A 72,089-nucleotide genomic window follows, 5' to 3' on the forward strand; every position below is an offset into this window, starting at 1 on the left:
ACGTTTTTGTGAATTTTCAATTTATTTTTATTAATTCATTAAATAATGATAAAAATGATGCAAAAACATAATTGATTAGAAATTAACCTTAAATACTTCATTTCAATCATCTATATGTTTCTCGTTAAAATACTGAATCGGATTTGAAAACTGGAGAAGTTCTGTTTTTATTGCATATATCGACGTTTCAGCCGGATTAGAGCGGTTTTACGTGTACATCTTCCATCGGTAATATAAAAGAAAAATCAGGAACATTTTAGTTAATTCTAATGAAAACACATTGATTTTATCATTTGTATTGGAAACAACATTGTCATATGTCTTTTCTTGGATCTAAATAATACGAAACCTCGCTCTATGATTCGAAGTTAAAATCCTGAAATTTGGTATAATAGTGACTTTTTTCACTTTTTCATGTAGTTGATATTACGTAAATATATTCATTTTTACCAATATTTCGATACTATTTCATGTAGTATCACGATATGTGATTTGGTTAAATCTCAGAATTTCGCATAATATTGCATTTTAAGCAAGTTTTTTCTTACATTTTGTTTCGTACTAAAAATCATCGAATTTAGCAATATTTTGACGTTTATCATCCCCTTTTCCTCTATGTGATTTAAACAAAATATCATCGATTTAGGCAATATTTTGCCGTTTTTCCACGTTTTGTTGAATTTTCAATTTATTTTTATTAATTCATTAAATATATGATAAAAATGATGCAAAACATAATTGATTGAAAATTAACCTTAAATACTTCATTTTCAATCGTCTATATGTTTCTCGTTAAAATACTGAATCAGATATTGAAAACTGGAGAAGTTCTGTTTTTATTGCATATATCGACGTTTCAGCCGGATTAGAGCGGTTTTACGTGTACATCTTCCATCGGTAATATAAACGGAAAATCAGGAACATTTTAGTTAATTCTAATGAAAACACATTGATTTTTATTATTTGTATTGGAAACAACATTGTCATATGTCTTTTCTTGGATCTAAATAATACGAAACCTCGCTCTATGATTCGAAGTTAAAATCCTGAAATTTGGTATAATAGTGACTTTTTTCACGTTTTACATGTATTTTGATATTATGTAAATATATTCATTTTTACCAATATTTCGATACTATTTCATGTAGTATCACGATATGTTATTTGGCCTTCATATCTCAGAATTTCGCAGAATATTGCATTTTAAGCAAGTTTTTTCTTACATTTTGTTTCGTACTAAAAATCATCGAATTTAGCAATATTTTGACGTTTATCATCCCCTTTTCCTCTATGTGATTTAAACAAAATATCATCGATTTAGGCAATATTTTGCCGTTTTTCCACGTTTTTGTGAATTTTCAATTTATTTTTATTAATTCATTAAATAAATGATAAAAATGATGCAAAAACATAATTGATTAGAAATTAACCTTAAATACTTCATTTTCAATCATCTATATGTTTCTCGTTAAAATACTGAATCGGATATTGAAAACTGGAGAAGTTCTGTTTTTATTGCATATATCGACGTTTCAGCCGGATTAGAGCGGTTTTACGTGTACATCTTCCATCGGTAATATAAACGAAAAACAGGAACATTTTAGTTAATTCTAATGAAAACACATTGATATTTATCATTTGTATTGGAAACAACATTGTCATATGTCTTTTCTTGGATCTAAATAATACGAAACCTCGCTCTATGATTCGAAGTTAAAATCCTGAAATTTGGTATAATAGTGACTTTTTTCACTTTTTCATGTAGTTTGATATTACGTAAATATATTCATTTTTACCAATATTTCGATACTATTTCATGTAGTATCACGATATGTGATTTGGAATTCAATCTCAGAATTTCGCATAATATTGCATTTTAAGCAAGTTTTTTCTTACATTTTGTTTCGTACTAAAAATCATCGAATTTAGCAATATTTTGACGTTTATCATCCCTTTTCCTCTATGTGATTTAAACAAAATATCATCGATTTAGGCAATATTTTGCCGTTTTTCCACGTTTTTTGAATTTTCAATTTATTTTTATTAATTCATTAAATAATGATAAAAATGATGCAAAAACATAATTGATTAGAAATTAACCTTAAATACTTCATTTTCAATCATCTATATGTTTCTCGTTAAAATACTGAATCAGATATTGAAAACTGGAGAAGTTCTGTTTTTATTGCATATATCGACGTTTCAGCCGGATTAGAGCGGTTTTACGTGTACATCTTCCATCGGTAATAAAACAGAAAATCAGGAACATTTTAGTTAATTCTAATGAAAACACATTGATATTATTTGTATTGGAAACAACATTGTCATATGTCTTTTCTTGGATCTAAATAATACGAAACCTCGCTCTATGATTCGAAGTTAAAATCCTGAAATTTGGTATAATAGTGACTTTTTTCACGTTTTCATGTAGTTTGATATTATGTAAATATATTCATTTTTACCAATATTTCGATACTATTTCATGTAGTATCACGATATGTATTTGGCCTTCAAATCTCAGAATTTCGCATAATATTGCATTTTAAGCAAGTTTTTTCTTACATTTTGTTTCGTACTAAAAATCATCGAATTTAGCAATATTTTGACGTTTATCATCCCTTTTCCTCTATGTGATTTAAACAAAATATCATCGATTTAGGCAATATTTTGCCGTTTTTCCACATTTTTGTGAATTTTCAATTTATTTTTATTAATTCATTAAATATATGATAAAAATGATGCAAAAACATAATTGATTGAAAATTAACCTTAAATACTTCATTTTCAATCATCTATATGTTTCTCGTTAAAATACTGAATCAGATATTGAAAACTGGAGAAGTTCTTTTTATTGCATATATCGACGTTTCAGCCGGATTAGAGCGGTTTTACGTGTACATCTTCCATCGGTAATATAAACGGAAAATCAGGAACATTTTAGTTAATTCTAATGAAAACACATTGATTTTTATTATTTGTATTGGAAACAACATTGTCATATGTCTTTTCTTGGATCTAAATAATACGAAACCTCGCTCTATGATTCGATGTTAAAATCCTGAAATTTGGTATAATAGTGACTTTTTTCACGTTTTACATGTATTTTGATATTATGTAAATATATTCATTTTTACCAATATTTCGATACTATTTCATGTAGTATCACGATATGTTATTTGGCCTTCATATCTCAGAATTTCGCAGAATATTGCATTTTAAGCATGTTTTCTTGCATTTTGTTTCGTACTAAAAATCATCGAATTTAGCAAATTTTGACGTTTATCATCCCCTTTTCCTCTATGTGATTTAAACAAAATATCATCGATTTTGGCAATATTTTGCCGTTTTTCCACGTTTTTGTGAATTTTCAGTTTATTTTTATTAATTCATTAAATAAATGATAAAAATGATGCAAAAACATAATTGATTAGAAATTAATCTTAAAATACTTCATTTTCAATCATCTATATGTTTCTCGTTAAAATACTGAATCGGATATTGAAAACTGGAGAAGTTCTGTTTTTATTGCATATATCGACGTTTCAGCCGGATTAGAGCGGTTTTACGTGTACATCTTCCATCGGTAATATAAACAGAAAAACAGGAACATTTTAGTTAATTCTAATGAAAACACATTGATATTTATCATTTGTATTGGAAACAACATTGTCAAATGTCTTTTCTTGGATCTAAATAATACGAAACCTCGCTCTATGATTCGAAGTTAAAATCCTGAAATTTGGTATAATAGTGACTTTTTTCACTTTTTTCATGTAGTTTGATATTACGTAAATATATTCATTTTTACCAATATTTCGATACTATTTCATGTAGTATCACGATATGTTATTTGGCCTTCAAATCTCAGAATTTCGTATAATATTGCATTTTAAGCAAGTTTTCTTGCATTTTGTTTCGTACTAAAAATCAACGAATTTAGCAATATTTTGACGTTATCATCCCCTTTTCCTCTATGTGATTTAAACAAAATATCATCGATTTAGGCAATATTTTTCCGTTTTTCCACGTTTTTGTGAATTTTCAGTTTATTGTTATTAATTCATTAAATATACGATAAAAAGGTTGCAAACACATAATTGATTAGAAATTAACCTTAAATACCTCATTTTTCAATCAACTATTTGTTTCTCGTTAAAATACTGAGTAAGATATTAAAAAGGGGAGAAGTTCTGTTTTTATTGCATATATCGACGTTTCAGCCGGATTAGAGCGGTTTACGTGTACATCTTCCATCGGTATTATAAATGAAAAATCAGGAACATTTTAGTTAATTCTAATGAAAACACATTGATTTTTATTATTTGTATTGGAAACAACATTGTCATATGTCTTTTCTTTGATCTAAATAATACGAAACCTCGCTCTATGATTCGAAGTTAAAATCCTGAAATTTGGTATAATAGTGACTTTTTTCACGTTTTACATGTATTTTGATATTATGTAAATATATTCATTTCTACCAATATTTCGATACTATTTCATTTAGTATCACGATATGTTATTTGGCCTTCATACCTCAGAATTTCGCAGAATATTGCATTTTAAGCAAGTTTTTCTTACATTTTGTTTCGTACTAAAATCAACGAATTTAGCAATATTTTGACGTTTATCATCCCCTTTTCCTCTATGTGATTTAAACAAAATATCATCGATTTAGGCAATATTTTGCCGTTTTCCACGTTTTTGTGAATTTTCAATTTATTTTTATTAATTCATTAAATATATGATGAAAATGATGCAAAAACATAATTGATTAGAAATTAATTTTAAATACTTCATTTTCAATCATCTATATGTTTCTCGTTAAAATACTGAATCAGATATTGAAAACTGGAGAAGTTCTGTTTTTATTGCATATATCGACGTTTCAGCCGGAATAGAGCCGTTTTACGTGTACATCTTCCATCGGTAATATAAACAGAAAATCAAGAACATTTTAGTTAATTCTAATGAAAACACATTGATTTTTATTATTTGTATTGGAAACAACATTGTCATATGTCTTTTCTTGGATCTAAATAATACGAAACCTCGCTCTATGATTCGAAGTTAAAATCCTGAAATTTGGTATAATAGTGACTTTTTTCACGTTTTACATGTATTTTGATATTATGTAAATATATTCATTTCTACCAATATTTCCATACTATTTCATGTAGTATATACTCACGATATGTTATTTAACCTTCATACCTCAGAATTTCGCAGAATATTGCATTTTAAGCAAGTTTTTTCTTACATTTTGTTTCGTACTAAAAATCATCGAATTTAGCAATATTTTGACGTTTATCATCCCCTTTTCCTCTATGTGATTTAAACAAAATATCATCGATTTAGGCAATATTTTGCCGTTTTTCCACATTTTGTTAATTTTCAATTTATTTTTATTAATTCATTAAATATATGATAAAATGATGCAAAAACATAATTGATTGAAAATTAACCTTAAATACTTCATTTTCAATCATCTATATGTTTCTCGTTAAAATACTGAATCGGATATTGAAAACTGGAGAAGTTCTGTTTTTATTGCATATATCGACGTTTCAGCCGGATTAGAGCGGTTTTACGTGTACATCTTCCATCGGTAATATAAACAGAAAAACAGGAACATTTTAGTTAATTCTAATGAAAACACATTGATATTTATCATTTGTATTGGAAACAACATTGTCAAATGTCTTTTCTTGGATCTAAATAATACGAAACCTCGCTCTATGATTCGAAGTTAAAATCCTGAAATTTGGTATAATAGTGACTTTTTTCACTTTTTTCATGTAGTTTGATATTACGTAAATATATTCATTTTTACCAATATTTCGATACTATTTCATGTAGTATCACGATATGTTATTTGGCCTTCAAATCTCAGAATTTCGTATAATATTGCATTTTAAGCAAGTTTTCTTGCATTTTGTTTCGTACTAAAAATCAACGAATTTAGCAATATTTTGACGTTTATCATCCCTTTTCCTCTATGTGATTTAAACAAAATATCATCGATTTAGGCAATATTTTGCCGTTTTTCCACGTTTTTCTGAATTTTCAATTTATTTTTATTAATTCTTTAAATAAATGATAAAAATGATGCAAAAACATAATTGATTAGAAATTAACCTTAAATACTTCATTTTCAATCATCTATATGTTTCTCGTTAAAATACTGAATCGGATATTGAAAACTGGAGAAGTTCTGTTTTTATTGCATATATCGACGTTTCAGCCGGATTAGAGCGGTTTTACGTGTACATCTTCCATCGGTAATATAAACAGAAAAACAGGAACATTTTAGTTAATTCTAATGAAAACACATTGATATTTATCATTTGTATTGGAAACAACATTGTCATATGTCTTTTCTTGGATCTAAATAATACGAAACCTCGCTGTATGATTCGAAGTTAAAATCCTGAAATTTGGTATAATAGTGACTTTTTCACTTTTTTCATGTAGTTTGATATTACGTAAATATATTCATTTTTACCAATATTTCGATACTATTTCATGTAGTATCACGATATGTGATTTGGGAATTCAAATCTCAGAATTTCGCATAATATTGCATTTTAAGCAAGTTTTTTCTTACATTTTGTTTCGTACTAAAAATCATCGAATTTAGCAATATTTTGACGTTTATCATCATCTTTTCCTCTATGTGATTTAAACAAAATATCATCGATTTAGGCAATATTTTGCCGTTTTTCCACATTTTTGTTAATTTTCAATTTATTTTTATTAATTCATTAAATATATGATAAAAATGATGCAAAAACATAATTGATTGAAAATTAACCTTAAATACTTCATTTTCAATCATCTATATGTTTCTCGTTAAAATACTGAATCAGATATTGAAAACTGGAGAAGTTCTGTTTTTATTGCATATATCGACGTTTCAGCCGGATTAGAGCGGTTTTACGTGTACATCTTCCATCGGTAATATAAACGGAAAATCAGGAACATTTTAGTTAATTCTAATGAAAACACATTGATTTTTATTATTTGTATTGGAAACAACATTGTCATATGTCTTTTCTTGGATCTAAATAATACGAAACCTCGCTCTATGATTCGATGTTAAAATCCTGAAATTTGGTATAATAGTGACTTTTTTCACGTTTTACATGTATTTTGATATTATGTAAATATATTCATTTTTACCAATATTTCGATACTATTTCATGTAGTATCACGATATGTTATTTGGCCTTCATATCTCAGAATTTCGCAGAATATTGCATTTTAAGCATGTTTTCTTGCATTTTGTTTCGTACTAAAAATCATCGAATTTAGCAAAATTTTGACGTTTATCATCCCCTTTTCCTCTATGTGATTTAAACAAAATATCATCGATTTTGGCAATATTTTGCCGTTTTTCCACGTTTTTGTGAATTTTCAGTTTATTTTTATTAATTCATTAAATAAATGATAAAAATGATGCAAAAACATAATTGATTAGAAATTAATCTTAAATACTTCATTTTCAATCATCTATATGTTTCTCGTTAAAATACTGAATCGGATATTGAAAACTGGAGAAGTTCTGTTTTTATTGCATATATCGACGTTTCAGCCGGATTAGAGCGGTTTTACGTGTACATCTTCCATCGGTAATATAAACAGAAAAACAGGAACATTTTAGTTAATTCTAATGAAAACACATTGATATTTATCATTTGTATTGGAAACAACATTGTCAAATGTCTTTTCTTGGATCTAAATAATACGAAACCTCGCTCTATGATTCGAAGTTAAAATCCTGAAATTTGGTATAATAGTGACTTTTTTCACTTTTTTCATGTAGTTTGATATTACGTAAATATATTCATTTTTACCAATATTTCGATACTATTTCATGTAGTATCACGATATGTTATTTGGCCTTCAAATCTCAGAATTTCGTATAATATTGCATTTTAAGCAAGTTTTCTTGCATTTTGTTTCGTACTAAAAATCAACGAATTTAGCAATATTTTGACGTTTATCATCCCCTTTTCCTCTATGTGATTTAAACAAAATATCATCGATTTAGGCAATATTTTTCCGTTTTTCCACGTTTTTGTGAATTTTCAGTTTATTGTTATTAATTCATTAAATATACGATAAAAAGGTTGCAAACACATAATTGATTAGAAATTAACCTTAAATACCTCATTTTTCAATCAACTATTTGTTTCTCGTTAAAATACTGAGTAAGATATTAAAAAGGGGAGAAGTTCTGTTTTTATTGCATATATCGACGTTTCAGCCGGATTAGAGCGGTTTTACGTGTACATCTTCCATCGGTATTATAAATGAAAAATCAGGAACATTTTAGTTAATTCTAATGAAAACACATTGATTTTTATTATTTGTATTGGAAACAACATTGTCATATGTCTTTTCTTTGATCTAAATAATACGAAACCTCGCTCTATGATTCGAAGTTAAAATCCTGAAATTTGGTATAATAGTGACTTTTTTCACGTTTTACATGTATTTTGATATTATGTAAATATATTCATTTCTACCAATATTTCGATACTATTTCATTTAGTATCACGATATGTTATTTGGCCTTCATACCTCAGAATTTCGCAGAATATTGCATTTTAAGCAAGTTTTTTCTTACATTTTGTTTCGTACTAAAAATCAACGAATTTAGCAATATTTTGACGTTTATCATCCCCTTTTCCTCTATGTGATTTAAACAAAATATCATCGATTTAGGCAATATTTTGCCGTTTTTCCACGTTTTTGTGAATTTTCAATTTATTTTTATTAATTCATTAAATATATGATGAAAATGATGCAAAAACATAATTGATTAGAAATTAATTTTAAATACTTCATTTTCAATCATCTATATGTTTCTCGTTAAAATACTGAATCAGATATTGAAAACTGGAGAAGTTCTGTTTTTATTGCATATATCGACGTTTCAGCCGGAATAGAGCCGTTTTACGTGTACATCTTCCATCGGTAATATAAACAGAAAATCAAGAACATTTTAGTTAATTCTAATGAAAACACATTGATTTTTATTATTTGTATTGGAAACAACATTGTCATATGTCTTTTCTTGGATCTAAATAATACGAAAACCTCGCTCTATGATTCGAAGTTAAAATCCTGAAATTTGGTATAATAGTGACTTTTTTCACGTTTTACATGTATTTTGATATTATGTAAATATATTCATTTCTACCAATATTTCCATACTATTTCATGTAGTATATACTCACGATATGTTATTTAACCTTCATACCTCAGAATTTCGCAGAATATTGCATTTTAAGCAAGTTTTTTCTTACATTTTGTTTCGTACTAAAAATCATCGAATTTTAGCAATATTTTGACGTTTATCATCCCCTTTTCCTCTATGTGATTTAAACAAAATATCATCGATTTAGGCAATATTTTGCCGTTTTTTCCACATTTTTGTTAATTTTCAATTTATTTTTATTAATTCATTAAATATATGATAAAAATGATGCAAAAACATAATTGATTGAAAATTAACCTTAAATACTTCATTTTCAATCATCTATATGTTTCTCGTTAAAATACTGAATCGGATATTGAAAACTGGAGAAGTTCTGTTTTTATTGCATATATCGACGTTTCAGCCGGATTAGAGCGGTTTTACGTGTACATCTTCCATCGGTAATATAAACAGAAAAACAGGAACATTTTAGTTAATTCTAATGAAAACACATTGATATTTATCATTTGTATTGGAAACAACATTGTCAAATGTCTTTTCTTGGATCTAAATAATACGAAACCTCGCTCTATGATTCGAAGTTAAAATCCTGAAATTTGGTATAATAGTGACTTTTTTCACTTTTTTCATGTAGTTTGATATTACGTAAATATATTCATTTTTACCAATATTTCGATACTATTTCATGTAGTATCACGATATGTTATTTGGCCTTCAAATCTCAGAATTTCGTATAATATTGCATTTTAAGCAAGTTTTCTTGCATTTTGTTTCGTACTAAAAATCAACGAATTTAGCAATATTTTGACGTTTATCATCCCCTTTTCCTCTATGTGATTTAAACAAAATATCATCGATTTAGGCAATATTTTTCCGTTTTTCCACGTTTTTGTGAATTTTCAGTTTATTGTTATTAATTCATTAAATATACGATAAAAAGGTTGCAAACACATAATTGATTAGAAATTAACCTTAAATACCTCATTTTTCAATCAACTATTTGTTTCTCGTTAAAATACTGAGTAAGATATTAAAAAGGGGAGAAGTTCTGTTTTTATTGCATATATCGACGTTTCAGCCGGATTAGAGCGGTTTTACGTGTACATCTTCCATCGGTATTATAAATGAAAAATCAGGAACATTTTAGTTAATTCTAATGAAAACACATTGATTTTTATTATTTGTATTGGAAACAACATTGTCATATGTCTTTTCTTTGATCTAAATAATACGAAACCTCGCTCTATGATTCGAAGTTAAAATCCTGAAATTTGGTATAATAGTGACTTTTTTCACGTTTTACATGTATTTTGATATTATGTAAATATATTCATTTCTACCAATATTTCGATACTATTTCATTTAGTATCACGATATGTTATTTGGCCTTCATACCTCAGAATTTCGCAGAATATTGCATTTTAAGCAAGTTTTTTCTTACATTTTGTTTCGTACTAAAAATCAACGAATTTAGCAATATTTTGACGTTTATCATCCCCTTTTCCTCTATGTGATTTAAACAAAATATCATCGATTTAGGCAATATTTTGCCGTTTTTCCACGTTTTTGTGAATTTTCAATTTATTTTTATTAATTCATTAAATATATGATGAAAATGATGCAAAAACATAATTGATTAGAAATTAATTTTAAATACTTCATTTTCAATCATCTATATGTTTCTCGTTAAAATACTGAATCAGATATTGAAAACTGGAGAAGTTCTGTTTTTATTGCATATATCGACGTTTCAGCCGGATTAGAGGGGTTTTACGTGTACATCTTCTATCGGTAATATAAACGGAAAATCAGGAACATTTTAGTTAATTCTAATGAAAACACATTGATTTTTATTATTTGTATTGGAAACAACATTGTCATATGTCTTTTCTTGGATCTAAATAATACGAAACCTCGCTCTATGATTCGATGTTAAAATCCTGAAATTTGGTATAATAGTGACTTTTTTCACGTTTTACATGTATTTTGATATAATGTAAATATATTCATTTTTACCAATATTTCGATACTATTTCATGTAGTATCACGATATGTTATTTGGCCTTCAAATCTCAGAATTTCGCAGAATATTGCATTTTAAGCAAGTTTTTTCTTACATTTTGTTTCGTACTAAAAATCAACGAATTTAGCAATATTTTGACGTTTATCATCCCCTTTTCCTCTATGTGATTTAAACAAAATATCATCGATTTAGGCAATATTTTGCCGTTTTTCCACGTTTTTGTGAATTTTCAATTTATTTCTATTAATTCATTAAATATATGATAAAAATGATGCAAAAACATAATTGATTGAAAATTAACCTTAAATACTTCATTTTCAATCATCTATATGTTTCTCGTTAAAATACTGAATCAGATATTGAAAACTGGAGAAGTTCTGTTTTTATTGCATATATCGACGTTTCAGCCGGATTAGAGCGGTTTTACGTGTACATCTTCCATCGGTAATATAAACGGAAAATCAGGAACATTTTAGTTAATTCTAATGAAAACACATTGATTTTTATTATTTGTATTGGAAACAACATTGTCATATGTCTTTTCTTGGATCTAAATAATACGAAACCTCGCTCTATGATTCGATGTTAAAATCCTGAAATTTGGTATAATAGTGACTTTTTTCACGTTTTACATGTATTTTGATATTATGTAAATATATTCATTTTTACCAATATTTCGATACTATTTCATGTAGTATCACGATATGTTATTTGGCCTTCATATCTCAGAATTTCGCAGAATATTGCATTTTAAGCAAGTTTTTTCTTACATTTTGTTTCGTACTAAAAATCATCGAATTTAGCAATATTTGACGTTAATCATCCCCTTTTCCTCTATGTGATTTAAACAAAATATCATCGATTTAGGCAATATTTTGCCGTTTTTCCACGTTTTTGTGAATTTTCAATTTATTTTTATTAATTCATTAAATATATGATAAAAATGATGCAAAAACATAACTGATTAGAAATTAATTTTAAATACTTCATTTTCAATCATCTGTATGTTTCTCGTTAAAATACTGAATCAGATATTGAAAACTGGAGAAGTTCTGTTTTTATTGCATATATCGACGTTTCAGCCGGAATAGAGCGGTTTTACGTGTACATCTTCCATCGGTAATATAAACAGAAAATCAAGAACATTTTATTTTAATTCTAATAAAAACACATTGATTTTTATTATTTGTATTGGAAACAACATTGTCATATGTCTTTTCTTGGATCTAAATAATACGAAACCTCGCTCTATGATTCGAAGTTAAAATCCTGAAATTTGGTATAATAGTGACTTTTTTCACGTTTTACATGTATTTTGATATTATGTAAATATATTCATTTTTACCAATACTTCGATACTATTTCATGTAGTATCACGATATGTTATTTGGCCTTCAAATCTCAGAATTTCGCATAATATTGCATTTTAAGCAAGTTTCTTGCATTTTGTTTCGTACTAAAAATCAACGAATTTAGCAATATTTTGACGTTTATCATCCCCTTTTCCTCTATGTGATTTAAACAAAATATCATCGATTTAGGCAATATTTTTCCGTTTTTCCACGTTTTTGTGAATTTTCAGTTTATTGTTATTAATTCATTAAATATACGATAAAAAGGTTGCAAACACATAATTGATTAGAAATTAACCTTAAATACCTCATTTTTCAATCAACTATTTGTTTCTCGTTAAAATACTGAGTAAGATATTAAAAAGGGGAGAAGTTCTGTTTTTATTGCATATATCGACGTTTCAGCCGGATTAGAGCGGTTTTACGTGTACATCTTCCATCGGTAATATAAACGGAAAATCAGGAACATTTTAGTTAATTCTAATGAAAACACATTGATTTTATTATTTGTATTGGAAACAACATTGTCATATGTCTTTTCTTGGATCTAAATAATACGAAACCTCGCTCTATGATTCGATGTTAAAATCCTGAAATTTGGTATAATAGTGACTTTTTTCACGTTTTACATGTATTTTCATATTATGTAAATATATTCATTTTACCAATATTTCGATACTATTTCATGTAGTATCACGATATGTTATTTGGCCTTCATATCTCAGAATTTCGCAGAATATTGCATTTTAAGCAAGTTTTTTCTTACATTTTGTTTCGTACTAAAAATCATCGAATTTAGCAATATTTTGACGTTATTCATCCCCTTTTCCTCGATGTGATTTCAACAAAATATCATCGATTTAGGCAATATTTTGCCGTTTATCCACGGTTTTGTGAATTTTCAATTTATTTTTATTAATTCATTAAATATATAATAAAAATGATGCAAAAACATAATTGATTAGAAATTAATTTTAAATACTTCATTTTCAATCATCTATATGTTTCTCGTTAAAATACTGAATCAGATATTGAAAACTGGAGAAGTTCTGTTTTTATTGCATATATGGACGTTTCAGCCGGAATAGAGCCGTTTTACGTGTACATCTTCCATCGGTAATATAAACAGAAAATCAAGAACATTTTAGTTAATTCTAATGAAAACACATTAATTTTTATTATTTGTATTGGAAACAACATTGTCATATGTCTTTTCTTGGATCTAAATAATACGAAACCTCGCTCTATGATTCGAAGTTAAAATCCTGAAATTTGGTATAATAGTGACTTTTTTCACGTTTTACATGTATTTTGATATTATGTAAATATATTCATTTCTACCAATATTTCCATACTATTTCATGTAGTATATACTCACGATATGTTATTTAACCTTCATACCTCAGAATTTCGCAGAATATTGCATTTTAAGCAAGTTTTTTCTTACATTTTGTTTCGTACTAAAAATCATCGAATTTAGCAATATTTTGACGTTTATCATCCCCTTTTCCTCTATGTGATTTAAACAAAATATCATCGATTTAGGCAATATTTTGCAGTTTTTCCACGTTTTTGTGAATTTTCAATTTATTTTTATTAATTCATTAAATATATGATAAAAATGATGCAAAAACATAATTGATTTGAAATTAACCTTAAATACTTCATTTTCAATCATCTATATGTTTCTCGTTAAAATACTGAATCAGATATTGAAAACTGGAGAAGTTCTGTTTTTATTGCATATATCGACGTTTCAGCCGGATTAGTGCGGTTTTACGTGTACATCTTCCATCGGTAATATAAACAGAAAACAGGAACATTTTAGTTAATTCTAATGAAAACACATTGATATTAATCATTTGTATTGGAAACAACATTGTCATATGTCTTTTCTTGGATCTAAATAATACGAAACCTCGCTCTATGATTCGAAGTTTAAATCCTGAAATTTGGTATAATAGTGACTTTTTTCACTTTTTCATGTAGTTTGATATTACGTAAATATATTCATTTTTACCAATATTTCGATACTATTTCATGTAGTATCACGATGTGTGATTTGGAATTCAAATCTCAGAATTTCGCATAATATTGCATTTTAAGCAAGTTTGTTCTTACATTTTGTTTCGTACTAAAAATCATCGAATTTAGCAATATTTTGACGTTTATCATCCCCCTTTCCTCTATGTGATTTAAACAAAATATCATCGATTTAGGCAATATTTTGCCTTTTTTCCACGTTATTGTGAAATTTCCGTTTATTGTTATTATTTCATTATATATACGATAAAAAGGTTGCAAACACATAATTGATTAGAAATTAATTTGTATTGGAAACAACATTGTCATGTCTTTTCTTGGATCTAAATAAAACGAAACCTCGCTCTATGATTTGAAGTTAAAATCCTCAAATATGGTAAAATAGTGATTTTTTCACGTTTCTCATGTAGTGGGATTTTACGTAAATATATTCGTTTTTACCAATATTTCGATACTACTTCATGTTTTCTCAAGATATATGATTTGGAATTCATATCTCAGAATTTCGCAAATTTTTCATTTTTAAGAATGTTTCTTGCATTTTGTTTTGTACTAAAAATCATCGAATTCAGCAATATTTTAACGTTCATCATTCCCTTTTCCTTTATGTGATTTAAACAAAATATCATCGAATTAGGCATAATTTTGCCGTTTTTCCACGTTTTTGTGAATTTTCAGTTTATTGGTTTTAAATGATTAAATATACGATAAAAATGATGCAAACACATAATTGATTAGATAATAACCTTAAATACTTCATTTTCAATCATCTATTTGTTTCTCGTTAAAATACTGAGTAAGATATTGAAAAGGGGAGAAGTTCGGTTTTTATTGCATATATCGACGTTTCAGCCGGATTAGAGCGGTTTTACGTTTATATCTTCCATCGGTAATATGAACGGAAAATCAGGAACATTTTTGTTAATTCTAATGAAAACACATTGATTTTTATCATTTGTATTGGAAACAACATTGTCATATGTCTTTTCTTGGATCTAAATAATACGAAACCTCGTTCTATGATTCGAAGTTTAAATCCTGAAATTTGGTATAATAATGACTTTTTTCACTTTTTTTACGTAGTTTGATATTACGTAAATATATTCGTTTTTACCAATATTTCGATACTACTTCATGCTTTCTCACGATATGTGATTTGGAATTCATATCTCAGAATTTCGCAAATTTTGCATTTTTAAGCAAGTTTCTTGCGTTTTCTTTTGTACTAAAAATCATCGAATTTAGCAATATTTTGACGTTTATCATCCCCTTTTCCTCTATGTGATTTAAACAAAATATCATCGATTTAGGCAATATTTTGCCGTTTTTTCACGTTTTTGTGAATTTTCATTTTATTTTTATTAATTCATTAAATATATGATAAAAATGATGCAAAAACATAATTGATTAAAAATTAACCTTAAATACTTCATTTTTAATCATCTATATGTTTCTCATTAAAATACTGAATCAAATATTGAAAACGGGAGAAGTTCTGTTTTTATTGCATATATCGACGTTTCAGCCGGATTTGAGCGGTTTTACGTGTACATCTTCCATCGGTAATATAAACGGAAAATCAGGAACATTTTAGTTAATTCTAATGAAAACACATTGATTTTTATCATTTGTATTGGAAACAACATTGTCATGTCTTTTCTTGGATCTAAATAATACGAAACCTCGCTCTCTGATTTGAAGTTAAAATCCTCATATATGGTAAAATAGTGATTTTTTCACTTTTCTTATGTAGTGTGATTTTACGTAAATATATTCGTTTTTACCAATATATCGATACTACTTCATGTTTTCTCACGGTATGTGATTTGGAATTCATATCTCAGAATTTCGCAAATTTGGATTTTTAAGCAAGTTTCTTGCATTTTGTTTTGTACTAAAAATCATCGAATTCAGCAATATTTTGACGTTCATCATTCCCTTTTCCTTTAAATGATTTAAACAAAATATCATCGGATTACGCAATATTTTGCAGTTTTTCAACGTTTTTGTGAATTTTCAGTTTATTAGTATTAATTAAATAAATATATGATAAAAATGATGCAAACACACAATTAATTAGATAATAACCTTAAATACTTCATTTTCAATCATCTATTTGTTTCTCGTTAAGATACTGAGTAAGATATTGAAAAGGGGAGAAGTTGAGTTTTTATTACATATATCGACGTTTTAGCCGGATTAGAGCTGTTTTACCTTTACATCTTCCATCGGTAATATAAACGGAAAATCAGGAACATTTTAGTTAATTCTAATGAAAACACATTGATTTTTATCATTTGTATTGGAAACAACATTGTCATATGTCTTTTCTTGGATCTAAATAATACGAAACCTCGCTCTATGATTCGAAGTTAAAATCGTGAAATTTGGTATTATAGTGACTTTTTTCACTTTTTTCATGTAGTTTGATATTACGTATATATATTTATTTTTACCAATATTTCGATACTATTTCATGTAGTATCACGATATGTGATTTGGCCTTCAAATCTCAGAATTTCGCATAATATTGCATTTTAAGCAAGTTTTCTTGCATTTTGTTTCGTACTAAAAATCATCGAATTTAGCAATATTTTGACGTTTATAATCCCCTTTTCCTGTATGTGATTTAAACAAAATATCATCGATTTTGGCAATATTTTGCCGTTTTTCCACGTTTTTGTGAATTTTCAGTTTATTGTTATTAATTCATTAAATATACGATAAAAGGTTGCAAACACATAATTGATTAGATAATAACCTTAAATACTTCATTTTCAATCATCTATTTGTTTCTCGTTAAGATACTGAGTAAGATATTGAAAAGGGGAGAAGTTCGGTTTTTATTACATATATCGACGTTTTAGCCGGATTAGAGCTGTTTTACCTTTACATCTTCCATCGGTAATATAAACGGAAAATCAGGAACATTTTAGTTAATTCTAATGAAAACACATTGATTTTTATTATTTGAATTGGAAACAACATTGTCATATGTCTTTTCTTGGATCTAAATAATACGAAACCTCGCTCTATGATTCGAAGTTAAAATCCTGAAATTTGGTATAATAGTGACTTTTTTCACGTTTTACATGTATTTTGATATTATGTAAATATATTCATTTTTACCAATATTTCGATACTATTTCATGTAGTATCACGATATGTTATTTGGCCTTCATATCTCAGAATTTCGCAGAATATTGCATTTTAAGCAAGTTTTTTCTTACATTTTGTTTCGTACTAAAAATCATCGAATTTAGCAATATTTTGACGTTTATCATCCCCATTTCCTCTATGTGATTTAAACAAAATATCATCGATTTAGGCAATATTTTGCCGTTTTTCCACGTTCTTGTGAATTTTCAATTTATTTTTATTAATTCATTAAATATATGATAAAAATGATGCAAAAACATAATTCATTGAAAATTAACCTTAAATACTTAATTTTCAATCATATATATGTTTCTCGTTAAAATACAGAATCAGATATTGAAAACTGGAGAAGTTCTGTTTTTTATTGCATATATCGACGTTTCAGGCGGATTTGAGCGGTTTTACGTGTACATCTTCCATCGGTAATATAAACGGAAAATCAGGAACATTTTACTTAATTCTAATGAAAACACATTGATTTTTATTATTTGTATTGGAAACAACATTGTCATATGTCTTTTCTTGGATCTAAATAATACGAAACCTCACTCTATGATTTGAAGTTAAAATCCTGAAATTTGGTATAATAGTGACTTTTTTCACGTTTTACATGTATTTTGATATTATGTAAATATATTCATTTTTACCAATATTTCGATACTATTTCATGTAATATCACGATATGTTATTTGGCCTTCATATCTCAGAATTTCGCAGAATATTGCATTTTAAGCAAGTTTTTTCTTACATTTTGTTTCGTACTAAAAATCATCGAATTTAGCAATATTTTGACGTTTATCATCCCCTTTTCCTCTATGTGATTTAAACAAAATATCATCGATTTAGGCAATATTTTGCAGTTTTTCCACGTTTTTGTGAATTTTCAATTTATTTTTATTAATTCATTAAATAAATGATAAAAATGATGCAAAAACATAATTGATTAGAAATTAACCTTAAATACTTCATTTTCAATCATCTATATGTTTCTCGTTAAAATACTGAATCGGATATTGAAAACTGGAGAAGTTCTGTTTTTATTGCATATATCGACGTTTCAGCCGGATTAGAGCGGTTTTACGTGTACATCTTCCATCGGTAATATAAACAGAAAAACAGGAACATTTTAGTTAATTCTAATGAAAACACATTGATATTTATCATTTGTATTGGAAACAACATTGTCATATGTCTTTTCTTGGATCTAAATAATACGAAACCTCGCTCTATGATTCGAAGTTAAAATCCTGAAATTTGGTATAATAGTGACTTTTCTCACTTTTTTCATGTAGTTTGATATTACGTAAATATATTCATTTTTACCAATATTTCGATACTATTTCATGTAGTATCACGATATGTGATTTGGCTTTCAAATCTCAGAATTTCGCATAATATTGCATTTTAAGCAAGTTTTCTTGCATTTTGTTTCGTACTAAAAATCATCGAATTTAGCAATATTTTGACGATTATAATCCCCTTTTCATCTATGTGATTTAAACAAAATATCATCGATTTTGGCAATATTTTGCCGTTTTTCCACGTTTTTGTGAATTTTCAGTTTATTGTTATTAATTCATTAAATATACGATAAAAAGGTTGCAAACACATAATTGATTAGAAATTAACCTTAAATACCTCATTTTTCAATCAACTATTTGTTTCTCGTTAAAATACTGAGTAAGATATTGAAAAGGGGAGAAGTTCTGTTTTTATTGCATATATCGACGTTTCAGCCGGATTAGAGCGGTTTTACGTGTACATCTTCCATCGGTAATATAAACGGAAAATCAGGAACATTTTAGTTAATTCTAATGAAAACACATTGATTTTTATTATTTGTATTGGAAACAACATTGTCATATGTCTTTTCTTGGATCTAAATAATACGAAACCTCGCTCTATGATTCGAAGTTAAAATCCTGAAATTTGGTATAATAGTGACTTTTTTCACTTTTTTCATGTAGTTTGATATTACGTAAATATATTCATTTTTACCAATATTTCGATACTATTTCATGTAGTATCACGATATGTGATTTGGCTTTCAAATCTCAGAATTTCGCAGAATATTGCATTTTAAGCAAGTTTTTTCTTACATTTTGTTTCGTACTAAAAATCATCGAATTTAGCAATATTTTGACGTTTATCATCCCCTTTTCCTCTATGTGATTTAAACAAAATATCATCGATTTAGGCAATATTTTGCCGTTTTTCCACATTTTTGTTAATTTTCAATTTATTTTTATTAATTCATTAAATATATGATAAAAATGATGCAAAAACATAATTGATTGAAAATTAACCTTAAATACTTCATTTTCAATCGTCTATATGTTTCTCGTTAAAATACTGAATCAGATATTGAAAACTGGAGAAGTTCTGTTTTTATTGCATATATCGACGTTTCAGCCGGATTAGAGCGGTTTTGCGTGTACATCTTCCATCGGTAATATAAACGGAAAATCAGGAACATTTTAGTTAATTCTAATGAAAACATATTGTTTTTTATTATTTGTATTGGAAACAACATTGTCATATGTCTTTTCTTGGATCTAAATAATACGAAACCTCGCTCTATGATTCGAAGTTAAAATCCTGAAATTTGGTATAATAGTGACTTTTTTCACGTTTTACATGTATTTTGATATTATGTAAATATATTCATTTTTACCAATATTTCGATACTATTTCATGTAGTATCACGATATGTTATTTGGCCTTCATATCCCAGAATTTCGCAGAATATTGCATTTTAAGCAAGTTTTTTCTTACATTTTGTTTCGTACTAAAAATCATCGAATTTAGCAATATTTTGACGTTAATCATCCCCTTTTCCTCTATGTGATTTAAACAAAATATCATCGATTTATGCAATATTTTGCCGTTTTTCCACGTTTTTGTGAATTTTCAATTTATTTTTATTAATTCATTAAATATATGATACAAATGATGCAAAAACATAACTGATTAGAAATTAATTTTAAATACTTCATTTTCAATCATGTATATGTTTCTCGTTAAAATACTGAATCAGATATTGAAAACTGGAGAAGTTGTGTTTTTTTCATATATCGACGTTTCAGCCGGAATAGAGCGGTTTTACGTGTACATCTTCGATCGGTAATATAAACAGAAAATCAAGAACATTTTAGTTAATTCTAATAAAAACACATTGATTTTTATTATTTGTATTGGAAACAACATTGTCATATGTCTTTTCTTGGATCTAAATAATACGAAACCTCGCTCTATGATTCGAAGTTAAAATCCTGAAATTTGGTATAATAGTGACTTTTTTCACTTTTTTCATGTAGTTTGATATTACGTAAATATATTTATTTTTACCAATATTTCGATACTATTTCATGTAGTATCACGATATGTGATTTGGCTTTCAAATCTCAGAATTTCGCATAATATTGCATTTTAAGCAAGTTTTCTTGCATTTTGTTTCGTACTAAAAATCATCGAATTTAGCAATATTTTGACGATTATAATCCCCTTTTCCTCTATGTGATTTAAACAAAATATCATCGATTTTGGCAATATTTTGCCGTTTTTCCACGTTTTTGTGAATTTTCAGTTTATTTTTATTAATTCATTAAATATACGATAAAAAGGTTGCAAACACATAATTGATTAGAAATTAACCTTAAATACCTCATTTTTCAATCAACTATTTGTTTCTCGTTAAAATACTGAGTAAGATATTGAAAAGGGGAGAAGTTCTGTTTTTATTGCATATATCGACGTTTCAGCCGGATTAGAGCGGTTTTACGTGTACATCTTCCATCGGTAATATAAACGGAAAATCAGGAACATTTTAGTTAATTCTAATGAAAACACATTGATTTTTATTATTTGTATCGGAAACAACATTGTCATATGTCTTTTCTTGGATCTAAATAATACGAAACCTCGCTCTATGATTCGAAGTTAAAATCCTGAAATTTGGTATAATAGTGACTTTTTTCACTTTTTTCATGTAGTTTGATATTACGTAAATATATTCATTTTTACCAATATTTCGATACTATTTCATGTAGTATCACGATATGTGATTTGGCTTTCAAATCTCAGAATTTCGCAGAATATTGCATTTTAAGCAAGTTTTTTCTTACATTTTGTTTCGTACTAAAAATCATCGAATTTAGCAATATTTTGACGTTTATCATCCCCTTTTCCTCTATGTGATTTAAACAAAATATCATCGATTTAGGCAATATTTTGCCGTTTTTCCACATTTTTGTTAATTTTCAATTTATTTTTATTAATTCATTAAATATATGATAAAAATGATGCAAAAACATAATTGATTGAAAATTAACCTTAAATACTTCATTTTCAATCGTCTATATGTTTCTCGTTAAAATACTGAATCAGATATTGAAAACTGGAGAAGTTCTGTTTTTATTGCATATATCGACGTTTCAGCCGGATTAGAGCGGTTTTGCGTGTACATCTTCCATCGGTAATATAAACGGAAAATCAGGAACATTTTAGTTAATTCTAATGAAAACATATTGTTTTTTATTATTTGTATTGGAAACAACATTGTCATATGTCTTTTCTTGGATCTAAATAATACGAAACCTCGCTCTATGATTCGAAGTTAAAATCCTGAAATTTGGTATAATAGTGACTTTTTTCACGTTTTACATGTATTTTGATATTATGTAAATATATTCATTTTTACCAATATTTCGATACTATTTCATGTAGTATCACGATATGTTATTTGGCCTTCATATCCCAGAATTTCGCAGAATATTGCATTTTAAGCAAGTTTTTTCTTACATTTTGTTTCGTACTAAAAATCATCGAATTTAGCAATATTTTGACGTTAATCATCCCCTTTTCCTCTATGTGATTTAAACAAAATATCATCGATTTAGGCAATATTTTGCCGTTTTTCCACGTTTTTGTGAATTTTCAATTTATTTTTATTAATTCATTAAATATATGATACAAATGATGCAAAAACATAACTGATTAGAAATTAATTTTAAATACTTCATTTTCAATCATGTATATGTTTCTCGTTAAAATACTGAATCAGATATTGAAAACTGGAGAAGTTGTGTTTTTTTCATATATCGACGTTTCAGCCGGAATAGAGCGGTTTTACGTGTACATCTTCGATCGGTAATATAAACAGAAAATCAAGAACATTTTAGTTAATTCTAATAAAAACACATTGATTTTTATTATTTGTATTGGAAACAACATTGTCATATGTCTTTTCTTGGATCTAAATAATACGAAACCTCGCTCTATGATTCGAAGTTAAAATCCTGAAATTTGGTATAATAGTGACTTTTTTCACTTTTTTCATGTAGTTTGATATTACGTAAATATATTTATTTTTACCAATATTTCGATACTATTTCATGTAGTATCACGATATGTGATTTGGCTTTCAAATCTCAGAATTTCGCATAATATTGCATTTTAAGCAAGTTTTCTTGCATTTTGTTTCGTACTAAAAATCATCGAATTTAGCAATATTTTGACGATTATAATCCCCTTTTCCTCTATGTGATTTAAACAAAATATCATCGATTTTGGCAATATTTTGCCGTTTTTCCACATTTTTGTGAATTTTCAGTTTATTTTTATTAATTCATTAAATATACGATAAAAAGGTTGCAAACACATAATTGATTAGAAATTAACCTTAAATACCTCATTTTTCAATCAACTATTTGTTTCTCGTTAAAATACTGAGTAAGATATTGAAAAGGGAGAAGTTCTGTTTTTATTGCATATATCGACGTTTCAGCCGGATTAGAGCGGTTTTACGTGTACATCTTCCATCGGTAATATAAACGGAAAATCAGGAACATTTTAGTTAATTCTAATGAAAACACATTGATTTTTATTATTTGTATTGGAAACAACATTGTCATATGTCTTTTCTTGGATCTAAATAATACGAAACCTCGCTCTATGATTCGAAGTTAAAATCCTGAAATTTGGTATAATAGTGACTTTTTTCACGTTTTACATGTATTTTTATATTATGTAAATATATTCATTTTTACCAATATTTCGATACTATTTCATGTAGTATCACGATATGTTATTTGGCCTTCATATCTCAGAATTTCGCAGAATATTGCATTTTAAGCAAGTTTTTTCTTACATTTTGTTTCGTACTAAAAATCATCGAATTTAGCAATATTTTGACGTTTATCATCCCCATTTCCTCTATGTGATTTAAACAAAATATCATCGATTTAGGCAATATTTTGCCGTTTTTCCACGTTCTTGTGAATTTTCAATTTATTTTTATTAATTCATTAAATATATGATAAAAATGATGCAAAAACATAATTCATTGAAAATTAACCTTAAATACTTAATTTTCAATCATCTATATGTTTCTCGTTAAAATACTGAATCAGATATTGAAAACTGGAGAAGTTCTGTTTTTTATTGCATATATCGACGTTTCAGGCGGATTTGAGCGGTTTTACGTGTACATCTTCCATCGGTAATATAAACGGAAAATCAGGAACATTTTAGTTAATTCTAATGAAAACACATTGATTTTTATTATTTGTATTGGAAACAACATTGTCATATGTCTTTTCTTGGATCTAAATAATACGAAACCTCGCTCTATGATTTGAAGTTAAAATCCTGAAATTTGGTATAATAGTGACTTTTTTCACGTTTTACATGTATTTTGATATTATGTAAATATATTCATTTTTACCAATATTTCGATACTATTTCATGTAGTATCACGATATGTTATTTGGCCTTCATATCTCAGAATTTCGCAGAATATTACATTTTAAGCAAGTTTTTTCTTACATTTTGTTTCGTACTAAAAATCATCGAATTTAGCAATATTTTGACGTTTATCATCCCCTTTTCCTCTATGTGATTTAAACAAAATATCATCGATTTAGGCAATATTTTGCAGTTTTTCCACGTTTTGGTGAATTTTCAATTTATTTTTATTAATTCATTAAATAAATGATAAAAATGATGCAAAAACATAATTGATTAGAAATTAACCTTAAATACTTCATTTTCAATCATCTATATGTTTCTCGTTAAAATACTGAATCGGATATTGAAAACTGGAGAAGTTCTGTTTTTATTGCATATATCGACGTTTCAGCCGGATTAGAGCGGTTTTACGTGTACATCTTCCATCGGTAATATAAACAGAAAAACAGGAACATTTTAGTTAATTCTAATGAAAACACATTGATATTTATCATTTGTATTGGAAACAACATTGTCATATGTCTTTTCTTGGATCTAAATAATACGAAACCTCGCTCTATGATTCGAAGTTAAAATCCTGAAATTTGGTATAATAGTGACTTTTTTCACTTTTTTCATGTAGTTTGATATTACGTAAATATATTCATTTTTACCAATATTTCGATACTATTTCATGTAGTATCACGATATGTGATTTGGAATTCAAATCTCAGAATTTCGCATAATATTGCATTTTAAGCAAGTTTTTTCTTACATTTTGTTTCGTACTAAAAATCATCGAATTTAGCAATATTTTGACGTTTATCATCCCCTTTTCCTCTATGTGATTAAAACAAAATATCATCGATTTAGGCAATATTTTGCCGTTTTTCCACATTTTTGTTAATTTTCAATTTATTTTTATTAATTCATTAAATATATGATAAAAATGATGCAAAAACATAATTGATTGAAAATTAACCTTAAATACTTCATTTTCAATCGTCTATATGTTTCTCGTTAAAATACTGAATCAGATATTGAAAACTGGAGAAGTTCTGTTTTTATTGCATATATCGACGTTTCAGCCGGATTAGAGCGGTTTTGCGTGTACATCTTCCATCAGTAATATAAACGGAAAATCAGGAACATTTTAGTTAATTCTAATGAAAACATATTGTTTTTTATTATTTGTATTGGAAACAACATTGTCATATGTCTTTTCTTGGATCTAAATAATACGAAACCTCGCTCTATGATTCGAAGTTAAAATCCTGAAATTTGGTATAATAGTGACTTTTTTCACGTTTTACATGTATTTTGATATTATGTAAATATATTCATTTTTACCAATATTTCGATACTATTTCATGTAGTATCACGATATGTTATTTGGCCTTCATATCTCAGAATTTCTCAGAATATTGCATTTTAAGCAAGTTTTTTCTTACATTTTGTTTCGTACTAAAAATCAACGAATTTAGCAATATTTTGACGTTTATCATCCCCTTTTCCTCTATGTGATTTAAACAAAATATCATCGATTTAGGCAATATTTTGCCGTTTTTCCACGTTTTTGTGAATTTTCAATTTATTTCTATTAATTCATTAAATATATGTTAAAAATGATGCAAAAACATAATTTATTGAAAATTAACCTTAAATACTTCATTTTCAATCATCTATATGTTTCTCGTTAAAATACTGAATCAGATATTGAAAACTGGAGAAGTTCTGTTTTTATTGCATATATCGACGTTTCAGCCGGATTAGAGCGGTTTTGCGTGTACATCTTCCATCGGTAATATAAACGGAAAATCAGGAACATTTTAGTTAATTCTAATGAAAACATATTGTTTTTTATTATTTGTATTGGAAACAACATTGTCATATGTCTTTTCTTGGATCTAAATAATACGAAACCTCGCTCTATGATTCGAAGTTAAAATCCTGAAATTTGGTATAATAGTGACTTTTTTCACGTTTTACATGTATTTTGATATTATGTAAATATATTCATTTTTACCAATATTTCGATACTATTTCATGTAGTATCACGATATGTTATTTGGCCTTCATATCCCAGAATTTCGCAGAATATTGCATTTTAAGCAAGTTTTTTCTTACATTTTGTTTCGTACTAAAAATCATCGAATTTAGCAATATTTTGACGTTAATCATCCCCTTTTCCTCTATGTGATTTAAACAAAATATCATCGATTTAGGCAATATTTTGCCGTTTTTCCACGTTTTTGTGAATTTTCAATTTATTCTTATTAATTCATTAAATATATGATACAAATGATGCAAAAACATAACTGATTAGAAATTAATTTTAAATACTTCATTTTCAATCATGTATATGTTTCTCGTTAAAATACTGAATCAGATATTGAAAACTGGAGAAGTTGTGTTTTTTTCATATATCGACGTTTCAGCCGGAATAGAGCGGTTTTACGTGTACATCTTCGATCGGTAATATAAACAGAAAATCAAGAACATTTTAGTTAATTCTAATAAAAACACATTGATTTTTATTATTTGTATTGGAAACAACATTGTCATATGTCTTTTCTTGGATCTAAATAATACGAAACCTCGCTCTATGATTCGAAGTTAAAATCCTGAAATTTGGTATAATAGTGACTTTTTTCACTTTTTTCATGTAGTTTGATATTACGTAAATATATTTATTTTTACCAATATTTCGATACTATTTCATGTAGTATCACGATATGTTATTTGGCCTTCATATCTCAGAATTTCGCAGAATATTGCATTTTAAGCAAGTTTTTTCTTACATTTTGTTTCGTACTAAAAATCATCGAATTTAGCAATATTTTGACGTTTATCATCCCCATTTCCTCTATGTGATTTAAACAAAATATCATCGATTTAGGCAATATTTTGCCGTTTTTCCAGGTTCTTGTGAATTTTCAATTTATTTTTATTAATTCATTAAATATATGATAAAAATGATGCAAAAACATAATTCATTGAAAATTAACCTTAAATACTTAATTTTCAATCATCTATATGTTTCTCGTTAAAATACTGAATCAGATATTGAAAACTGGAGAAGTTCTGTTTTTTATTGCATATATCGACGTTTCAGGCGGATTTGAGCGGTTTTACGTGTACATCTTCCATCGGTAATATAAACGGAAAATCAGGAACATTTTAGTTAATTCTAATGAAAACACATTGATTTTTATTATTTGTATTGGAAACAACATTGTCATATGTCTTTTCTTGGATCTAAATAATACGAAACCTCGCTCTATGATTTGAAGTTAAAATCCTGAAATTTGGTATAATAGTGACTTTTTTCACGTTTTACATGTATTTTGATATTATGTAAATATATTCATTTTTACCAATATTTCGATACTATTTCATGTAGTATCACGATATGTTATTTGGCCTTCATATCTCAGAATTTCGCAGAATATTACATTTTAAGCAAGTTTTTTCTTACATTTTGTTTCGTACTAAAAATCATCGAATTTAGCAATATTTTGACGTTTATCATCCCCTTTTCCTCTATGTGATTTAAACAAAATATCATCGATTTAGGCAATATTTTGCAGTTTTTCCACGTTTTGGTGAATTTTCAATTTATTTTTATTAATTCATTAAATAAATGATAAAAATGATGCAAAAACATAATTGATTAGAAATTAACCTTAAATACTTCATTTTCAATCATCTATATGTTTCTCGTTAAAATACTGAATCGGATATTGAAAACTGGAGGTTCTGTTTTTATTGCATATATCGACGTTTCAGCCGGATTAGAGCGGTTTTACGTGTACATCTTCCATCGGTAATATAAACAGAAAAACAGGAACATTTTAGTTAATTCTAATGAAAACACATTGATATTTATCATTTGTATTGGAAACAACATTGTCATATGTCTTTTCTTGGATCTAAATAATACGAAACCTCGCTCTATGATTCGAAGTTAAAATCCTGAAATTTGGTATAATAGTGACTTTTTTCACTTTTTTCATGTAGTTTGATATTACGTAAATATATTCATTTTTACCAATATTTCGATACTATTTCATGTAGTATCACGATATGTGATTTGGAATTCAAATCTCAGAATTTCGCATAATATTGCATTTTAAGCAAGTTTTTTCTTACATTTTGTTTCGTACTAAAAATCATCGAATTTAGCAATATTTTGACGTTTATCATCCCCTTTTCCTCTATGTGATTAAAACAAAATATCATCGATTTAGGCAATATTTTGCCGTTTTTCCACATTTTTGTTAATTTTCAATTTATTTTTATTAATTCATTAAATATATGATAAAAATGATGCAAAAACATAATTGATTGAAAATTAACCTTAAATACTTCATTTTCAATCGTCTATATGTTTCTCGTTAAAATACTGAATCAGATATTGAAAACTGGAGAAGTTCTGTTTTTATTGCATATATCGACGTTTCAGCCGGATTAGAGCGGTTTTGCGTGTACATCTTCCATCGGTAATATAAACGGAAAATCAGGAACATTTTAGTTAATTCTAATGAAAACATATTGTTTTTTATTATTTGTATTGGAAACAACATTGTCATATGTCTTTTCTTGGATCTAAATAATACGAAACCTCGCTCTATGATTCGAAGTTAAAATCCTGAAATATGGTATAATAGTGACTTTTTTCACGTTTTACATGTATTTTGATATTATGTAAATATATTCATTTTTACCAATATTTCGATACTATTTCATGTAGTATCACGATATGTTATTTGGCCTTCATATCTCAGAATTTCGCAGAATATTGCATTTTAAGCAAGTTTTTTCTTACATTTTGTTTCGTACTAAAAATCAACGAATTTAGCAATATTTTGACGTTTATCATCCCCTTTTCCTCTATGTGATTTAAACAAAATATCATCGATTTAGGCAATATTTTGCCGTTTTTCCACGTTTTTGTGAATTTTCAATTTATTTCTATTAATTCATTAAATATATGTTAAAAATGATGCAAAAACATAATTGATTGAAAATTAACCTTAAATACTTCATTTTCAATCATCTATATGTTTCTCGTTAAAATACTGAATCAGATATTGAAAACTGGAGAAGTTCTGTTTTTATTGCATATATCGACGTTTCAGCCGGATTAGAGCGGTTTTACGTGTACATCTTCCATCGGTAATATAAACGGAAAATCAGGAACATTTTAGTTAATTCTAATGAAAACACATTTATATTTATCATTTGTATTGGAAACAACATTGTCATATGTCTTTTCTTGGATCTAAATAATACGAAACCTCGTTCTATGATTCGAAGTTAAAATCCTGAAATTTGGTATAATAGTGACTTTTTTCACTTTTTTCATGTAGTTTGATATTACGTAAATATATTTATTTTTACCAATATTTCGATACTATTTCATGTAGTATCACGATATGTGATTTGGCTTTCAAATCTCAGAATTTCGCATAATATTGCATTTTAAGCAAGTTTTCTTGCATTTTGTTTCGTACTAAAAATCATCGAATTTAGCAATATTTTGACGATTATAATCCCCTTTTCCTCTATGTGATTTAAACAAAATATCATCGATTTTGGCAATATTTTGCCGTTTTTCCACGTTTTTGTGAATTTTCAGTTTATTGTTATTAATTCATTAAATATACGATAAAAAGGTTGCAAACACATAATTGATTAGAAATTAACCTTAAATACCTCATTTTTCAATCAACTATTTGTTTCTCGTTAAAATACTGAGTAAGATATTGAAAAGGGGAGAAGTTCTGTTTTTATTGCATATATCGACGTTTCAGCCGGATTAGAGCGGTTTTACGTGTACATCTTCCATCGGTAATATAAACGGAAAATCAGGAACATTTTAGTTAATTCTAATGAAAACACATTGATTTTTATTATTTGTATTGGAAACAACATTGTCATATGTCTTTTCTTGGATCTAAATAATACGAAACCTCGCTCTATGATTCGAAGTTAAAATCCTGAAATTTGGTATAATAGTGACTTTTTTCACGTTTTACATGTATTTTGATATTATGTAAATATATTCCTTTTTACCAATATTTCGATACTATTTCATGTAGTATCACGATATGTTATTTGGCCTTCATATCTCAGAATTTCGCCGAATATTGCATTTTAAGCAAGTTTTTTCTTACATTTTGTTTCGTACTAAAAATCATCGAATTTAGCAATACTTTGACGTTTATCATCCCCATTTCCTCTATGTGATTTAAACAAAATATCATCGATTTAGGCAATATTTTGCCGTTTTTCCACGTTCTTGTGAATTTTCAATTTATTTTTATTAATTCATTAAATATATGATAAAAATGATGCAAAAACATAATTCATTGAAAATTAACCTTAAATACTTAATTTTCAATCATATATATGTTTCTCGTTAAAATACTGAATCAGATATTGAAAACTGGAGAAGTTCTGTTTTTTATTGCATATATCGACGTTTCAGGCGGATTTGAGCGGTTTTACGTGTACATCTTCCATCGGTAATATAAACGGAAAATCAGGAACATTTTACTTAATTCTAATGAAAACACATTGATTTTTATTATTTGTATTGGAAACAACATTGTCATATGTCTTTTCTTGGATCTAAATAATACGAAACCTCGCTCTATGATTTGAAGTTAAAATCCTGAAATTTGGTATAATAGTGATTTTTTTCACGTTTTACATGTATTTTGATATTATGTAAATATATTCATTTTTACCAATATTTCGATACTATTTCATGTAGTATCACGATATGTTATTTGGCCTTCATATCTCAGAATTTCGCAGAATATTGCATTTTAAGCAAGTTTTTTCTTACATTTTGTTTCGTACTAAAAATCATCGAATTTAGCAATATTTTGACGTTTATCATCCCCTTTTCCTCTATGTGATTTAAACAAAATATCATCGATTTAGGCAATATTTTGCAGTTTTTCCACGTTTTTGTGAATTTTCAATTTATTTTTATTAATTCATTAAATAAATGATAAAAATGATGCAAAAACATAATTGATTAGAAATTAACCTTAAATACTTCATTTTCAATCATCTATATGTTTCTCGTTAAAATACTGAATCGGATATTGAAAACTGGAGAAGTTCTGTTTTTATTGCATATATCGACGTTTCAGCCGGATTAGAGCGGTTTTACGTGTACATCTTCCATCGGTAATATAAACAGAAAAACAGGAACATTTTAGTTAATTCTAATGAAAACACATTGATATTTATCATTTGTATTGGAAACAACATTGTCATATGTCTTTTCTTGGATCTAAATAATACGAAACCTCGCTCTATGATTCGAAGTTAAAATCCTGAAATTTGGTATAATAGTGACTTTTTTCACTTTTTTCATGTAGTTTGATATTACGTAAATATATTCATTTTTACCAATATTTCGATACTATTTCATGTAGTATCACGATATGTGATTTGGCTTTCAAATCTCAGAATTTCGCATAATATTGCATTTTAAGCAAGTTTTCTTGCATTTTGTTTCGTACTAAAAATCATCGAATTTAGCAATATTTTGACGATTATAATCCCCTTTTCCTCTATGTGATTTAAACAAAATATCATCGATTTTGGCAATATTTTGCCGTTTTTCCACGTTTTTGTGAATTTTCAGTTTATTGTTATTAATTCATTAAATATACGATAAAAAGGTTGCAAACACATAATTGATTAGAAATTAACCTTAAATACCTCATTTTTCAATCAACTATTTGTTTCTCGTTAAAATACTGAGTAAGATATTGAAAAGGGGAGAAGTTCTGTTTTTATTGCATATATCGACGTTTCAGCCGGATTAGAGCGGTTTTACGTGTACATCTTCCATCGGTAATATAAACGGAAAATCAGGAACATTTTAGTTAATTCTAATGAAAACACATTGATTTTTATTATTTGTATTGGAAACAACATTGTCATATGTCTTTTTTTGGATCTAAATAATACGAAACCTCGCTCTATGATTCGAAGTTAAAATCCTGAAATTTGGTATAATAGTGACTTTTTTCACTTTTTTCATGTAGTTTGATATTACGTAAATATATTCATTTTTACCAATATTTCGATACTATTTCATGTAGTATCACGATATGTGATTTGGCTTTCAAATCTCAGAATTTCGCAGAATATTGCATTTTAAGCAAGTTTTTTCTTACATTTTGTTTCGTACTAAAAATCATCGAATTTAGCAATATTTTGACGTTTATCATCCCCTTTTCCTCTATGTGATTTAAACAAAATATCATCGATTTAGGCAATATTTTGCCGTTTTTCCACGTTTTTGTGAATTTTCAATTTATTTTTATTAATTCATTAAATATATGATAAAAATGATGCAAAAACATAACTGATTAGAAATTAATTTTAAATACTTCATTTTCAATCATCTATGTTTCTCGTTAAAATACTGAATCAGATATTGAAAACTGGAGAAGTTGTGTTTTTTTCATATATCGACGTTTCAGCCGGAATAGAGCGGTTTTACGTGTACATCTTCGATCGGTAATATAAACAGAAAATCAAGAACATTTTAGTTAATTCTAATAAAAACACATTGATTTTTATTATTTGTATTGGAAACAACATTGTCATATGTCTTTTCTTGGATCTAAATAATACGAAACCTCGCTCTATGATTCGAAGTTAAAATCCTGAAATTTGGTATAATAGTGACTTTTTTCACGTTTTACATGTATTTTGATATTATGTAAATATATTCATTTTTACCAATATTTCGATACTATTTCATGTAGTATCACGATATGTGATTTGGCCTTCAAATCTCAGAATTTCGCATAATATTGCATTTTAAGCAAGTTTTCTTGCATTTTGTTTCGTACTAAAAATCTTCGAATTTAGCAATATTTTGACGATTATAATCCCCTTTTCCTCTATGTGATTTAAACAAAATATCATCGATTTTGGCAATATTTTGCCGTTTTTCCACGTTTTTGTGAATTTTCAGTTTATTGTTATTAATTCATTAAATATACGATAAAAAGGTTGCAAACACATAATTGATTAGAAATTAACCTTAAATACCTCATTTTTAAATCAACTATTTGTTTCTCGTTAAAATACTGAGTAAGATATTAAAAAGGGGAGAAGTTCTGTTTTTATTGCATATATCGACGTTTCAGCCGGATTAGAGCGGTTTTACGTGTACATCTTCCATCGGTATTATAAATGGAAAATCAGGAACATTTTAGTTAATTCTAATGAAAACACATTGATTTTTATTATTTGTATTGGAAACAACATTGTCATATGTCTTTTCTTTGATCTAAATAATACGAAACCTCGCTCTATGATTCGAAGTTAAAATCCTGAAATTTGGTATAATAGTGACTTTTTTCACGTTTTACATGTATTTTGATATCATGTAAATATATTCATTTCTACCAATATTTCGATACTATTTCATGTAGTATCACGATATGTTATTTGGCCTTCATATCTCAGAATTTCGCAGAATATTGCATTTTGAGCAAGTTTTTTCTTACATTTTGTTTCGTACTAAAAATCATCGAATTTAGCAATATTTTGACGTTTATCATCCCCTTTTCCTCTATGTGATTTAAACAAAATATCATCGATTTAGGCAATATTTTGCCGTTTTTCCACGTTTTTGTGAATTTTCAATTTATTATTATTAATTCAATAAATATATGATAAAAATGATGCAAAAACATAATTGATTGAAAATTAACCTTAAATACTTAATTTTCAATCATCTATATGTTTCTCGTAAAATACTGAATCAGATATTGAAAACTGGAGAAGTTCTGTTTTTATTGCATATATCGACGTTTCTGGCGGATTTGAGCGGTTTTACGTGTACATCTTCCATCGGTAATATAATCGGAAAATCAGGAACATTTTAGTTAATTCTAATGAAAACACATTGATTTTTATTATTTGTTATGGAAACAACATTGTCATATGTCTTTTCTTGGATCTAAATAGTACGAAACCTCGCTCTATGATTCGAAGTTAAAATCCTGAAATTTGGTATAATAGTGACTTTTTTCACGTTTTACATGTATTTTGATATTATATAAATATATTCATTTTTACCAATATTTCGATCCTATTTCATGTAGTATTACGATATGTATTTGGCCTTCATATCTCAGAATTTCGCAGAATATTGCATTTTAAGCAAAATTTTTCGTACATTTTGTTTCGTACTAAAAATCATCGAAATTAGCAATATTTTGACGTTCATCATCCCATTTTCCTCTATGTGATTTAAACAAAATATCATCGATTTAGGCAATATTTTGCAGTTTTTCCACGTTTTTGTGAATTATCAATTTATTTCTATTAATTCATTAAATATATGATAAAAATGATGCAAAAACATAATTGATTAGAAATTAACCTTAAATACTTCATTTTCAATCATCTATATGTTTCTCGTTAAAATACTGAATCAGATATTGAAAACTGGAGAAGTTCTGTTTTTATTGCATATATCGACGTTTCAGCCGGATTAGTGCGGTTTTACGTGTACATCTTCCATCGGTAATATAAACAGAAAACAGGAACATTTTAGTTAATTCTAATGAAAACACATTGATATTTATCATTTGTATTGGAAACAACATTGTCATATGTCTTTTCTTGGATCTAAATAATACAAAACCTCGCTCTATGATTCGAAGTTTAAATCCTGAAATTTGGTATTATATGGTAAAATAGTGATTTTTTCACTTTTCTTATGTAGTGTGATTTTACGAAATATATTCGTTTTTACCAATATATCGATACTACTTCTTGTTTTCTCATGGTATGTGATTTGGAATTCATATCTCAGAATTTCTCAAATTTGGATTTTTAAGCAAGTTTCTTGCATTTTGTTTTGTACTAAAAATCATCGAATTCAGCAATATTTTGACGTTCATCATTCCCTTTTCCTTTATGTGATTTAAACAAAATATCATCGAATTACGCAATATTTTGCAGTTTTTCCACGTTTTTGTGAATTTTCAGTTTATTAGTATTAATTCAATAAATATATGATAAAAATGATGCAAACACACAATTGATTAGTTAATAACCTTAAATACTTCATTTTCAATCATCTATTTGTTTCTCGTTAAGATACTGAGTAAGATATTGAAAAGGGGAGAAGTTCGGTTTTTATTACATATATCGACGTTTCAGCCGGATTAGAGCTGTTTTACCTTTACATCTTCCATCGGTAATATAAACGGAAAATCAGGAACATTTTAGTTAATTCTAATGAAAACACATTGATTTTTATCATTTGTATTGGAAACAACATTGTCATATGTCTTTTCTTGGATCTAAATAATACGAAACCTCGCTCTATGATTCGAAGTTAAAATCCTGAAATTTGGTATTATAGTGACTTTTTTCACTTTTTTCATGTAGTTTGATATTACGTATATATATTTATTTTTACCAATATTTCGATACTATTTCATGTAGTATCACGATATGTGATTTGGCCTTCAAATCTCAGAATTTCGCATAATATTGCATTTTAAGCAAGTTTTCTTGCATTTTGTTTCGTACTAAAAATCATCGAATTTAGCAATATTTTGACGTTTATAATCCCCTTTTCCTCTATGTGATTTAAACAAAATATCATCGATTTTGGCAATATTTTGCCGTTTTTCCACGTTTTTGTGAATTTTCAGTTTATTGTTATTAATTCATTAAATATACGATAAAAAGGTTGCAAACACATAATTGATTAGAAATTAACCATAAATACCTCATTTTTTAATCAACTATTTGTTTCTCGTTAAAATACTGAGTAAGATATTGAAAAGGGGAGAAGTTCTGTTTTTATTGCATATGTCGACGTTTCAGCCGGATTAGAGCGGTTTTACGTGTACATCTTCCATCGGTAATATAAACGGAAAATCAGGAACATTTTAGTTAATTCTGATGAAAACACATTGATTTTTATTATTTGTATTGGAAACAACATTGTCATATGTCTTTTCTTGGATCTAAATAATACGAAACCTCGCTCTATGATTCGAAGTTAAAATCCTGAAATTTGGTATAATAGTGACTTTTTTCGCGTTTTACATGTATTTTGATATTATGTAAATATATTCATTTTTACCAATATTTCGATACTATTTCATGTAGTATCACGATATGTTATTTGGCCTTCATATCTCAGAATTTCGCAGAATATTGCATTTTAAGCAAGTTTTTTTTACATTTTGTTTCGTACTAAAAAGCATCGAATTTAGCAATATTTTGACGTTTATCATCCCCTTTTCCTCTATGTGATTTAAACAAAATATTATCGATTTAGGCAATATTTTGCAGTTTTTCCACGTTTTGTGAATTTTCAATTTATTTTTATTAATTCTTTAAATAAATGATAAAAATGATGCAAAAACATAATTGATTAGAAATTAACCTTAAATACTTCATTTTGAATCATCTATTTGTTTCTCGTTAAAATACTGAGTAAGATATTGAAAAGGGGAGAAGTTCTGTTTTTATTGCATATATCGACGTTTCAGCCGGATTAGAGCGGTTTTACGTGTACATCTTCCATCGGTAATATAAACAGAAAATCAGGAACATTTTAGTTAATTTTAATGAAAACACATTGATATTTATCATTTGTATTGGAAACAACATTGTCATATGTCTTTTCTTGGATCTAAATAATACGAAACCTCGCTCTATGATTCGAAGTTAAAATCCTGAAATTTGGAATAATAGTGACTTTTTTCACTTTTTTCATGTAGTTTGATATTACGTAAATATATTTATTTTTACCAATATTTCGATACTATTTCATGTAGTATCACGATATGTGATTTGGCCTTCAAATCTCAGAATTTCGCATAATATTGCATTTTAAGCAAGTTTTCTTGCATTTTGTTTCGTACTAAAAATCATCGAATTTAGGAATATTTTGACGTTTATAATCCCCTTTTCCTCTATGTGATTTAAACAAAATATCATCGATTTTGGCAATATTTTGCCGTTTTTCCACGTTTTTGTGAATTTTCAGTTTATTGTTATTAATTCATTAAATATACGATAAAAAGGTTGCAAACACATAATTGATTAGAAATTAACCTTAAATACCTGATTTTTCAATCAACTATTTGTTTCTCGTTAAAATACTGAGTAAGATATTGAAAAGGGGAGAAGTCCTGTTTTTATTGCATATGTCGACGTTTCAGCCGGATTAGAGCGGTTTTACGTGTACATCTTCCATCGGTAATATAAACAGAAAATCAGGAACATTTTAGTTAATTTTAATGAAAACACATTGATATTTATCATTTGTATTGGAAACAACATTGTCATATGTCTTTTCTTGGATCTAAATAATACGAAACCTTGCTCTATGATTCGATGTTAAAATCCTGAAATTTGGTATAATAGTGACTTTTTTCACTTTTTTCATGTAGTTTGATATTACGTAAATATATTTATTTTTACCAATATTTCGATACTATTTCATGTAGTATCACGATATGTGATTTGGCTTTCAAATCTCAGAATTTCGCATAATATTGCATTTTAAGCAAGTTTTCTTGCATTTTGTTTCGTACTAAAAATCATCGAATTTAGCAATATTTTGACGATTATAATCCCCTTTTCCTCTATGTGATTTAAACAAAATATCATCGATTTTGGCAATATTTTGCCGTTTTTCCACGTTTTTGTGAATTTTCAGTTTATTGTTATTAATTCATTAAATATACGATAAAAAGGTTGCAAACACATAATTGATTAGAAATTAACCTTAAATACCTCATTTTTCAATCAACTATTTGTTTCTCGTTAAAATACTGAGTAAGATATTGAAAAGGGGAGAAGTTCTGTTTTATTGCATATATCGACGTTTCAGCCGGATTAGAGCGGTTTTACGTGTACATTTTCCATCGGTAATATAAACGAAAATCAGGAACATTTTAGTTAATTCTAATGAAAACACATTGATTTTTATTATTTGTATTGGAAACAACATTGTCATATGTCTTTTCTTGGATCTAAATAATACGAAACCTCGCTCTATGATTCGAAGTTAAAATCCTGAAATTTGGTATAATAGTGACTTTTTTCACGTTTACATGTATTTTGATATTATGTAAATATATTCATTTTTACCAATATTTCGATACTATTTCATGTAGAATCACGATATGTTATTTGACCTTCATATCTCAGAATTTCGCAGAATATTGCATTTTAAGCAAGTTTTTTCTTATATTTTGTTTCGTACTAAAAATCATCGAATTTAGCAATATTTTGACGTTTATCATCCCCATTTCCTCTATGTGATTTAAACAAAATATCATCGATTTAGGCAATATTTTGCCGTTTTTCCACGTTCTTGTGAATTTTCAATTTATTTTTATTAAGTCATTAAATATATGATAAAAATGATGCAAAAACATAATTGATTGAAAATTAACCTTAAATACTTAATTTTCAATCATCTATATGTTTCTCGTTAAAATACTGAATCAGATATTGAAAACTGGAGAAGTTCTGTTTTTTATTGCATATATCGACGTTTCAGGCGGATTTGAGCGGTTTTACGTGTACATCTTCCATCGGTAATATAAACGGAAAATCAGGAACATTTTAGTTAATTCTAATGAAAACACATTGATTTTTATTATTTGTATTGGAAACAACATTGTCATATGTCTTTTCTTGGATCTAAATAATACGAAACCTCGCTCTATGATTCGAAGTTAAAATCCTGAAATTTGGTATAATAGTGACTTTTTTCACGTTTTACATGTATTTTGATATTATGTAAATATATTCATTTTTACCAATATTTCGATACTATTTCATGTAGTATCACGATATGTTATTTGGCCTTCATATCTCAGAATTTCGCAGAATATTGCATTTTAAGCAAGTTTTTTCTTACATTTTGTTTCGTACTAAAAATCATCGAATTTAGCAATATTTTGACGTTTATCATCCCCTTTTCCTCTATGTGATTTCAACAAAATATCATCGATTTAGGCAATATTTTGCAGTTTTTCCACGTTTTTGTGAATTTTCAATTTATTTTTATTAATTCATTAAATAAATGATAAAAATGATGCAAAAACATAATTGATTAGAAATTAACCTTAAATACTTCATTTTCAATCATCTATATGTTTCTCGTTAAAATACTGAATCGGATATTGAAAACTGGAGAAGTTCTGTTTTTATTGCATATATCGACGTTTCAGCCGGATTAGAGCGGTTTTACGTGTACATCTTCCATCGGTAATATAAACAGAAAAACAGGAACATTTTAGTTAATTCTAATGAAAACACATTGATATTTATCATTTGTATTGGAAACAACATTGTCATATGTCTTTTCTTGGATCTAAATAATACGAAACCTCGCTCTATGATTCGAAGTTAAAATCCTGAAATTTGGTATAATAGTGACTTTTTTCACTTTTTTCATGTAGTTTGATATTACGTAAATATATTCATTTTTACCAATATTTCGATACTATTTCATGTAGTATCACGATATGTTATTTGGCCTTCATATCTCAGAATTTCGCAGAATATTGCATTTTAAGCAAGTTTTTCTTACATTTTGTTTCGTACTAAAAATCAACGAATTTAGCAATATTTTGACGTTTATCATCCCCTTTTCCTCTATGTGATTTAAACAAAATATCATCGATTTAGGCAATATTTTGCCGTTTTTCCACGTTTTTGTGAATTTTCAATTTATTTCTATTAATTCATTAAATATATGATAAAAATGATGCAAAAACATAATTGATTGAAAATTAACCTTAAATACTTCATTTTCAATCATCTATATGTTTCTCGTTAAAATACTGAATCAGATATTGAAAACTGGAGAAGTTCTGTTTTTATTGCATATATCGACGTTTCAGCCGGATTAGAGCGGTTTTACGTGTACATCTTCCATCGGTAATATAAACAGAAAACAGGAACATTTTAGTTAATTCTAATGAAAACACATTGATATTTATCATTTGTATTGGAAACAACATTGTCATATGTCTTTTCTTGGATCTAAATAATACGAAACCTCGCTCTATGATTCGAAGTTTAAATCCTGAAATTTGGTATTATATGGTAAAATAGTGATTTTTTCACTTTTCTTATGTAGTGTGATTTTACGTAAATATATTCGTTTTTACCAATATATCGATACTACTTCTTGTTTTCTCACGGTATGTGATTTGGAATTCATATCTCAGAATTTCGCAAATTTGGATTTTTAAGCAAGTTTCTTGCATTTTGTTTTGTACTAAAAAGCATCGAATTCAGCAAAATTTTGACGTTCATCATTCCCTTTTCCTTTATGTGATTTAAACAAAATATCATCGAATTACGCAATATTTTGCAGTTTTTCCACGTTTTTGTGAATTTTCAGTTTATTAGTATTAATTCAATAAATATATGATAAAAATGATGCAAACACACAATTGATTAGATAATAACCTTAAATATTTCATTTTCAATCATCTATTTGTTTCTCGTTAAGATACTGAGTAAGATATTGAAAAGGGGAGAAGTTCGGTTTTTATTACATATATCGACGTTTTAGCCGGATTAGAGCAGTTTTACCTTTACATCTTCCATCGGTAATATAAACGGAAAATCAGGAACATTTTAGTTAATTTTAATGAAAACACATTGATATTTATCATTTGTATTGGAAACAACATTGTCATATGTCTTTTCTTGGATCTAAATAATACGAAACCTCGCTCTATGATTCGAAGTTAAAATCCTGAAATTTGGTATTATAGTGACTTTTTTTACTTTTTTCATGTAGTTTGATATTACGTATATATATTTATTTTTACCAATATTTCGATACTATTTCATGTAGTATCACGATATGTGATTTGGCCTTCAAATCTCAGAATTTCGCATAATATTGCATTTTAAGCAAGTTTTCTTGCATTTTGTTTCGTACTAAAAATCATCGAATTTAGCAATATTTTGACGATTATAATCCCCTTTTCCTCTATGTGATTTAAACAAAATATCATCGATTTTGGCAATATTTGCCGTTTTTCCACGTTTTTGTGAATTTTCAGTTTATTGTTATTAATTCATTAAATATACGATAAAAAGGTTGCAAACACATAATTGATTAGAAATTAACCTTAAATACCTCATTTTTCAATCAACTATTTGTTTCTCGTTAAAATACTGAGTAAGATATTGAAAAGGGGAGAAGTTCTGCTTTTATTGCATATATCGACGTTTCAGCCGGATTAGAGCGGTTTTACGTGTACATCTTCCATCGGTAATATAAACGGAAAATCAGGAACATTTTAGTTATTTCTAATGAAAACACATTGATTTTTATTATTTGTATTGGAAACAACATTGTCATATGTCTTTTCTTGGATCTAAATAATACGAAACCTCGCTCTATGATTCGAAGTTAAAATCCTGAAATTTGGTATAATAGTGACTTTTTTCACGTTTTACATGTATTTTGATATTATGTAAATATATTCATTATTACCAATATTTCGATACTATTTCATGTAGTTACACGATATGTTATTTGGCCTTCATATCTCAGAATTTCGCAGAATATTGCATTTTAAGCAAGTTTTTTTCTTACATTTTGTTTCGTACTAAAAATCATCGAATTTAGCAATATTTTGACGTTTATCATCCCCTTTTCCTCTATGTGATTTAAACAAAATATCATCGATTTAGGCAATATTTTGCCGTTTTTCCACGTTTTTGTGAATTTTCAATTTATTATTATTAATTCATTAAATATATGATAAAAATGATGCAAAAACATAATTGATTGAAAATTAACCTTAAATACTTAATTTTCAATCATCTATATGTTTCTCGTAAAATACTGAATCAGATATTGAAAACTGGAGAAGTTCTGTTTATATTGCATATATCGACGTTTCTGGCGGAGTTGAGCGGTTTTACGTGTACATCTTCCATCGGTAATATAAACGAAAAATCAGGAACATTTTAGTTAATTCTAATGAAAACACATTGATTTTTATTATTTGTATTGGAAACAACATTGTCATATGTCTTTTCTTGGATCTAAATAATACGAAACCTCGCTCTATGATTCGAAGTTAAAATCCTGAAATTTGGTATAATAGTGACTTTTTTCACGTTTTACATGTATTTTGATATTATGTAAATATATTCATTTTTACCAATATTTCGATACTATTTCATGTAGTATCACGATATGTTATTTGGCCTTCAAATCTCAGAATTTCGCATAATATTGCATTTTAAGCAAGTTTTCTTGCATTTTGTTCGTACTAAAATCATCGAATTTAGCAATATTTTGACGTTTATCATCCCTTTTCCTCTATGTGATTTAAACAAAATATCATCGAATTACGCAATATTTTGCAGTTTTCCACGTTTTTGTGAATTTTCAGTTTATTAGTATTAATTCAATAAATATATGATAAAAATGATGCAAACACACAATTGATTAGATAATAACCTTAAATACTTCATTTCAATCATCTATTTGTTTCTCGTTAAGATACTGAGTAAGATATTGAAAAGGGGAGAAGTTCGGTTTTTATTACATATATCGACGTTTTAGCCGGATTAGAGCTGTTTTACCTTTACATCTTCCATCGGTAATTTAAACGGAAAATCAGGAACATTTTAGTTAATTTTAATGAAAACACATTGATATTTATCATTTGTATTGGAAACAACATTGTCATATGTCTTTTCTTGGATCTAAATAATACGAAACCTCGCTCTATGATTCGAAGTTAAAATCCTGAAATTTGGTATTATAGTGACTTTTTTCACTTTTTCATGTAGTTTGATATTACGTATATATATTTATTTTTACCAATATTTCGATACTATTTCATGTAGTATCACGATATGTGATTTGGCCTTCAAATCTCAGAATTTCGCATAATATTGCATTTTAAGCAAGTTTTCTTGCATTTTGTTTCGTACTAAAAATCATCGAATTTAGCAATATTTTGACGATTATAATCCCCTTTTCCTCTATGTGATTTAAACAAAATATCATCGATTTGGCAATATTTTGCCGTTTTTCCACGTTTTTGTGAATTTTCAGTTTATTGTTATTAATTCATTAAATATACGATAAAAAGGTTGCAAACACATAATTCATTAGAAATTAACCTTAAATACCTCATTTTTCAATCAACTATTTGTTTCTCGTTAAAATACTGAGTAAGATATTGAAAAGGGGAGAAGTTCTGTTTTTATTGCATATATCGACGTTTCAGCCGGATTAGAGCGGTTTTTACGTGTACATCTTCCATCGGTAATATAAACGGAAAATCAGGAACATTTTAGTTATTTCTAATGAAAACACATTGATTTTTATTATTTGTATTGGAAAAAACATTGTCATATGTCTTTTCTTGGATCTAAATAATACGAAACCTCGCTCTATGATTCGAAGTTAAAATCCTGAAATTTGGTATAATAGTGACTTTTTTCACGTTTTACATGTATTTTGATATTATGTAAATATATTCATTTTTACCAATATTTCGATACTATTTCATGTAGTTACACGATATGTTATTTGGCCTTCATATCTCAGAATTTCGCAGAATATTGCATTTTTAAGCAAGTTTTTTCTTACATTTTGTTTCGTACTAAAAATCATCGAATTTAGCAATATTTTGACGTTTATCATCCCCTTTTCCTCTATGTGATTTAAACAAAATATCATCGATTTAGGCAATATTTTGCCGTTTTTTCCACGTTTTTGTGAATTTTCAATTTATTATTATTAATTCATTAAATATATGATAAAAATGATGCAAAAACATAATTGATTGAAAATTAACCTTAAATACTTAATTTTTCAATCATCTATATGTTCTCGTAAAATACTGAATCAGATATTGAAAACTGGAGAAGTTCTGTTTTTATTGCATATATCGACGTTTCAGCCGGATTAGAGCGGTTTTACGTGTACATCTTCATCGGTAATATAAACAGAAAAACAGGAACATTTTAGTTAATTCTAATGAAAACACATTGATATTTATCATTTGTATTGGAAACAACATTGTCATATGTCTTTTCTTGGATCTAAATAATACGAAACCTCGCTCTATGATTCGAAGTTAAAATCCTGAAATTTGGTATAATAGTGACTTTTTTCACTTTTTTCATGTAGTTTGATATTACGTAAATATATTCATTTTTACCAATATTTCGATACTATTTCATGTAGTATCACGATATGTTATTTGGCCTTCATATCTCAGAATTTCGCAGAATATTGCATTTTAAGCAAGTTTTTCTTACATTTTGTTTCGTACTAAAAATCAACGAATTTAGCAATATTTTGACGTTTATCATCCCCTTTTCCTCTATGTGATTTAAACAAAATATCATCGATTTAGGCAATATTTTGCCGTTTTTCCACGTTTTTGTGAATTTTCAATTTATTTCTATTAATTCATTAAATATATGATAAAAATGATGCAAAAACATAATTGATTGAAAATTAACCTTAAATACTTCATTTTCAATCATCTATATGTTTCTCGTTAAAATACTGAATCAGATATTGAAAACTGGAGAAGTTCTGTTTTTATTGCATATATCGACGTTTCAGCCGGATTAGAGCGGTTTTACGTGTACATCTTCCATCGGTAATATAAACGGAAAATCAGGAACATTTTAGTTAATTCTAATGAAAACACATTGATTTTTATTATTTGTATTGGAAACAACATTGTCATATGTCTTTTCTTGATCTAAATAATACGAAACCTCGCTCTATGATTCGATGTTAAAATCCTGAAATTTGGTATAATAGTGACTTTTTTCACGTTTTACATGTATTTTGATATTATGTAAATATATTCATTTTTACCAATATTTCGATACTATTTCATGTAGTATCACGATATGTTATTTGGCCTTCATATCCCAGAATTTCGCAGAATATTGCATTTTAAGCAAGTTTTTTCTTACATTTTGTTTCGTACTAAAAATCATCGAATTTAGCAATATTTTGACGTTAATCATCCCCTTTTCCTCTATGTGATTTAAACAAAATATCATCGATTTAGGCAATATTTTGCCGTTTTTCCACGTTTTTGTGAATTTTCAATTTATTTTTATTAATTCATTAAATATATAAAAATGATGCAAAAACATAATTGATTAGAAATTAATTTTAAATACTTCATTTTCAATCATCTATATGTTTCTCGTTAAAATACTGAATCAGATATTGAAAACTGGAGAAGTTCTGTTTTTATTGCATATATCGACGTTTCAGCCGGATTAGAGCGGTTTTACGTGTACATCTTCCATCGGTAATATAAACAGAAAATCAGGAACATTTTAGTTAATTCTAATGAAAACACATTGATTTTATTATTTGTATTGGAAACAACATTGTCATATGTCTTTTCTTGGATCTAAATAATACGAAACCTCGCTCTATGATTCGAAGTTAAAATCCTGAAATTTGGTATAATAGTGACTTTTTTCACGTTTTACATGTATTTTGATATTATGTAAATATATTCATTTTTACCAATATTTCGATACTATTTCATGTAGTATCACGATATGTTATTTGGCCTTCATATCTCAGAATTTCGCAGAATATTGCATTTTAAGCAAGTTTTTTCTTACATTTTGTTTCGTACTAAAAATCATCGAATTTAGCAATATTTTGACGTTATCATCCCCTTTTCCTCTATGTGATTTAAACAAAATATCATCGATTTAGGCAATATTTTGCCGTTTTTCCACGTTTTTGTGAATTTTCAGTTTATTGTTATTAATTCAAATATACGATAAAAAGGTTGCAAACACATAATTGATTAGAAATTAACCTTAAATACTCATTTTCAATCAACTATTTTTCTCGTTAAAATACTGAGTAAGATATTGAAAAGGGGAGAAGTTCTGTTTTTATTGCATATATCGACGTTTCAGCCGGATTAGAGCGGTTTTACGTGTACATCTTCCATCGGTAATATAAACGGAAAATCAGGAACATTTTAGTTAATTCTAATGAAAACACATTGATTTTTATTATTTGTATTGGAAACAACATTGTCATATGTCTTTTCTTGGATCTAAATAATACGAAACCTCGCTCTATGATTCGAAGTTAAAATCCTGAAATTTGGTATAATAGTGACTTTTTTCACGTTTTACATGTATTTTGATATTATGTAAATATATTCATTTTACCAATATTTCGATACTATTTCATGTAGTATCACGATATGTTATTTGGCCTTCATATCTCAGAATTTCGCAGAATATTGCATTTTAAGCAAGTTTTTTCTTACATTTTGTTTCGTACTAAAAATCATCGAATTTAGCAATATTTTGACGTTTATCATCCCCTTTTCCTCTATGTGATTTAAACAAAATATCATCGATTTAGGCAATATTTTGCCGTTTTTCCACTTTTTGTGAATTTTCAATTTATTTTTATTAATTCATTAAATATATGATAAAAATGATGCAAAAACATAATTGATTAGAAATTAACCTTAAATACTTCATTTTCAATCATCTATATGTTTCTCGTTAAAATACTGAATCAGATATTGAAAACTGGAGAAGTTCTGTTTTTATTGCATATATCGACGTTTCAGCCGGATTAGAGCGGTTTTACGTGTACATCTTCCATCGGTAATATAAACAGAAAATCAGGAACATTTTAGTTAATTCTAATGAAAACACATTGATATTATCATTTGTATTGGAAACAACATTGTCATATGTCTTTTCTTGGATCTAAATAATACGAAACCTCGCTCTATGATTCGAAGTTAAAATCCTGAAATTTGGTATAATAGTGATTTTTTCACTTTTCATGTAGTTGATTTACGTAAATATATTCATTTTTACCAATATTCGATACTATTTCATGTTATCACGATATGTGATTTGGTTCATATCTCAGAATTTCGCAAATTGCATTTTAAGCAAGTTTTCTTGCATTTTGTTTCGTACTAAAAATCATCGAATTTAGCAATATTTTGACGTTATCATCCCTTTTCCTCTATGTGATTTAAACAAAATATCATCGATTTAGGCAATATTTTGCGTTTTTCCACGTTTTTGTGAATTTTCAGTTTATTTATTAATTCATTAAATATATGATAAAAATGATGCAAAACACAATTGATTAGAAATTAACCTTAAATACTTCATTTTCAATCATCTATGTTTCTCGTTAAAATACTGAGTAAGATATTGAAAAGGGGAGAAGTTCTGTTTTTATTGCATATATCGACGTTTCAGCCGGATTAGAGCGGTTTTACGTGTACATCTTCCATCGGTAATATAAACGGAAAATCAGGAACATTTTAGTTAATTCTAATGAAAACACATTGATTTTTCATTTGTATTGGAAACAACATTGTCATATGTCTTTTCTTGGATCTAAATAATACGAAACCTCGCTCTATGATTCGAAGTTAAAATCCTGAAATTTGGTATATAGTGACTTTTTTCACTTTTTTCATGTAGTTTGATATTACGTATATATATTATTTTTACCAATATTTCGATACTATTTCATGTAGTATCACGATATGTGATTTGGCCTTCAAATCTCAGAATTTCGCATAATATTGCATTTTAAGCAAGTTTTCTTGCATTTTGTTTCGTACTAAAAATCATCGAATTTAGCAATATTTTGACGATTATAATCCCCTTTTCCTCTATGTGATTTAAACAAAATATCATCGATTTTGGCAATATTTTGCCGTTTTTCCACGTTTTGTGAATTTTCAGTTTATTGTTATTAATTCATTAAATATACGATAAAAAGGTTGCAAAACATAATTGATTAGAAATTAACCTTAAATACCTCATTTTTCAATCAACTATTTGTTTCTCGTTAAAATACTGAGTAAGATATTGAAAAGGGAGAAGTTCTGTTTTTATTGCATATATCGACGTTTCAGCCGGATTAGAGCGGTTTTACGTGTACATCTTCCATCGGTAATATAAACGGAAAATCAGGAACATTTTAGTTAATTCTAATGAAAACACATTGATTTTTATTATTTGTATTGGAAACAACATTGTCATATGTCTTTTCTTGGATCTAAATAATACGAAACCTCGCTCTATGATTCGAAGTTAAAATCCTGAAATTTGGTATAATAGTGACTTTTTTCACGTTTTACATGTATTTTGATATTATGTAAATATATTCATTTTACCAATATTTCGATACTATTTCATGTAGTATCACGATATGTTATTTGGCCTTCATATCTCAGAATTTCGCAGAATATTGCATTTTAAGCAAGTTTTTTCTTACATTTTGTTTCGTACTAAAAATCATCGAATTTAGCAATATTTTGACGTTTATCATCCCCTTTTCCTCTATGTGATTTAAACAAAATATCATCGATTTAGGCAATATTTTGCCGTTTTTCCACGTTTTTGTGAATTTTCAATTTATTTTATTAATTCATTAAATATATGATAAAAATGATGCAAAAACATAATTGATTGAAAATTAACCTTAAATACTTCATTTTCAATCATCTATATGTTTCTCGTTAAAATACTGAATCAGATATTGAAAACTGGAGAAGTTCTGTTTTTATTGCATATATCGACGTTTCAGCGGATTGAGCGGTTTTACGTGTACATCTTCCATCGGTAATATAAACGAAAAATCAGGAACATTTTAGTTAATTCTAATGAAAACACATTGATTTTTTATTTGTATTGGAAACAACATTGTCATATGTCTTTTCTTGGATCTAAATAATACGAAACCTCGCTCTATGATTCGAAGTTAAAATCCTGAAATTTGGTATAATAGTGACTTTTTTCACGTTTTACATGTATTTGATATTATGTAAATATATTCATTTTTACCAATATTTCGATACTATTTCATGTAGTATCACGATATGTTATTTGGCCTTCAATCTCAGAATTTCGCATAATATTGCATTTTAAGCAAGTTTTCTTGCATTTTGTTTCGTACTAAAAATCATCGAATTTAGCAATATTTTGACGTTTATCATCCCCTTTTCCTCTATGTGATTTAAACAAAATATCATCGATTTAGGCAATATTTTGCAGTTTTTCCACGTTTTTGTGAATTTTCAGTTTATTATATTAATTCATTAAATATATGATAAAAATGATGCAAACACATAATTGATTAGAAAATTAACCTTAAATACTTCATTTTCAATCATCTTGTTTCTCGTTAAAATACTGAGTAAGATATTGAAAAGGGAGAAGTTCTGTTTTTATTGCATATATCGACGTTTCAGCCGGATTAGAGGTTTTACGTGTACATCTTCCATCGGTAATATAAACGGAAAATCAGGAACATTTTAGTTAATTCTAATGAAAACACATTGATATTTATCATTTGTATTGGAAACAACATTGTCATATGTCTTTTCTTGGATCTAAATAATACGAAACCTCGCTCTATGATTCGAAGTTAAAATCCTGAAATTTGGTATAATAGTGACTTTTTTCACTTTTTCATGTAGTTTGATATTACGTATATATATTATTTTACCAATATTTCGATACTATTTCATGTAGTATCACGATATGTGATTTGGCCTTCAAATCTCAGAATTTCGCATAATATTGCATTTTAAGCAAGTTTTCTTGCATTTTGTTTCGTACTAAAAATCATCGAATTTAGCAATATTTTGACGATTATAATCCCCTTTTCCTCTATGTGATTTAAACAAAATATCATCGATTTGGCAATATTTTGCCGTTTTTCCACGTTTTTGTGAATTTTCAGTTTATTGTTATTAATTCATTAAATATACGATAAAAAGGTTGCAAACACATAATTGATTAGAAATTAACCTTAAATACCTCATTTTTCAATCAACTATTTGTTTCTCGTTAAAATACTGAGTAAGATATTGAAAAGGGGAGAAGTTCTGTTTTTATTGCATATATCGACGTTTCAGCCGGATTAGAGCGGTTTTACGTGTACATCTTCCATCGGTAATATAAACGGAAAATCAGGAACATTTTAGTTAATTCTAATGAAAACACATTGATTTTTATTATTTGTATTGGAAAAACATTGTCATATGTCTTTTCTTGGATCTAAATAATACGAAACCTCGCTCTATGATTCGAAGTTAAAATCCTGAAATTTGGTATAATAGTGACTTTTTTCACGTTTTACATGTATTTTGATATTATGTAAATATATTCATTTTTACCAATATTTCGATACTATTTCATGTAGTATCACGATATGTTATTTGGCCTTCATATCTCAGAATTTCGCAGAATATTGCATTTTAAGCAAGTTTTTTCTTACATTTTGTTTCGTACTAAAAATCATCGAATTTAGCAATATTTTGACGTTTATCATCCCCTTTTCCTCTATGTGATTTAAACAAAATATCATCGATTTAGGCAATATTTTGCCGTTTTTCCACGTTTTTGTGAATTTTCAATTTATTTATTAATTCATTAATATGATAAAATATGATAAAAAATGATGCAAAAACATAATTGATTGAAAATTAACCTTAAATACTTAATTTTCAATCATCTATATGTTTCTCGTTAAAATACTGAATCAGATATTGAAAACTGGAGAAGTTCTGTTTTTATTGCATATATCGACGTTTCGGCGGATTGAGCGGTTTTACGTGTACATCTTCCATCGGTAATATAAACAGAAAATCAGGAACATTTTAGTTAATTCTAATGAAAACACATTGATATATCATTTGTATTGGAAACAACATTGTCATATGTCTTTTCTTGGATCTAAATAATACGAAACCTCGCTCTATGATTCGAAGTTAAAATCCTGAAATTTGGTATAATAGTGACTTTTTTCACTTTTTCATGTAGTTTGATATTATAAATATATTCATTTTTACCAATATTTCGATACTATTTCATGTAGTATCACGATATGTTATTTGGCCTTCATATCTCAGAATTTCGCAGAATATTGCATTTTAAGCAAGTTTTTTCTTACATTTTGTTTCGTACTAAAAATCATCGAATTTAGCAATATTTTGACGTTTATCATCCCCTTTTCCTCTATGTGATTTAAACAAAATATCATCGATTTAGGCAATATTTTGCAGTTTTTCCACGTTTTGTGAATTCAATTTATTTTATTAATTCATTAAATATATGATAAAAATGATGCAAAAACAATAATTTAGAAATTAACCTTAAATACTTCATTTTCAATCATCTATATGTTTCTCGTTAAAATACTGAATCAGATATTGAAAACTGGAGAAGTTCTGTTTTTATTGCATATATCGACGTTTCAGCCGGATTAGAGCGGTTTTACGTGTACATCTTCCATCGGTAATATAAACAGAAAACAGGAACATTTTAGTTAATTCTAATGAAAACACATTGATATTTATCATTTGTATTGGAAACAACATTGTCATATGTCTTTTCTTGGATCTAAATAATACGAAACCTCGCTCTATGATTCGAAGTTAAAATCCTGAAATTTGGTATTATATAATAGTGATTTTTTCACTTTTTTATGTAGTGTGATTACGTAAATATATTCGTTTTTACCAATATTTCGATACTACTTCTTGTTTCTCACGTATGTGATTTGGAATTCATATCTCAGAATTTCGCAAATATTGCATTTTAAGCAAGTTTCTTGCATTTTGTTTGTACTAAAAATCATCGAATTAGCAATATTTTGACGTTATCATCCCTTTTCCTCTATGTGATTTAAACAAAATATCATCGATTAGGCAATATTTTGCAGTTTTTCCACGTTTTTGTGAATTTTCAGTTTATTAGTATTAATTCATAAATATATGATAAAAATGATGCAAACACATAATTGATTAGAAATAACCTTAAATACTTCATTTTCAATCATCTATTTGTTTCTCGTTAAATACTGAGTAAGATATTGAAAAGGGGAGAAGTTCGGTTTTTATTACATATATCGACGTTTAGCCGGATTAGAGCGGTTTTACTTTACATCTTCCATCGGTAATATAAACAGAAAATCAGGAACATTTTAGTTAATTCTAATGAAAACACATTGATTTTTATTTGTATTGGAAACAACATTGTCATATGTCTTTTCTTGGATCTAAATAATACGAAACCTCGCTCTATGATTCGAAGTTAAAATCCTGAAATTTGGTATAATAGTGACTTTTTTCACGTTTTACATGTATTTGATTATGTAAATATATTCATTTTTACCAATATTTCGATACTATTTCATGTAGTATCACGATATGTTATTTGGCCTTCAATCTCAGAATTTCGCATAATATTGCATTTTAAGCAAGTTTTCTTGCATTTTGTTTCGTACTAAAAATCATCGAATTTAGCAATATTTTGACGTTTATCATCCCCTTTTCCTCTATGTGATTTAAACAAAATATCATCGATTTAGGCAATATTTTGCCGTTTTTCCACGTTTTTGTGAATTTTCAGTTTATTGTTATTAATTCATTAAATATACGATAAAAAGGTTGCAAACACATAATTGATTAGAAATTAACCTTAAATACTCATTTTCAATCAACTATTGTTTCTCGTTAAAATACTGAGTAAGATATTGAAAAGGGGAGAAGTTCTGTTTTTATTGCATATATCGACGTTTCAGCCGGATTAGAGCGGTTTTACGTGTACATCTTCCATCGGTAATATAAACGGAAAATCAGGAACATTTTAGTTAATTCTAATGAAAACACATTGATTTTTATATTTGTATTGGAAACAACATTGTCATATGTCTTTTCTTGGATCTAAATAATACGAAACCTCGCTCTATGATTCGAAGTTAAAATCCTGAAATTTGGTATAATAGTGACTTTTTTCACGTTTTACATGTATTTTCATATTATGTAAATATATTCATTTTTACCAATATTTCGATACTATTTCATGTAGTATCACGATATGTTATTTGGCCTTCATATCTCAGAATTTCGCAGAATATTGCATTTTAAGCAAGTTTTTTCTTACATTTGTTTCGTACTAAAAATCATCGAATTTAGCAATATTTTGACGTTATCATCCCCTTTTCCTCTATGTGATTTAAACAAAATATCATCGATTTAGGCAATATTTTGCCGTTTTCCACGTTTTTGTGAATTTCAATTTATTTTATTAATTCATTAAATATAATAAAAATGATGCAAAAACATAATTGATTAGAAATTAATTTTAAATACTTCATTTTCAATCATCTATATGTTTCTCGTTAAAATACTGAATCAGATATTGAAAACTGGAGAAGTTCTGTTTTTATTGCATATATCGACGTTTCAGCCGGATAGAGCGTTTTACGTGTACATCTTCCATCGGTAATATAAACAGAAAATCAGGAACATTTTAGTTAATTCTAATGAAAACACATTGATTTTTATTATTTGTATTGGAAACAACATTGTCATATGTCTTTTCTTGGATCTAAATAATACGAAACCTCGCTCTATGATTCGAAGTTAAAATCCTGAAATTTGGTATAATAGTGACTTTTTTCACGTTTTACATGTATTTTGATATTATGTAAATATATTCATTTTACCAATATTTCGATACTATTTCATGTAGTTACTCACGATATGTTATTTAACCTTCATACCTCAGAATTTCGCAGAATATTGCATTTTAAGCAAGTTTTTTCTTACATTTTGTTTCGTACTAAAAATCATCGAATTTAGCAATATTTTGACGATCATCCCCTTTTCCTCTATGTGATTTAAACAAAATATCATCGATTTAGGCAATATTTTGCAGTTTTTCCACGTTTTTGTGAATTTTCAATTTATTTATTAATTCATTAAATATATGATAAAAATGATGCAAAAACATAATTGATTGAAATTAACCTTAAATACTTCATTTTCAATCATCTATATGTTTCTCGTTAAAATACTGAATCAGATATTGAAAACTGGAGAAGTTCTGTTTTTATTGCATATATCGACGTTTCAGCCGGATTAGTGCGGTTTTACGTGTACATCTTCCATCGGTAATATAAACAGAAAACAGGAACATTTTAGTTAATTCTAATGAAAACACATTGATTATCATTTGTATTGGAAACAACATTGTCATATGTCTTTTCTTGGATCTAAATAATACGAAACCTCGCTCTATGATTCGAAGTTAAAATCCTGAAATTTGGTATAATAGTGACTTTTTTCACTTTTTTCATGTAGTTTGATATTACGTAAATATATTCATTTTTACCAATATTTCGATACTATTTCATGTAGTATCACGATGTGTGATTTGGAATTCAAATCTCAGAATTTCGCATAATATTGCATTTTAAGCAAGTTTGTTCTTACATTTTGTTTCGTACTAAAAATCATCGAATTTAGCAATATTTTGACGTTTATCATCCCCTTTCCTCTATGTGATTTAAACAAAATATCATCGATTTAGGCAATATTTTGCCTTTTTTCCACGTTATTGTGAAATTTCCGTTATTGTTATTATTTCATTATATATACGATAAAAAGGTTGCAAACACATAATTGATTAGAAATTAATTTGTATTGGAAACAACATTGTCATGTCTTTTCTTGGATCTAAATAAAACGAAACCTCGCTCTATGATTTGAAGTTAAAATCCTCAAATATGGTAAAATAGTGATTTTTTCACGTTTCTCATGTAGTGGGATTTTACGTAAATATATTCGTTTTTACCAATATTTCGATACTACTTCATGTTTTCTCAAGATATATGATTGGAATTCATATCTCAGAATTTCGCAAATTTTTCATTTTTAAGAATGTTTCTTGCATTTTGTTTTGTACTAAAATCATCGAATTCAGCAATATTTTAACGTTCATCATTCCCTTTTCCTTTATGTGATTTAAACAAAATATCATCGAATTAGGCATAATTTTGCCGTTTTTCACGTTTTTGTGAATTTTCAGTTTATTGGTTTTAAATGATTAAATATACGATAAAAATGATGCAAAGACATAATTGATTAGATAATAACCTTAAATACTTCATTTTCAATCATCTATTTGTTTCTCGTTAAAATACTGAGTAAGATATTGAAAAGGGGAGAAGTTCGGTTTTTATTGCATATATCGACGTTTCAGCCGGATTAGAGCGGTTTTACGTTATATCTTCCATCGGTAATATGAACGGAAAATCAGGAACATTTTTGTTAATTCTAATGAAAACACATTGATTTTTATCATTTGTATTGGAAACAACATTGTCATATGTCTTTTCTTGGATCTAAATAATACGAAACCTCGTTCTATGATCGAAGTTTAAATCCTGAAATTTGGTATAATAATGACTTTTTTCACTTTTTTACGTAGTTTGATATTACGTAAATATATTCGTTTTACCAATATTTCGATACTACTTCATGCTTTCTCACGATATGTGATTTGGAATTCATATCTCAGAATTTCGCAAATTTTGCATTTTTAAGCAAGTTTCTTGCGTTTTCTTTTGTACTAAAAATCATCGAATTTAGCAATATTTTGACGTTTATCATCCCTTTTCCTCTATGTGATTTAAACAAAATATCATCGATTTAGGCAATATTTTGCCTTTTTTTCACGTTTTTGTGAATTTTCATTTTATTTTTATTAATTCATTAAATATATGATAAAATGATGCAAAAACATAATTGATTAAAAATTAACCTTAAATACTTCATTTTTAATCATCTATATGTTTCTCTAAAATACTGAATCAAATATTGAAAACGGGAGAAGTTCTGTTTTTATTGCATATATCGACGTTTCAGCCGGATTTGAGCGGTTTTACGTGTACATCTTCCATCGGTAATATAAACGGAAAATCAGGAACATTTTAGTTAATTCTAATGAAAACACATTGATTTTTATCATTTGTATTGGAAACAACATTGTCATGTCTTTTCTTGGATCTAAATAATACGAAACCTCGCTCTCTGATTTGAAGTTAAAATCCTCATATATGGTAAAATAGTGATTTTTTCACTTTTCTTATGTAGTGTGATTTTACGTAAATATATTCGTTTTTACCAATATATCGATACTACTTCATGTTTTCTCACGGTATGTGATTTGGAATTCATATCTCAGAATTCGCAAATTTGGATTTTTAAGCAAGTTTCTTGCATTTTGTTTTGTACTAAAAATCATCGAATTCAGCAATATTTTGACGTTCATCATTCCCTTTTCCTTTAAATGATTTAAACAAAATATCATCGGATTACGCAATATTTTGCAGTTTTTCAACGTTTTTGTGAATTTTCAGTTTATTAGTATTAATTAAATAAATATATGATAAAAATGATGCAAACACAATTAATTAGATAATAACCTTAAATACTTCATTTCAATCATCTATTTGTTTCTCGTAAGATACTGAGTAAGATATTGAAAAGGGGAGAAGTTGAGTTTTTATTACATATATCGACGTTTTAGCCGGATTAGAGCTGTTTTACCTTTACATCTTCCATCGGTAATATAAACGGAAAATCAGGAACATTTTAGTTAATTCTAATGAAAACACATTGATTTTTATCATTTGTATTGGAAACAACATTGTCATATGTCTTTTCTTGGATCTAAATAATACGAAACCTCGCTCTATGATTCGAAGTTAAAATCCTGAAATTTGGTATTATAGTGACTTTTTCAATTTTTTTCTAGTTTGATATTACGTATATATTTATTTTTACCAATATTTCGATACTATTTCATGTAGTATCACGATATGTGATTTGGCTTCAAATCTCAGAATTTCGCATAATATTGCATTTTAAGCAAGTTTTCTTGCATTTTGTTTCGTACTAAAAATCATCGAATTTAGCAATATTTGACGTTTATAATCCCCTTTTCCTGTATGTGATTTAAAACAAAATATCATCGATTTTGGCAATATTTTGCCGTTTTTCCACGTTTTTGTGAATTTTCAGTTATTGTTATTAATTCATTAAATATACGATAAAAAGGTTGCAAACACATAATTGATTAGATAATAACCTTAAATACTTCATTTCAATCATCTATTTGTTTCTCGTTAAGATACTGAGTAAGATATTGAAAAGGGGAGAAGTTCGTTTTTATTACATATATCGACGTTTTAGCCGGATTAGAGCTGTTTTACCTTTACATCTTCCATCGGTAATATAACGGAAAATCAGGAACATTTTAGTTAATTCTAATGAAAACACATTGATTTTTATTATTTGAATTGGAAACAACATTGTCATATGTCTTTTCGGATCTAAATAATACGAAACCTCGCTCTATGATTCGAAGTTAAAATCCTGAAATTTGGTATAATAGTGACTTTTTTCACGTTTTACATGTATTTTGATATTATGTAAATATATTCATTTTTACCAATATTTCGATACTATTTCATGTAGTATCACGATATGTTATTTGGCCTTCATATCTCAGAATTTCGCAGAATATTGCATTTTAAGCAAGTTTTTTCTTACATTGTTTCGTACTAAAAATCATCGAATTTAGCAATATTTTGACGTTTATCATCCCCATTTCCTCTATGTGATTTAAACAAATATCATCGATTTAGGCAATATTTTGCCGTTTTTCCACGTTCTTGTGAATTTTCAATTTATTTTTATTAATTCATTAAATATATGATAAAAATGATGCAAAAACATAATTCATTGAAAATTAACCTTAAATACTAATTTTCAATCATATATATGTTTCTCGTTAAAATACAGAATCAGATATTGAAAACTGGAGAAGTTCTGTTTTTTATTGCATATATCGACGTTTCAGGCGGATTTGAGCGGTTTTACGTGTACATCTTCCATCGGTAATATAAACGAAAATCAGGAACATTTACTTAATTCTAATGAAACACATTGATTTTTATATTTGTATTGGAAACAACATTGTCATATGTCTTTTCTTGGATCTAAATAATACGAAACCTCACTCTATGATTTGAAGTTAAAATCCTGAAATTTGGTATAATAGTGACTTTTTTCACGTTTTCATGTATTTTGATATTATGTAAATATATTCATTTTTACCAATATTTCGATACTATTTCATGTAATATCACGATATTATTTGGCCTTCATATCTCAGAATTTCGCAGAATATTGCATTTTAAGCAAGTTTTTTCTTACATTTTGTTTCGTACTAAAATCATCGAATTTAGCAATATTTTGACGTTTATCATCCCCTTTTCCTCTATGTGATTTAAACAAAATATCATCGATTTAGGCAATATTTTGCAGTTTTTCCACGTTTTGTGAATTTTCAATTTATTTTATTAATTCATTAATAAATGATAAAAATGATGCAAAAACATAATTGATAGAATTAACCTTAAATACTTCATTTTCAATCATCTATATGTTCTCGTTAAAATACTGAATCGGATATTGAAAACTGGAGAAGTTCTGTTTTATTGCATATATCGACGTTTCAGCCGGATTAGAGCGGTTTTACGTGTACATCTTCCATCGGTAATATAAACAGAAAAACAGGAACATTTTAGTTAATTCTAATGAAAACATTGATATTTATCATTTGTATTGGAAACAACATTGTCATATGTCTTTTCTTGGATCTAAATAATACGAAACCTCGCTCTATGATTCGAAGTTAAAATCCTGAAATTTGGTATAATAGTGACTTTTCTCACTTTTTCATGTAGTTTGATATTACGTAAATATATTCATTTTTACCAATATTTCGATACTATTCATGTAGTATCACGATATGTGATTTGGCTTTCAAATCTCAGAATTTCGCATAATATTGCATTTTAAGCAAGTTTTCTTGCATTGTTGTACTAAAAATCATCGAATTAGCAATATTTTGACGATTATAATCCCTTTTCATCTATGTGATTAAACAAAATATCATCGATTTTGGCAATATTTGCCGTTTTTCCACGTTTTTGTGAATTTTCAGTTTATTGTATTAATTCATTAAATATACGATAAAAAGGTTGCAAACACATAATTGATTAGAAATTAACCTTAAATACCTCATTTTTCAATCAACTATTTGTTTCTCGTTAAAATACTGAGTAAGATATTGAAAAGGGGAGAAGTTCTGTTTTTATTGCATATATCGACGTTCAGCCGGATTAGAGCGGTTTTACGTGTACATCTTCCATCGGTAATATAAACGGAAAATCAGGAACATTTTAGTAATTCTAATGAAAACACATTGATTTTATTATTTGTATTGGAAACAACATTGTCATATGTCTTTTCTTGGATCTAAATAATACGAAACCTCGCTCTATGATTCGAAGTTAAAATCCTGAAATTTGGTATAATAGTGACTTTTTTCACTTTTTTCATGTAGTTTGATAACGTAAAATATATCATTTTTACCAATATTTCGATACTATTTCATGTAGTATCACGATATGTGATTTGGCTTTCAAATCTCAGAATTTCGCAGAATATTGCATTTTAAGCAAGTTTTTTCTTACATTTTGTTTCGTACTAAAAATCATCGAATTTAGCAATATTTTGACGTTTATCATCCCTTTTCCTCTATGTGATTTAAAAAATATCATCGATTTAGGCAATATTTGCCGTTTTTCCACATTTTTGTTAATTTTCAATTTATTTTTATTAATTCATTAAATATATGAAAAATGATGCAAAAACATAATTGATTGAAATTAACCTTAAATACTTCATTTTCAATGTCTATATGTTTCTCGTTAAAATACTGAATCAGATATTGAAAACTGGAGAAGTTCTGTTTTTATTGCATATATCGACGTTTCAGCCGGATAGAGCGGTTTTGCGTGTACATCTTCCATCGGTAATATAAACGGAAAATCAGGAACATTTTAGTTAATTCTAATGAAAAACATATTGTTTTTTATTATTTGTATTGGAAACAACATTGTCATATGTCTTTTCTTGGATCTAAATAATACGAAACCTCGCTCTATGATTCGAAGTTAAAATCCTGAAATTTGGTATAATAGTGACTTTTTTCACGTTTTACATGTTTTGATATTATGTAAATATATTCATTTTACCAATATTTCGATACTATTTCATGTAGTATCACGATATGTTATTTGGCCTTCATATCCCGAATTTCGCAGAATATGCATTTTAAGCAAGTTTTTTCTTACATTTTGTTTCGTACTAAAAATCATCGAATTTAGCATATTTTGACGTTAATCATCCCCTTTTCCTCTATGTGATTTAAACAAAATATCATCGATTTAGCAATATTTTGCCGTTTTTCCACGTTTTGTGAATTTTCAATTTATTTTTATTAATTCATTAAATATATGATACAAATGATGCAAAAACATAACTGATAGAAATTAATTTTAAATACTTCATTTTCAATCATGTATATGTTTCTCGTTAAAATACTGAATCAGATATTGAAAACTGGAGAAGTTGTGTTTTTTCATATATCGACGTTTCAGCCGGAATAGAGCGGTTTTACGTGTACATCTTCGATCGGTATAAACAGAAAATCAAGAACATTTTAGTTAATTCTAATAAAAAACACATTGATTTTTATTATTTGTATTGGAAACAACATTGTCATATTGTCTTCTTGTTGATCTAAATAATACGAAACCTCGCTCTATGATTCGAAGTTAAAATCCTGAAATTTGGTAATAGTGACTTTTTTCACTTTTTTCATGTAGTTTGATATTACGTAAATATATTTATTTTTACCAATATTTCGATACTATTTCATGTAGTATCACGATATGTGATTTGGCTTTCAATCTCAGAATTTCGCATAATATTGCATTTTAAGCAAGTTTCTTGCATTTTGTTTCGTACTAAAAATCATCGAATTTAGCAATATTTTGACGATTATAATCCCCTTTTCCTCTATGTGATTTAAACAAAATATCATCGATTTTGGCAATATTTTGCCGTTTTTCCACGTTTTTGTGAATTTTCAGTTTATTTTTATTAATTCATTAAATATACGATAAAAAGGTTGCAAACACATAATTGATTAGAAATTAACCTTAAATACCTCATTTTTCAATCAACTATTTGTTTCTCGTTAAAATACTGAGTAAGATATTGAAAAGGGGAGAAGTTCGTTTTTATTGCATATATCGACGTTTCAGCGGATTAGAGCGGTTTTACGTGTACATCTTCCATCGGTAATATAACGGAAAATCAGGAACATTTTAGTTAATTCTAATGAAACACATTGATTTTTATTATTTGTATCGAAACAACATTGTCATATGTCTTTCTTGGATCTAAATAATACGAAACCTCGCTCTATGATTCGAAGTTAAAATCCTGAAATTGGATAATAGTGACTTTTTTCACTTTTTCATGTAGTTTGATATACGTAAATATATTCATTTTTACCAATATTTCGATACTATTTCATGTAGTATCACGATATGTGATTTGGCTTTCAAATCTCAGAATTTCGCAGAATATTGCATTTTAAGCAAGTTTTTCTTACATTTTGTTTCGTACTAAAAATCATCGAATTTAGCAATATTTTGACGTTAATCATCCCCTTTTCCTCTATGTGATTTAAACAAAATATCATCGATTTAGGCAATATTTTGCCGTTTTTCCACGTTTTGTTGAATTTCAATTTATTTTTATTAATTCATTAAATATATGATACAAATGATGCAAAAACATAACTGATTAGAAATTAATTTTAAATACTTCATTTCAATCATGTATATGTTTCTCGTTAAAATACTGAATCAGATATTGAAAACTGGAGAAGTTGTGTTTTTTCATATATCGACGTTTCAGCCGGAATAGAGCGGTTTTACGTGTACATCTTCGATCGGTAATATAAACAGAAAATCAAGAACATTTTAGTTAATTCTAATAAAAACACATTGATTTTATTATTTGTATTGGAAACAACATTGTCATATGTCTTTTCTGGATCTAAATAATACGAAACCTCGCTCTATGATTCGAAGTTAAAATCCTGAAATTTGGTATAATAGTGACTTTTTTTCACTTTTTTCATGTAGTTTGATATTACGTAAATATATTTATTTTTACCAATATTTCGATACTATTTCATGTAGTATCACGATATGTGATTTGGCTTTCAAATCTCAGAATTTCGCATAATATTGCATTTAAGCAAGTTTTCTTGCATTTTGTTTCGTACTAAAAATCATCGAATTTAGCAATATTTGACGAATAATCCCCTTTTCCTCTATGTGATTTAAACAAAATATCATCGATTTGGCAATATTTTGCCGTTTTTCCACTTTTTGTGAATTTTCAGTTTATTTTTATTAATTCATTAAATATACGATAAAAAGGTTGCAAACACATAATTGATTAGAAATTAACCTTAAATACCTCATTTTCAATCACTATTTGTTTCTCGTTAAAATACTGAGTAAGATATTGAAAAGGGAGAAGTTCTGTTTTTATTGCATATATCGACGTTTCAGCCGGATTAGAGCGGTTTTACGTGTACATCTTCCATCGGTAATATAAACGGAAAATCAGGAACATTTTAGTTAATTCTAATGAAAACACATTGATTTTTATTATTTGTATTGGAAACAACATTGTCATATGTCTTTTCTTGGATCTAAATAATACGAAACCTCGCTCTATGATTCGAAGTTAAAATCCTGAAATTTGGTATAATAGTGACTTTTTTCACGTTTTACATGTATTTTTATATATGTAAATATATTCATTTTTACCAATATTTCGATACTATTTCATGTAGTATCACGATATGTTATTTGGCCTTCATATCTCAGAATTTCGCAGAATATTGCATTTTAAGCAAGTTTTTCTTACATTTGTTTCGTACTAAAATCATCGAATTTAGCAATATTTTGACGTTTATCATCCCCATTTCCTCTATGTGATTTAAACAAAATATCATCGATTTAGGCAATATTTTGCCGTTTTCCACGTTCTTGTGAATTTTCAATTTATTTTTATTAATTCATTAAATATATGATAAAAATGATGCAAAACATAATTCATTGAAAATTAACCTTAAATACTTAATTTTCAATCATCTAATGTTTCTCGTTAAATACTGAATCAGATATTGAAAACTGGAGAAGTTCTGTTTTTTATTGCATATATCGACGTTTCAGGCGGATTTGAGCGGTTTTACGTGTACATCTTCCATCGGTAATATAACGGAAAATCAGGAACATTTTAGTTAATTCTAATGAAAACACATTGATTTTTATTATTTGTATTGGAAACAACATTGTCATATGTCTTTCTTGGATCTAAATAATACGAAACCTCGCTCTATGATTGAAGTTAAAATCCTGAAATTTGGTATAATAGTGACTTTTTTCACGTTTTACATGTATTTTGATTATGTAAATATATTCATTTTTACCAATATTTCGATACTATTTCATGTAGTATCACGATATGTTATTTGGCCTTCATATCTCAGAATTTCGCAGAATATTACATTTAAGCAAGTTTTTTCTTACATTTGTTTCGTACTAAAATCATCGAATTTAGCAATATTTTGACGTTTATCATCCCCTTTTCCTCTATGTGATTTAAACAAAATATCATCGATTTAGGCAATATTTTGCAGTTTTTCCACGTTTTGGTGAATTTTCAATTTATTTTTATTAATTCATTAAATAAATGATAAAATGATGCAAAAACATAATTGATTAGAAATTAACCTTAAATACTTCATTTTCAATCATCTATATGTTTCTCGTTAAAATACTGAATCGGATATTGAAAACTGGAGAAGTTCTGTTTTTATTGCATATATCGACGTTTCAGCCGGATAGAGCGGTTTTACGTGTACATCTTCCATCGGTAATATAAACAGAAAACAGGAACATTTTAGTTAATTCTAATGAAAAACACATTGATATTTATCATTTGTATTGGAAACAACATTGTCATATGTCTTTTCTTGGATCTAAATAATACGAAACCTCGCTCTATGATTCGAAGTTAAATCCTGAAATTTGGTATAATAGTGACTTTTTTCACTTTTTTCATGTAGTTTGATATTACGTAAATATATTCATTTTACCAATATTTCGATACTATTTCATGTAGTATCACGATATGTGATTTGGAATTCAAATCTCAGAATTTCGCATAATATTGCATTTTAAGCAAGTTTTTCTTACATTTTGTTTCGTACTAAAAATCATCGAATTAGCAATATTTTGACGTTTATCATCCCCTTTTCCTCTATGTGATTAAAACAAAATATCATCGATTTAGGCAATATTTTGCCGTTTTTCCACATTTTTGTTAATTTTCAATTTATTTTTATTAATTCATTAAATATATGATAAAAATGATGCAAAAACATAATTGATTGAAAATTAACCTTAAATACTTCATTTTCAATCGTCTATATGTTTCTCGTTAAAATACTGAATCAGATATTGAAACTGGAGAAGTTCTGTTTTTATTGCATATATCGACGTTTCAGCCGGATTAGAGCGGTTTTGCGTGTACATCTTCCATCAGTAATATAAACGGAAAATCAGGAACATTTTAGTTAATTCTAATGAAAACATATTGTTTTTTATTATTTGTATTGGAAACAACATTGTCATATGTCTTTTCTTGGATCTAAATAATACGAAACCTCGCTCTATGATTCGAAGTTAAAATCCTGAAATTTGGTATAATAGTGACTTTTTTCACGTTTTACATGTATTTTGATATTATGTAAATATATTCATTTTTACCAATATTTCGATACTATTTCATGTAGTATCACGATATGTTATTTGGCCTTCATATCTCAGAATTTTCGCAGAATATTGCATTTAAGCAAGTTTTTCTTACATTTTGTTTCGTACTAAAAATCACGAATTTAGCAATATTTTGACGTTATCATCCCTTTTCCTCTATGTGATTTAAACAAAATATCATCGATTTAGGCAATATTTTGCCGTTTTTCCACGTTTTTGTGAATTTTCAATTTATTTCTATTAATTCATTAAATATATGTTAAAAATGATGCAAAAACATAATTTATTGAAATTAACCTTAAATACTTCATTTTCAATCATCTATATGTTTCTCGTTAAAATACTGAATCAGATATTGAAAACTGGAGAAGTTCTGTTTTTATTGCATATATCGACGTTTCAGCCGGATTAGAGCGGTTTTGCGTGTACATCTTCCATCGGTAATATAAACGGAAAATCAGGAACATTTTAGTTAATTCTAATGAAAACATATTGTTTTTATTATTTGTATTGGAAACAACATTGTCATATGTCTTTTCTTGGATCTAAATAATACGAAACCTCGCTCTATGATTCGAAGTTAAAATCCTGAAATTTGGTATAATAGTGACTTTTTTCACGTTTTACATGTATTTGATATTATGTAAATATATTCATTTTTACCAATATTTCGATACTATTTCATGTAGTATCACGATATGTTATTTGGCCTTCATATCAGAATTCGCAGAATATTGCATTTTAAGCAAGTTTTTTCTTACATTTTGTTTCGTACTAAAAATCATCGAATTTAGCAATATTTTGACGTTAATCATCCCCTTTTCCTCTATGTGATTTAAACAAAATATCATCGATTTAGGCAATATTTTGCCGTTTTTCCACGTTTTTGTGAATTTTCAATTTATTCTTATTAATTCATTAATATATGATACAAATGATGCAAAAACATAACTGATTAGAAATTAATTTTAAATACTTCATTTTCAATCATGTATATGTTTCTCGTTAAAATACTGAATCAGATATTGAAAACTGGAGAAGTTGTGTTTTTTTCATATATCGACGTTTCAGCCGGAATAGAGCGGTTTTACGTGTACATCTTCGATCGGTAATATAAACAGAAAATCAGAACATTTTAGTTAATTCTAATAAAAACACATTGATTTTTATTATTTGTATTGGAAACAACATTGTCATATGTCTTTTCTTGGATCTAAATAATACGAAACCTCGCTCTATGATTCGAAGTTAAAATCCTGAAATTTGGTATAATAGTGACTTTTTTCACTTTTTCATGTAGTTTGATATTACGTAAATATTTATTTTACCAATATTTCGATACTATTCATGTAGTATCACGATATGTTATTTGGCCTTCATATCTCAGAATTTCGCAGAATATTGCATTTTAAGCAAGTTTTTTCTTACATTTTGTTTCGTACTAAAAATCATCGAATTTAGCAATATTTGACGTTTATCATCCCCATTTCCTCTATGTGATTTAAACAAAATATCATCGATTTAGGCAATATTTTGCCGTTTTTCCAGGTTCTTGTGAATTTTCAATTTATTTTATAATTCATTAAATATATGATAAAAATGATGCAAAAACATAATTCATTGAAAATTAACCTTAAATACTTAATTTTCAATCATCTATATGTTCTCGTTAAAATACTGAATCAGATATTGAAAACTGGAGAAGTCTGTTTTATTGCATATATCGACGTTTCAGGCGGATTTGAGCGGTTTACGTGTACATCTTCCATCGGTAATATAAACGGAAAATCAGGAACATTTTAGTTAATTCTAATGAAAACACATTGATTTTTATTATTTGTATTGGAAACAACATTGTCATATGTCTTTTCTTGGATCTAAATAATACGAAACCTCGCTCTATGATTTGAAGTTAAAATCCTGAAATTTGGTATAATAGTGACTTTTTTCACGTTTTACATGTATTTTGATATTATGTAAATATATTCATTTTTACCAATATTTCGATACTATTTCATGTAGTATCACGATATGTTATTTGGCCTTCATATCTCAGAATTTCGCAGAATATTACATTTTAAGCAAGTTTTTCTTACATTTTGTTTCGTACTAAAAATCATCGAATTTAGCAATATTTTGACGTTTATCATCCCCTTTTCCTCTATGTGATTTAAACAAAATATCATCGATTTAGGCAATATTTTGCAGTTTTTCCACGTTTGGTGAATTTTCAATTTATTTTTATTAATTCATTAAATAAATGATAAAAATGATGCAAAAACATAATTGATTAGAAATTAACCTTAAATACTTCATTTTCAATCATCTATATGTTTCTCGTTAAAATACTGAATCGGATATTGAAAACTGGAGGTTCTGTTTTTATTGCATATATCGACGTTTCAGCCGGATTAGAGCGGTTTTACGTGTACATCTTCCATCGGTAATAAACAGAAAAACAGGAACATTTTAGTTAATTCTAATGAAAACACATTGATATTTATCATTTGTATTGGAAACAACATTGTCATATGTCTTTTCTTGGATCTAAATAATACGAAACCTCGCTCTATGATTCGAAGTTAAAATCCTGAAATTTGGTATAATAGTGACTTTTTTCACTTTTTCATGTAGTTTGATATTACGTAAATATATTCATTTTTACCAATATTTCGATACTATTTCATGTAGTATCACGATATGTGATTTGGAATTCAAATCTCAGAATTTCGCATAATATTGCATTTTAAGCAAGTTTTTTCTTACATTTTGTTTCGTACTAAAAATCATCGAATTTAGCAATATTTTGACGTTTATCATCCCCTTTTCCTCTATGTGATTAAAACAAAATATCATCGATTTAGGCAATATTTTGCCGTTTTTCCACATTTTTGTTAATTTTCAATTTTTTTATTAATTCATTAAATATATGATAAAAATGATGCAAAAACATAATTGATTGAAAATTAACCTTAAATACTTCATTTTCAATCGTCTATATGTTTCTCGTTAAAATACTGAATCAGATATTGAAAACTGGAGAAGTTCTGTTTTTATTGCATATATCGACGTTTCAGCCGGATTAGAGCGGTTTTGCGTGTACATCTTCCATCGGTAATATAAACGGAAAATCAGGAACATTTTAGTTAATTCTAATGAAAACATATTGTTTTTTATTATTTGTATTGGAAACAACATTGTCATATGTCTTTTCTTGGATCTAAATAATACGAAACCTCGCTCTATGATTCGAAGTTAAAATCCTGAAATATGGTATAATAGTGACTTTTTTCACGTTTTACATGTATTTTGATATTATGTAAATATATTCATTTTACCAATATTTCGATACTATTTCATGTAGTATCACGATATGTTATTTGCCTTCATATCTCAGAATTTCGCAGAATATTGCATTTTAAGCAAGTTTTTTCTTTTGTTTCGTACTAAAAATCAACGAATTTAGCAATATTTTGACGTTATCATCCCCTTTTCCTCTATGTGATTTAAACAAAATATCATCGATTTAGGCAATATTTTGCCGTTTTTCCACGTTTTTGTGAATTTTCAATTTATTTCTATAATTCATTAAATATATGTTAAAAATGATGCAAAAACATAATTGATTGAAAATTAACCTTAAATACTTCATTTTCAATCATCTATATGTTTCTCGTTAAAATACTGAATCAGATATTGAAAAACTGGAGAAGTTCTGTTTTTATTGCATATATCGACGTTTCAGCCGGATTAGAGCGGTTTTACGTGTACATCTTCCATCGGTAATATAAACGGAAAATCAGGAACATTTTAGTTAATTCTAATGAAAACACATTATATTTATCATTTGTATTGGAAACAACATTGTCATATGTCTTTTCTTGGATCTAAATAATACGAAACCTCGTTCTATGATTCGAAGTTAAAATCCTGAAATTTGGTATAATAGTGACTTTTTTCACTTTTTTCATGTAGTTTGATATTACGTAAATATATTTATTTTTACCAATATTTCGATACTATTTCATGTAGTATCACGATATGTGATTTGGCTTTCAAATCTCAGAATTTCGCATAATATTGCATTTTAAGCAAGTTTTCTTGCATTTTGTTTCGTACTAAAAATCATCGAATTTAGCAATATTTTGACGATTATAATCCCCTTTTCCTCTATGTGATTTAAACAAAAATCATCGATTTTGGCAATATTTGCCGTTTTTCCACGTTTTTGTGAATTTTCAGTTTATTGTTATTAATTCATTAAATATACGATAAAAAGGTTGCAAAACATAATTGATTAGAAATTAACCTTAAATACCTCATTTTTCAATCAACTATTGTTTCTCGTTAAAATACTGAGTAAGATATTGAAAAGGGAGAAGTTCTGTTTTTATGCATATATCGACGTTTCAGCCGGATTAGAGCGGTTTTACGTGTACATCTTCCATCGGTAATATAAACGGAAAATCAGGAACATTTTAGTTAATTCTAATGAAAACACATTGATTTTTATTATTTGTATTGGAAACAACATTGTCATATGTCTTTTCTTGGATCTAAATAATACGAAACCTCGCTCTATGATTCGAAGTTAAAATCCTGAAATTTGGTATAATAGTGACTTTTTTCACGTTTTACATGTATTTTGATATTATGTAAATATATTCCTTTTTACCAATATTCGATACTATTTCATGTAGTATCACGATATGTTATTTGGCCTTCATATCTCAGAATTTCGCAGAATATTGCATTTTAAGCAAGTTTTTCTTACATTTTGTTTCGTACTAAAAATCATCGAATTTAGCAATACTTTGACGTTTATCATCCCCATTTCCTCTATGTGATTTAAACAAAATATCATCGATTTAGGCAATATTTTGCCGTTTTTCCACGTTCTTGTGAATTTTCAATTTATTTTATTAATTCATTAAATATATGATAAAAATGATGCAAAACATAATTCATTGAAAATTAACCTTAAATACTTAATTTCAATCATATATATGTTTCTCGTTAAAATACTGAATCAGATATTGAAAACTGGAGAAGTTCTGTTTTTATTGCATATATCGACGTTTCAGGCGGATTTGAGCGGTTTACGTGTACATCTTCCATCGGTAATAAACGGAAAATCAGGAACATTTTACTTAATTCTAATGAAAACACATTGATTTTATTATTTGTATTGGAAACAACATTGTCATATGTCTTTTCTTGGATCTAAATAATACGAAACCTCGCTCTATGATTTGAAGTTAAAATCCTGAAATTTGGTATAATAGTGATTTTTTTCACGTTTTACATGTATTTTGATATTATGTAAATATTCATTTTTTACCAATATTTCGATACTATTTATGTAGTATCACGATATGTTATTTGGCCTTCATATCTCAGAATTTCGCAGAATATTGCATTTTAAGCAAGTTTTTTCTTACATTTTGTTTCGTACTAAAAATCATCGAATTTAGCAATATTTTGACGTTTATCATCCCTTTTCCTCTATGTGATTTAAACAAAATATCATCGATTTAGGCAATATTTTGCAGTTTTTCCACTTTTTGTGAATTTTCAATTTATTTTTATTAATTCATTAAATAAATGATAAAAATGATGCAAAAACATAATTGATTAGAAATTAACCTTAAATACTTCATTTTCAATCATCTATATGTTTCTCGTTAAAATACTGAATCGGATATTGAAAACTGGAGAAGTTCTGTTTTTATTGCATATATCGACGTTTCAGCCGGATTAGAGCGGTTTTAGTGTACATCTTCCATCGGTAATATAAACAGAAAAACAGGAACATTTTAGTTAATTCTAATGAAACACATGAATTTATCATTTGTATTGGAAACAACATTGTCATATGTCTTTTCTTGGATCTAAAATAATACGAAACCTCGCTCTATGATTCGAAGTTAAAATCCTGAAATTTGGTATAATAGTGACTTTTTTCACTTTTTTCATGTAGTTTGATATTACGTAAATATATTCATTTTACCAATATTTCGATACTATTTCATGTAGTATCACGATATGTGATTTGGCTTTCAAATCTCAGAATTTCGCATAATATTGCATTTTAAGCAAGTTTTCTTGCATTTTGTTTCGTACTAAAAAATCATCGAATTTAGCAATATTTTGACGATTATAATCCCCTTTTCCTCTATGTGATTTAAACAAAATATCATCGATTTTGGCAATATTTTGCCGTTTTTCCACGTTTTGTGAATTTTCAGTTATTGTTAATTCATTAAATATACGAAAAGGTTGCAAACACATAATGATTAGAAATTAACCTTAAATACCTCATTTTTTAAATCAACTATTTGTTTCTCGTTAAAATACTGAGTAAGATATTAAAAAGGGGAGAAGTTCTGTTTTTATTGCATATATCGACGTTTCAGCCGGATTAGAGCGGTTTTACGTGTACATCTTCCATCGGTATTAAATGGAAAATCAGGAACATTTTAGTTAATTCTAATGAAAACACTTGATTTTTATTATTTGTATTGGAAACAACATTGTCATATGTCTTTTTTGATCTAAAATACGAAACCTCGCTCTATGATTCGAAGTTAAAATCCTGAAATTGGTATAATAGTGACTTTTTTCACGTTTTACATGTTTTTGATATCATGTAAATATATTCATTTCTACCAATATTTCGATACTATTTCATGTAGTATCACGATATGTTATTTGGCTTCATATCTCAGAATTTCGCAGAATATTGCATTTTGAGCAAGTTTTTTCTTACATTTTGTTTCGTACTAAAAATCATCGAATTTAGCAATATTTGACGTTTATCATCCCCTTTTCCTC

The sequence above is a fragment of the Procambarus clarkii genome, unplaced genomic scaffold, assembly GCF_040958095.1.
Source record: "Procambarus clarkii isolate CNS0578487 unplaced genomic scaffold, FALCON_Pclarkii_2.0 HiC_scaffold_96, whole genome shotgun sequence".
Taxonomy (NCBI): Eukaryota; Metazoa; Arthropoda; class Malacostraca; order Decapoda; family Cambaridae; genus Procambarus; species Procambarus clarkii.